Here is a 72089-nt window from a genome sequence, read left to right as displayed (position 1 = left end):
GTGTGGTTCTCTTCTGTATGGAGCCCACAGCCTGCCTGAGTCAGTCCTAGCCTGTGTCAGCTGTATGTCAGAGCAGAGCTAGAACCAGTACTCGTTGTCACCTGGCAATCTGCTGCAGGTTGCTCAGAGGACCAGAAGTGGCTGGTTTTGTGTGGGTGGGGTTTTCTCTTCTCCTCCATGACAGGTGTCATTTTCTCAGAGTATTCCTCAAACCACACTGCAGACCTGCTGGTCTTCTCATAATATACATTCTGCAAAAACGAGCAATAAGGATAATATATAAAACCACTGGTTTGGTTGACGTCAGAACTGCACTAAGACTGTGCAAAGCAGCAAATAAATCTGTGTGGGCTACCAGCAGCCTTTGATTAGATGATCTCAGGCTGCAAAGAGGGAACGTGGGGTTCTTTTTTTTTTTTTTTTTTTTCCCGATATTTTTATTAAAGTTTTTGCATCGACTTTTACAAAAGACAAATTGAACAATATGCCGTTTTCTTTTTAAAGAACATAAAGCAATATAAGACATACACTCCCACCTCATAATTATAGCAGTACCAGTGGGTGTACAAACAGAAAAAGGAAAAAATCCAATCTAATAATACTAGTAACAAACCCTAGGGTACAAGACAACAGTTCCTGAGTGTACAAGGGAGATGTGGAGAGTATCCAAAACCCCCACCTCCACACAGACACAAACAAAAAAAAAAAAAAAAACCCACACATGATAAATGGTCAGCTTAGTTATAGGGATAAATCAATTCTGTTAGAGAAAAGAAATATGTATAAAGTAGTTAAATAAATACCATCATAGAACGCAGGCACAATAGAATCCATATACTTAAACTTAGGCCTCTTACTTGAACATAAGATAAGAAAAAATAAAATATGATAGAGTCTGAGCTGGCTAATTGGGAGCATTGCGAGACCGCAAAGTCTGAACATGATCAAAAAAGGGTTGCCAGGTCTTAAAAAATTTGGCCGTAGACCCGCGCAGGGTGAATTTAATCTTTTCGAGTTTGCTAAAATGCAGAACGTCTCTGATCCAGATTTCCCAGGATGGGGCAGAAGGGGACTTCCAACATAGCAATATTCTGCGTCTTGCCAATAAGGTGAGAAATGCGACCAGATCCGCTTGAGGCGTCGGCAAGGCAACTGAATCAGGAAGAACCCCAAACAAAGCAGTTAAGGGCACAGGTTGGAGGGTTAGCTGGATGATCTTAGATAAAATCAAGAAAATATTAATCCAGTATTGTTTGAGGGATGAACATGACCAAAACATATGCATTAAAGAGGCAGGTGTTTGATGACAACGATCGCAGTCAGGGCTAAGATTGGGGTATATTTGAGCTAGTCTGGCCTTAGTCCAATGTACACGGTGCAGAATCTTACATTGAATCAGCCCATGTTTGGCACAGAATGAGGAGCCATGGACCCGGTAAAGAATTTTATCCAAGAGTCATCCTGAATCACACACCCCAGATCCTGCTCCCATGCCAATTTAATAGCCGAGATTGAAGAGTTGCCAAAGGAACATATTCTCCCATACAAACAGGAGATCAGGCCCTGTAATGAGGGCGGAGGCAATAGAAGGTTATCAAAGTCATGATAAGAAGGTCTAGATGGGAACTGAGAGGATTTCTCCTTAACAAAACTCCGGATTTGTAAATAGCGAAAAAAGTGACTTTTTGGAAGGCCAAATTTCAATGAGAGCTGTTCAAAGGAGGCAAATGTATTCTGAATGTACAGATCAGAAAAAGACCTGATACCCAAAGAGGCCCACAAATAAAAAGCACCATCAGCTAACGAAGGCTGAAAAGAGGGATTTTTCAAGATGGGTGATTGAAGGGGAAAAAAGGTCAACTTAAAATAACGACGAAATTGATACCATATTTTCAAGGTAACTTTGACAATAGAGTTATTATAAGAGCCTGTACTTGAAGGCTGCTTTTGGGCATAAATCAGGGCTGGTAAAGAGGCTGAGACACAGGAAGAAGTCTCCAAACTGAGCCAGGCCGGGGCATTATTCGTGTCTTCCCCCTGTAGCCAATACCTGAGAATACGAATATTACATGCCCAATAATAGAACATAAAGTTTGGTAAAGCCATCCCCCCCATCTTTTTCGGTCTTTGAAGATATGTCTTGCGTATTCTGGGTGTTTTTTTGTTCCAGATAAACCCAGACAGAATCTGGGGTTCTAAAAGATCACAGACTCAGACAGGAGCGTCCCGAGTCAGAGCTTTAAAAGTCAGTAATACGATTTCAAAATGAATTCTATAATGTTCAGATTACAGCTTGGTGATAAAGTGGTAAAAGTAGGGTAACAAGGAGGGAAACAAGAACGTAATAATTCTAAGTTTCTAAGTACCACTCAATTATCTGTGTAATCAGGGGATTACCACAAACCCCAGCCCCAGACAGGGTGCAGGAAATGGGCGTGTAAGACCACTTCCCCGCTTGTCTGTGTTAAAAGTAACCCATTGGGTGCATGTGTTGGTGTATATGGGTGTATGGGGTGTAAATAGTGAGAATGACTGGGTGAAAACTAAAATGCTATTAAAATTGAAAGGACAGATATGACACAAGCACAGTATATATATGGCTAAATACAGGGAGTGCAGAATTATTAGGCAAGTTGTATTTTTGAGGAATAGTTTTATTATTGAACAACAACCATGTTCTCAATGAACCCAAAAAACTCATTAATATCAAAGCTGAATGTTTTTGGAAGTAGTTTTTAGTTTGTTTTTAGTTTTAGCTATTTTAGGGGGATATCTGTGTGTGCAGGTGACTATTACTGTGCATAATTATTAGGCAACTTAACAAAAAACAAATATATACCCATTTCAATTATTTATTTTTACCAGTGAAACCAATATAACATCTCCACATTCACAAATATACATTTCTGACATTCAAAAACAAATCAGCGACCAATATAGCCACCTTTCTTTGCAAGGACACTCAAAAGCCTGCCATCCATGGATCCTGTCAGTGTTTTGATCTGTTCACCATCAACATTGCGTGCAGCAGCAACCACAGCCTCCCAGACACTGTTCAGAGAGGTGTACTGTTTTCCCTCCTTGTAAATCTCACATTTGATGATGGACCACAGGTTCTCAATGGGGTTCAGATCAGGTGAACAAGGAGGCCATGTCATTAGTTTTTCTTCTTTTATACCCTTTCTTGCCAGCCACGCTGTGGAGTACTTGGACGCGTGTGATGGAGCATTGTCCTGCATGAAAATCATGTTTTTCTTGAAGGATGCAGACTTCTTCCTGTACCACTGCTTGAAGAAGGTGTCTTCCAGAAACTGGCAGTAGGACTGGGAGTTGAGCTTGACTCCATCCTCAACCCGAAAAGGCCCCACAAGCTCATCTTTGATGATACCAGCCCAAACCAGTACTCCACCTCCACCTTGCTGGCGTCTGAGTGGGACTGGAGCTCTCTGCCCTTTACCAATCCAGCCACGGGCCCATCCATCTGGCCCATCAAGACTCACTCTCATTTCATCAGTCCATAAAACCTTAGAAAAACCAGTCTTGAGATATTTCTTGGCCCAGTCTTGACGTTTCAGCTTGTGTGTCTTGTTCAGTGGTGGTCGTCTTTCAGCCTTTCTTACCTTGGCCATGTCTCTGAGTATTGCACACCTTGTGCTTTTGGGCACTCCAGTGATGTTGCAGCTCTGAAATATGGCCAAACTGGTGGCAAGTGGCATCTTGGCAGCTGCACGCTTGACTTTTCTCAGTTCATGGGCAGTTATTTTGCGCCTTGGTTTTTCCACACGCTTCTTGCGACCCTGTTGACTATTTTGAATGAAACGCTTGATTGTTCGATGATCACGCTTCAGAAGCTTTGCAATTTTGAGACTGCTGCATCCCTCTGCAAGATATCTCACTATTTTTGACTTTTCTGAGCCTGTCAAGTCCTTCTTTTGACCCATTTTGCCAAAGGAAAGGACGTTGCCTAATAATTATGCACACCTGATATAGGGTGTTGATGTCATTAGACCACACCCCTTCTCATTACAGAGATGCACATCACCTAATATGCTTAATTGGTAGTAGGCTTTAGAGCCTATACAGCTTGGAGTAAGACAACATGCATGAAGAGGATGATGTGGACAAAATACTCATTTGCCTAATAATTCTGCACTCCCTGTATCTGTCGACTGCAAACCCAAGTGCTGAAGGTCCTCGTGTTTATATCAATGAAAAGGGGACAGAACCAGGTACTGCTGCTCTTTCCACATATGTCACCTTTTAGCCATTTACTCCTGACTGTGTAGGTCCGCTAATGTGCGCTCCCACACACTTCTCCGAGGCTATTCCACTTTCAAAATCAAAGCATTTTTTCTCAGTTTTTATTTCGCCAAAGTCCATTCAAACTGACCAAGGATTCAGATTCATATCTAAAATGTTCAGTCCTAAAAGTCACGATCATCCATCAAGCATCAACAATCCAGTGAGTCACAGAATCCATCCTGAGGCACTTGAGCATTTTTGTCAAATGCTTCAAAAGTCCATGATGAGGAAATTTTGCCTTGAGATAAGAAGAGAGTGGGATGAGGGGTTGCCAATTGTCTTCCCAATGCTGTGAGAAAGGTCCACAGGTTTCAGTGCAGCAGAGCTGGTGTTTAGACCTCTGTGGCGGGGTGTGGTTTGTGGCATAGCTACAGGGCAGGGGTGGAGCAGTGGGTTCAGGATGTGGTGTGTAGCTGAAAATCTGCTGCAAGGAGAAATTGTGCAGATAAAAGTTCATTCATCTTGCAACACTATCTGCAAGGTTCCTTGTTCTATCACAGTGGTGCCAAAACAGTGCCGTGCCATGGTATGGTGGACCCTCAACCGGCCCAGCCAGTTGAGGCGCTGGGCCAGATGGTGGCCAAGCTGTAGGCCATGCAGTGGCAGCAGGCAGTGGTCCATCACTGCCACGGCAGCTCTCCAATGGCTCATAGCAGCAAGGAGCAGCTTTGAAGATGTCCGCTGAGCAGTAGTGGACTGCTTAGACTCCGGGACGGAGGATGATCACCAGCATTGATTGAGAACTGGACGTTTGCCTATGACAAGCGGCTCTTTGACACAACAACATGGTGGCTACAACATGGCCCCACTGAAGGCTCACATCACTGGAGCAGGTGGTGAACAAACAATTCATTGGGGAACCCCCTCAGACACCACAGAGTGGGTCCACTGCCACCAATAGGCCAGCTTGGACATGATGCGGGCCATGGATTACCTGTCGGCGCGCCCAGGGAGGCATCAGAGCACCTATGACCAACGGCTGGGAGGCAGCTAGTTCCAGCTCTGTGGAGTCTGCTCCAGGACGCTTCACCACTGTGTGCCATCATCATGGAGCATCAGCCACTGGCTTTAGAGTGGGTGGAGTTGAGGTGTGTATAGGGACATGGGGATAGACAAGTACACATACACAAATATCCCATAGAGCCACTACAAATGAAATAGAATGGCAAAACGCATCAAGTACAAGCTGCAGTGAGCTCACACCTGAAGCATCCTTTGATTGTGGGGACAGATTTTTATGGTCCTGCAGCCATATATATATATATATATATATATATATATATATATATATATATAGAGAGAGAGAGAGAGAGAGAGAGAGAGAGAGAGAGAGAGAGAGAGAGATTTGTCCAAACGCAAGGTGACAATGTGCAGCAATACAAATCCCTCTTCAAGACATTTCCAAAGACATGGCGAAAGATTTTCAGAAGCATGTGATGAACAGAAACACTGTTGTGCCCACTTCATCAGCTGAGGAGCTTTTCTTGCAGTTCCAAATGTTTATCAGGAGCTACTGTCCAACAGGCCAAGTGGAGAGGCAGTTCTAGCTTTGATAAGTGATGTGAGGCTGCAATTCAAGGCAGCGATGAAGTGAAAAATACACACTTTACAACGAGGCACTCTTTTGGCGTTAATACATGTTTATTAGTCATAATAATAATAATATATATAATAATAATATTAGTCATAATAACATCTCAGAAAGATGCTAGATGGCGCCGAGTATGGCAGCCTCGTCGCGAGCTGCCATACTGCAACAGCTGTTTTTTGTGTCTAATTTTCCTTTTCCTTTATTTTTTCACGAGTAGCACATGTCTCCTTGTGTACGACTGACAAACCTTACTGGACATAAGAGATGGACTTTCTCATCATTTTCCGGAGTTCAAGTTTTGCAACACGGACCCTCCGTTTGCAGACCCCCCCCCATTCATCTCACCTGAGACGCCTTTGTTCTCTGGCCCTGGAGGCCACAAACGCCAATGCAGAGGGAGAAGACCTGGTACCGGACTCCGCAATACAACTGCCGGGGTTCTCTGTGCACCGCGCGGACAGGTCACAGGATCTTACTGGGGAAAGCAGAGGTGGTGGTGTGTGTTTCATGATCAACAACAGCTGGTGTGATTATGCGAACGTGCACCCGGTCAAATCCTTCTGCTCACCGGACCTGGAGTACCTGATGATTAAGTGCCGGCCATTCTGGCTACCGAGGGAATTTACAGCAGTGATTATTACGGCTGTTTACATTCCCCCACAAGCCGACACTGACCGTGCACTCAGGGAACTGTACAGCGCGATCAGCAGCGAGGAAACCGCACACCCAGAGGCAGCGTTTATCACAGCCGGAGACTTTAATAAGGGAAACCTGAAGAAAGTCTCACCAAAACTCCACCAACACATCCATTTTAACACTCGTGGAGACCGGCTACTCGACCACTGCTACACCTCTTTCCGGGATGCGTACAAAGCCCTCCCCCGCGCCCCATTCGACCAATCAGATCACCGCTCCATCCTGCTCCTGCCCGCCTACAGGCAGAAGCTGAAACAGGAAGCTCCAACCCGGAGGGCGGTGCACTGTTGGACGGACCAATCGGAGTCTGCGCTGCGGGACTGTTTTGATCACGCGGACTGGGAAATGTTTCACGTGGCTGCTAGGGACATTGATGAATCCACAGACTCAGTCTGTGGATTCATCAGGAAATGCGTGGAAGATGTCGTCCCATCCAGAACAGTTAAATCCTTCCCAAATCAAAAACCCTGGATTAACAGAGATGTTCGCGCGGCACGGAGCACCGCCTTTGCCTCCGTGAACACATCGGACTACAAACACGCACATTACCAACTCCGGAAGACGATCAAAGCAGCCAAACGTGAGCACAGGGACAGGGTGGAGCAACAGTTTGACAACCCTCGGAGTATGTGGCAGGGACTAAACACGATCACAGACTTTAGAGGGAAAACCAGCACACCGCAGACCACGGCCTCTCTCTGTACGGGATTCCCGGCCGCGTCCTCAAGTCATGCGCGGCTCAGCTGGCTGGAGTGTTCACGCACATCTTCAACCTTTCCCTCTCTCTGTCTGTAGTCCCAGCCTGCTTCAAAATGGCCACCGTCGTCCCTGTACCCAAATCCTCCACCATCTCCTCATTGAACGACTGGCGACCTGTAGCCCTGACCCCCATCGTGAGCAAATGCTTCGAGAAGCTGGTCAGGGACTTCATCCGCTCTGCACTACCCGACTCACTGGACCCTCTACAGTTTGCATACCGCCACAACAGGTCCACTGATGATGCCATAGCCCTGACACTACACACTGCCCTGTCACACCTGGAGAAGAGAGACACGTATGTGAGAATGCTGTTTGTAGATTACAGCTCAGCATTCAATACCATCGTTCCCTCGAAGCTGGACAGGAAACTGCAGGATCTAGGACTGAGCAGCTCCCTCTGCAGCTGGATCCTTAGCTTCCTGTCTGACAGACGCCAGGTGGTCAGACTGGGCAGCATCACCTCATCCCCCGTCACACTGAACACTGGTGCTCCACAGGGGTGTGTACTGAGCCCTCTCCTATACTCACTCTACACCTACGACTGCACAGCCACTAACAGCTCCAACATCATTGTGAAGTTTGCGGACGACACTACAGTGGTGGGTCTTATCACCAACGGTGATGAGACGGCTTACAGGGAGGAGGTCAGCGCCCTGACCCACTGGTGTCAAGACAACCATCTCACCCTCAACGTCGCAAAGACAAAGGAGTTGATAGTGGACTTCCGGAGGTGCAGAGAAGTACACACCCCCATCACCATCAGCGGCGCTGCTGTGGAGAGAGTGAGCAGCTTCCGGTTCCTTGGCGTACATCTGGCTGAGGATCTTACGTGGTCAGTACACACAAACAAAACAGTGAAGAAGGCGCAGCAGCGCCTCTTCTTTCTCAGGAGACTGAAAAGATTCGGCATGAGCCCCCGCATCCTCAGGACCTTCTATCACTCTGCCATTGAGAGCATCCTCACTGGATGCATCACCACCTGGTATGGCAACAGCACCGCTTACAACCACAAAGCTCTCCAGAGAGTAGTGCGGTGGGTCGAAAGGATAATTGGGGGTGAGCTTCCCTCCCTCCAGGACATCTACAGGAAGCGGTGCCTGAGGAAAGCGGGGAGGATCATCAAGGACTCCAGTCACCCCAGCCATAAACTGTTCAGACTGCTTCCATCAGGAAAGAGGTTCTGCAGCATCCGGTCCCGTACCAGCAGACTGAGAGACAACTTCTTCCATCAGGCCATCAGACTGCTGAACACGTCATAGACACCTCAGCTTCACTACTGGAACTTTAACATTATGCACTCCATACTGTACAGTAACGCCACTGTTTTGCACATATTCAACTCTGTATATTTTATATATTTTATTTTATTGTTTACTCTATTTAATTTGTAAAATATGTGTACACACACACACACACATACACACACACACATACACACAAGTAGATATACGTATTTAGTAAATTTCAAATTCAAATTCAAATTCAAATTTTATTTGTCACGTACACAGTCATACACAGTACGATATGTAGTGAAATGCTTGGACAACTGCTCGTGACCTAAAGAAAACAAAAAAGGAAAAGGCTATGAATAAGATAGGAAATAAATATGAAAAATTAAAAAGGGTAAATTTAACTAGGAAGGAATAAAATATAAATTAAGGTTAAAAATGAAATAACTGTACAACACAAATTAGAATGAAGGGTAAATTTAACTGGGAAGAATAAGATAAAATATATAAATTAAAGTTGAAAATAAAATAACTGTACAACAAAATACACAATATAGAACTATATAAGAATGTATGAAGAAATCTAAATATAAATAAATATATACACAATAACAGCAGCTGTACAAGTATTAACCGGAAATGAAGAATATAGTGACCAGTGTTGTGCAAAACCAAAGTCCAGAAAGTCCAGTGTGTGTGTAAGAACTGTATGTGTGGGTCAGTACTGTGTGGTGGTGTGATTGAGAGACCGTATCGCCTGCGGGAAGAAGCTCCTCCTCAGTCTCTCTGTGTTGGTCTTCAGGGAGCGGAATCGCTTTCCTGACCTCAGCAGAGAGAACAGTCTGTTGTTGGGATGGCTGAGGTCCTTCACCATCTTCCTGGCCTTGGTCCAGCACCGCCTGCTGTAGATTGAGTGCAGGTCAGGGAGCTCGGAGCGGATGGTGCGCTCAGCTGACCGCACAACCCTCTGTAGAGCTCGTCTGTCCTGCATGGTGCTGTTCCCGAACCAGGTTAAGATGTTTCCCGCCAGGATGCTCTCTATGGTGCACGAGTAAAAGTTCCTGAGCACCTTGGAGGGCAGTTGGAAGTCTCTCAAGCGTCTGAGGTGGTAGAGACGCTGTCGGGCCTTTTTCACCACGGTGTTGATGTGACAGGACCATGACAGGTCCTGCGTGATGTGAACTCCGAGGTATTTGAAGCTGTCCACTCTCTCCACTGGGCACTCGTTGATGACGGGGGTCTGGTAGTTCCTCTCCTGCTTAGTGCTGAAGTCCACTATCAGCTCCTTTGTCTTACTGACGTTTAGAAGGAGGTTGTTCCTCTGGCACCAGTTCTCCAGATTCCTAATCTCCTTCAGGTAGGCCGTCTCGTTGTTATCCGAGATCAGGCCCACCACGACGGTGTCGTCAGCAAACTTGATGATGGTGGTGGAGCTGGTAGTGGCCACACAGTCATATGTGTACAAAGAGTACAGCAGGGGGCTCAGAACACACCCCTGGGGGGCTCCAGTGCTGAGAGTGGTGGAGGCTGAGACATGTCCGCCCATCCTTACTGCCTGTGGTCTGCCAGTTAGGAAGTTGGAGATCCACTGACACATAGATGAGCTGAGTCCCAGATGCTCCAGCTTGGTGGTGAGTGTGGAGGGAATTATGGTGTTAAATGCAGAGCTGTAGTCTATGAAGAGCATTTTAACATAATTCCCCCTTCTAGTGTCCAAGTGAGTGAGTGATGTGTGGAGGAGATGAGAGATGGCATCGTCTGTGGAACGATTTGGACGGTAAGCGAACTGTAGTGGGTCCAGTGTGTCTGGTAGTGAAGAAATGAAGTCTCTGACCAGGCGTTCAAAGCACTTCATCACTACTGAGGTGAGGGCTACAGGGCGATAGTCATTGAGAGAAGCAGGGTGGGGTTTCTTCGGGACAGGAACAATGATGGACTCTTTGAAGCATGTGGGGATCACCGACTGAGATAAAGAGATGTTGAATATCTCAGTGAACACAGGAGCTAGCTGGTATGCGCAGTCTCTGAGGATACGACCTGGGATGCCGTCTGGTCCTGCTGCTTTCCTGGTGTTCACTCTCTTGAAGGCTCTCCTTACTTCATGCTCGGAGATGACGAGCACGTTTCCGGTGCTGGCAGTATCTTCCTGTCTGCAGCCGTTAGCGCCGCTAACACTAGCATCGTTGGAGACCTTAGCTGCAGCCTCGAAGCAAGCATAGAAAGTGTTCAGCTCATCTGCCAGAGTCATGGCCGCGTTCGTCATACCGGTTGTTGGTGCTTTATAGTCCGTTATTGTCCTTAGTCCCCGCCACAGGCTCCTAGAGTCACTCTGTTGGAGTTGTGACTCTAGTTTCCTCCCGTAGCGCTGCTTCGCCTCTTTCACCGCCCTCCGCACGTTATATGACGCGGCTTTGTACGGGTCCATGTCCCCCGTCATGAGTCCCGTGTTGTAGGCAGCGGTGCGGGATCTCAGAGCGTCGCGGATGGTTTTATCCACCCACGGCTTCTGGTTGGGAAACGTTGTGATAGTCTTTGTCTCCACGGTATCATCCGCTAGTTTCCCGATGAATCCCACAATCGCTTCCGTAAACACGTTGACGTCATCGTCGGAGCTGTTTCTGAACATGCCCCAGTCTGCGTCATCGAGTGCGTCCTGTAACGCGGCCACCGATTGATCCATCCAGCGCGCGACCTTCCTCTGAACCGGAACTTCCTGTTTCAGCCTTTGTTTGTATTTTGGCATGAGGAAGATGGCGGCGTGATCAGATTTGCCAAACGGGGGGCGGGATTGTGCCTTGTAGCCGTCCCTGACCGTAAACACATCCAGTAATGCATACACGCTTATATTGTACATATATTTATTACTCTCAGATTTAGCCAATCTTATATTTTTGCTTGTTTTATGTTATTGTATTTTTTGCACACCTCTGTTGCTGTGAAGCTCGCACTCAAGAATTTCACTCACATGTACTGTACCAGTGTACCTGCACATGTGATGTGACAATAAAAGTGATTTAATTTGATTTAATAAAAGGTATAATGTTTCACACGTTACACACTTTACAACATAGCTCCCTTTGATAGTTCTGGATATTTATATGGCAGTGATAAAGTATATGCTAAAAAAATATGTTGAAAAATGCTTATTGCGCCTAGAAGGTAGTAGCTTACTCTGAAATGTTTAATATAGCAACTCTAGATGAAGTACATAGGTGAACAGATTCGGTTCACTATTTGGCAAGAAACTAGTCAGATTTTTCTATCTTTTGCCCTTAAATAATGAATAGTAAACACTTATGAAAAACTGTTTGCAGATTCATTAATAACATATATATAAACTATTTATTAGCTTTCTATAACAGGAGTCCTACTGTAAAGTGAGACCATATGTCCTATTAAGAATGTCTCATAAATGTCATCAGCATCGTGGGCTGTCTTGTCTGCTTTAACAACCTGATATCAGAAGTACAAATAATAATGCCTATCAGGAAATACTTCTATCAAATTCTCTTTAAAGTACAGGTCAATTTTCTGCTTTGAAAACTCCAACAACATCAAGTGTTTTATCAAACAGCTATTAACAAGTAGTCCATATGATGGCAGTAGTAGTCCATCTAAGCTGCAGACTCCCCATTTTATATGTTCTGAACGTGATCAGATTATGACTTATATAACTCACGATGAGCATCTTTGTTCATACACAGAAGCTGCCGAGGTGTGTTTTAAAACTTTCACTGTCTTTGCTTGAGTTGAAACACATATTTAATATTGGGCCTCTGTCATTTTATATGTGGTGTAACTTATTAGTGATAACACACTGTTGAGCTAAAATAGTACTGTGACCACCTATTAGTTATATGCTCTCATGGGGGTGGAGCCAAAACCCACCTGAGAGGGTGATATTTCCAGGATAGTTTGCCTGACAGAAACACAGCCACGCGTCTTCGCTGGATTGTTGAGTAACACTCGTCAGCTCAGCTCTGGTAAGCTCTGTTTCTTGTGTGATTTCTTAGTTTAGCGTGGCGTGGAGTGGGTGTGGGTGCTGAAGACAAATGTGAGAGGAGTGAGAGGAGTGAATGAGCGGAGTGTGTTTGGACCCTCTTCCCTTTCTCCCTGGACCCCTGGAAATCCCAGCCCCAGTGTACTGGGGCTGGGATTTATTCAAAGATAAACTTGTGACTTTAACTCTAGTTCAGCTGGTCTGCACCTGAGTCCAACCGCTAAATTGAGAGCTTCTTTTTTTTACGCTCAATTCTCTCTTCACCACGACGAACCGGTACAGCGTCCAAATCACTGCAGCCGCAGCACCAATCCGTTTGTCGATCTCCCGCCACCTTCTTTCCACACTCGTGAACAAGACCCTGAGATACTTAAACTCCTCCACTTGGGGCAGGAACTCGTCCTTGACCCGGATTGGGCACTCCACCCTTTTCCAGCTGAGGACCATGGCCTCATATTTGGAGGTGCTGATTCTCATTCCCACCACTTCATACTCGGCTGTGAACCGTTCCAGTGCGAGCTAGAGGCGATCACCCGATGACGCAAACAGAAACACTTCATCTCCAAAAAATAGATATGAGATTTCTGATGAGGTCGAATACCTTCTCCAAGTCCACAAAGACATGGACTAGTTGTGCAGTAACTGGTTGTTACTCCCATGCACCCTCAAGTATTCTCGAGAGGGTAAAGAGCTGGTCCAGTGTTCCACGACCAGATAGAAAACCGCATTGTTCCTCCTGTATTTGAGGTTCGACTGATAGACAGACTCTCATTTCCAGAATCCTGACATATATCTTCCAGGGGATGCTGAGGAGTGTGTATAGTGGAAATACACCCTCTGGCCCCCTTTCTTAAAGATGGGAATCACCACCCCAGTCTGCCAATCCAGAGGTACTGCCCCTTATCTCCACGCAACATTGTAGAGGTGTGTCAACCATAATAATAATAATAATGGATGGAATTTATATAGCGCTTTTCAAGGCACCCAAAGCTCTGTACAATGCCACTATTCATTCACTCTCACATTCACACACTGGTGGAGGCAGCTACAGTTGTAGCAACAGCTGCCCTGGGGCAGACTGACAGAAGCCAGGCTGCCATATCGCGCCATCGGCCCCTCTGGCATGACAGCCCTACAACATCCAGAGCCTTCAGGAACTCGTCCACCCCAGGGGCCCTGCCACTAATTTGTTGTTTAACTGCCTGATTGACTATGGAGGTGCTGAAAATGGTCGATTCGGACTCAATGTCCCCAGTCCCCCTCAAAATCCTGTTGATGCTCTGCTGGAGGTGGAAGTTGAAGATCTCGTGGACCAGGGCCTCTGCCAGGTGCTCCCAGCACACCATCGCTATACCTTTAGGCACGCCAGGGCTGTTCAGCATCCTCCCCCACCACCTGATCCAATTCACCACCAGATGGTGATCAGTTGAAAGCTCAGAACCTCTCGTCACCCGAGTGTCCAAATGGATGCGGCTCTGATGATAAAATTACAAAATCGATCATTTAGAGCTTAGAGTGTGAAATGAAGAGTGTGCACACTCAAACAAACTAAAAAGTATTCATTGGGGCCCTTTAAAGAATTTAGTTATGTTAGCAACAGCTGACGTCAAAGGTCCTTGTAAATGTAATGTATGAGTGTGGATGTGTGTATCTTCTTTGTGGTAGTGATTTGTCCTGAAAGTGGTTGGCTCGCCATCTGTCAAGACCGGAATCTTGTCCTGGTCCTCGGCCTTCCCTGTCCTCTCCAAACACCGGACTGTTGGTCTGTGTTTCAAAGGTGAACACGTTGGTATCGGAAGTGCAGCAGCTCTCTGGGTGAAAAGTGTGTGGGTAGCCGACGTTACTTCTCTCCATCCAGTCACTGAGCTGTCTAAAAATCAGCCAATCCACTTCAGATTGAGTTTTTCTGGCCTGAGCCCAGGCAGCACCCCTTTTTTTGAGGAGACTGGAGAGCTGAGGAGAAAACAAAGGATTGTTTCTGTATTTTTACTCTTTATTTTTACTTTTGATTTAAAAAAGAGAAGCTTACTCAAAGAAATGCTTAAAATCTTGTTTAAAAACTATTTGTGGTCTTGATTTTAGGAGCGTCGGAGTACAGCTACCACGTAGTGGTCACTGATCTCATTTGCACCAGTGTGAGAATGTTTATGTGGCATGTTAGTTAAAAATAAATCAATAAGTGACAACTTTTCCAGGTATTTAAGATTTGTGCTATAAATTAGTTGTGTGAGATTATATCAGTCACACATAGATTTAAAACTGAGGCAGAAGACGACCAGTCCCAGTTGAAATCTCCGGTCAGGATAATTTCATTAAAATCTAAAGTAGATCGTTTTTCCACTAAGTGAAATTAAAGCCTCACTACTAGCTGAGGGGCGTCTATAACAGCCCACAATGGTGATAAAATAGCCCTTGTAAAGTTAGAACTTGCAATGTGTTTACAAACAGTTACTGATGATTGGACAGTAACATGGAATTTGTTTTTTACATAAATTGCAACACTGGGCGGTCGCAGTGGAGAAGATTGTAACCCGTTAATGCGATGTGTTTGTCAGTAATTGTTCTTGTGAGCCAGGTTTCAGATAGTTTAACTGTTTCATTGTCATCAATAATAATACTGTCTGTTATCTATATATCTTGCTTTTTCCGCCCCATCTCCTCTCACATCCATTGGATCACATCCATGCATTTATTTTCGAGCTAGCTCTATGTGAGAGGCCTCAGAACACTCTAACCACCTCTGAGTCACAAACAAACAAACACACACACACACACACACACACTCGAACAATGATCCACTTATAAACAGGCTCCCTCCAATAAGGTGTGGGGGCAGCCCAGAGCTCCTTGATGCATGAGTTTTTTCTTGTAATTTTGGGGGTGAGCAATGTGTCGTGAACTAATTTTCCCCCTTTTACGTTGGTTGCTTTTAGGGATAATATGATCTATTGAAGGGAGGAATGAATGATCACTTTCTGCTTACAAGGTTAAGACACAACTCACTTTCAAATGACTTGATGCAAGCGCTGTTTGCCGTAAATGGAGGAAGGAGCAGAAGGGCAAATGCAATTAGTTTCACTACAATTGCTGCAGACGTTTCTCTAGATCAACATGAGGCTGCCGAACAGAGCGATCGACCCGAGTGGGTTGGATCTGGGCAGCTGCCAGAATGATCGGACTGAGAACGTGGAAAGTTTGTGACAGAAAATATTCCTATTTTTAATTCATATTTAAAGTAATCATTAAACAGCAACTAGTAACTAGCCAATGCAATAGCTTTGGGTAAACTGAGCACAGAATGTCCTTAAATGCCAAAGCGAATTCATAAAAAGGCGACTGTACGCAGGCGAGGATCAGAGAATTTCAGAACTTTTAAAGAAAAATCTGAAATTGGATTTTACCTGCAGATTGGTGAGTTCTTGTACAGTTTACAAGACGTGAGGGCATCACAGGGAGAGAACCGAGCCATGTGTTTACCCATGGCCCTTTATGTAAAATATGTGGAATGAAGACATAATTACAAGATCTGACACACTAGGTTGGTGCAGAGAGTGGTAGCATTGCACACACACACATGTATGCACGTGTTACATCAAAGACCAGATTTAAGTAGAGCTGCACGTGCTCATGGCTCCTGCTATGTTATATTACAGTTAAAGTTAGAAAGAGTTGCTTCAGGCCTACACAAAACCACATTTATTTCAATGTCACTGGTGCATCTGCACAAGCTGGAAGTCTCAACTTCAAAGATTTGTCTCAAGTTTTTGCTTCAACACACGACATTTAATGCCTCAACATTTTGTAAAGTTACTTACAAATAAAGACGTACTTAAATAAAGAAAATGATTTTTCCAGCCTGAACTAACTGCAGTTTTAAGTAATCTGAACCAACAGCTATTAACCTTAGCAGGGTGAGAAATTGTCTTAGAAATTCCTTTATCATGGTTGATTGTTCCTGAGTGCTTAGCTCTGGCACTTGGTGTTTGATGAGAAAGTATTTCAGCTGGTAAACACTAAACAGCATGAACAACTAAATGTATGCGTCAGCCTCTCTTTTCCTGGGGTCCCATTTTCAGGTCCATGGTGTGCCTGTTTAAAAACTCAACTGATGCCATTTTTAAAGGTTTCTAAATATAGCACGTTCACTGAAGAGGCCTCTTAGTAAATGGATGTTCTTTATTAATGCACTAAATTTGGTAGCAACATCATATAAGCATTTTTAATTGACAATTACGCTGGAAACTGTCAGTGTTAAACAATCTACACAAAGGCAATTTCAGAAATGTCAGGAAACATTCACAACAACGTCACATTTGATGCAGAGTTATGAGGACTAGCATGCATTAACAAAACTACATATAAAGGATCACCATGAGTGGTCTTTGTATTCCTGTTAATACTATATCACAGACTGTAAAATGACAATGATTCACTAATAATAATAATGCAATTTAAAAACACATTTAAAAACACATTCATTCATTTGGGAAGCTGAGATTTAAAACACAAGGCTCGTTATACTGAGATGTGCTGCTCCCTGATATTACACCAACAAACACTTAATTCGAGGGTTAACAATTAAATTGTTGTTGATGTTAATTTTAATGCATCCATCCTTCCATCTTAGGTATTCTTCATAAGTGCTTCTCCTCTCCGTCACTCCTGTTTCCTGGAGCGCCCCCTGAACGTGTCCATGAGGTTGAAGGCTCCCAGGTACTGGCCCAGAACAATGGCCTGCTTCATGTTCAGTACACTTTGAAGAGAGAAAAAACATAGAAATGAACATACAAAATACATACAAAAAGGTGTTTGACATCTGTGTTAGTTTCTTTTTATGTGCCAATGTCTTAATATGCTATAACAATGCAACTGCACCAGAAACTGCACGGACCAAAGCGAGTGTAAGTTTCCACGAACAGTTTCAACATCAACTCTGCAAAACTTTTGTGATCAAGTTTTACTGAGTAAAAAAGTCCAAATGCAACTGGAGTGGCTATAGCCTAGGAGAGGTCATCAGGGAGGTTGCTGGTTTGAACCCTGACTAATCCAGCATGCCAAAGTATCCTTGGGCAAGACATTGAGCCCCAAGGTGCTCTGTGTGGAATCACTGGATAGTCATATTTTCAGGTGGTTTAAGAAATTTGGCCAGATTTCCAGAAATTTAAGCGGCTCCATCCAAAGTGGAATGGATGCCATCTTTCCTAACAAGAGGTTGTGTTTCCCCCAGAAAGCTTCCGAAGTATGTACAAAACCTACATCATTGTTCATCCCTAACAGACTGGTAACAAACTTAATCAACTTCAGCCTCCTACACTCCATCTCCCTCTGGATTAGGACTTCCTCGGTGACTGCCCACAGAAAGTTGCTGAGGAAGTAGTAGGGCCGCACCTCTCCGCAGCACTCAGTCATTTTCAAACAAAATAAATGAACACTGGAGAGAGTGCCTCCTTTCAATAACCCTGCAGTATCTCATTTGTGCTATCAATACAAACCATACATGTTGACACACATGTATATAGACAGGGTGTATTATAAAGAGTCAGCCTATTATAAATAAATAAATTAATTTCAGTGCTTTAATTCCACAGCCATTCACAAACCTACTCTAGAAAGGGGGATTCAGTACCACATGGTTGCCAGTATGTAGCACAAGAAGTGCATTGTTAGCAGTAAACTCATCCACCTACAACATTTCCAAACATCTCACCACCATCCCAGCCCCCGGTGGAAAACACACCCCATTAAAAACTCTACAGACCTAAAACCTGGATCACTGGATCCAGATGAAACCAGAGTGTCCTTTAATGAGGCCTACATTTCCACTTGCATATCTTTAACCAAGGCAGTGGAGACTGTCACAACAAGACAACAGCATCCAGCTCCTTACAGAAGAGAACTTTACTCCTGAATACAATAGAACAGAACAGAATAGAATAGAATAGTCCTTTATTGTCACTGTACATGTACAATGAAATTGTGGGTGCTCCACAGTAACTGTGCTGGAATAAAAATATGAATAGTTGACAGCAGGAATAAATGGCAAACAGGAGAAATATGTACAGTCAAGAGGAATATATATCTAAAAATCAGAGAAAGGGCCACTGTAAAGAACAAGTTGCATTAGATTTACATGCTGTTAGACCACATACTTACAACCAGATATTTTAAACACAACAAGGGTATCTATAGATAAGTACAGCTCTTGGCTCTTTCAAACAGACAGAACCTAGCCACCTAAAGATATGTGGATGCCACTGCGGTTAAAATCAAAATCTATCAAAACCCAAGAAGTAGAATCTTTCACTGTTCACATCAGCTCAGTGGATAGAAACATAAAGCTCACCAGGGAAGACACAAAGGACCATAGTTTGCCATTTATGGACTGTGCTGGGCGCATTGAGGACTCGGGAAGCCTCAACATTTACGTTCACTGGAAGCTCACGCACACAGACCAGCATCTACTCTTTGACTCCCATCACCCTTTGAAACACAAACTTGGAGTAATCAGGACCCTGCAACACCGGGCAAAAGCCCATCCCAATAAGGCAGAAACAGAAAGAAAAGGAGCACATACATGTAAATGAACTCTTTCATCCCAAGGACAGAACTCCCAAACACAAACGAAGCAACATAGTGTATGTACTGGAGAAACCAAACAGCTACTCAATAAACACACGACACCTCGACGGGACACGACTCACTGTAAAGATGAGCAAGGCAGCAGAGCAAAGCTAGCCAGCTGGTTCTTAGAAAGTTTATGATCACGTGAGAAGTTCTAAAACAATGAAACTGTACCTCCAGCAACTCTACAAGAGTGCTGCAGCAATCCTTTAAAAATAAACAAACATTCCAAGGACTGATGACCTCATTAGCATCATTAGCATTAAGCATAACAATGAATCTAACAAACAGCTCCTAATGGAACAAAATATTTGTTCTAATTTAAATAGGTCATGTCTAATAATTTCATAGAGCCAGAATAATGTTGCTTGCATTTCTCACTGGTAGCGAAATCTGGATGACTAACAACTCCAACAATGACTGTCTTCAAAGAGGGAGCAGAGACAAGGCAGGATAATACAACACATTATTAAAAGCCCGGATACAATGGCTTTTATCTAAAATGAACAGAGGTGACAGGCGAGGCACTATCTGTGAGCTGTATTTGTGTGAGCTGTTTTCCAGAGACAAAAATCTTTCTAATAGAGAATAATAGCCCTGTCCTCAGATAAATGGACTAGAGGAAGAAGAAGAAAAGAATGGCAGACATCTTTTCTTCTTAAACACTCACTCATGAAATACAATTAAAGAACAAAACGATTCAGCAGCAGTGCAGGGGGCTTCAGCTATCTAAGACCTGGCTCTTCCAAATGGTGCATTATTATTTCTATTATCAGTGTTATTGCTAAGGTATTACAGATTTCACTCATTTGGGTAAAGTGATGTGAAGTTTACACAGTGCTCATACAACTAGACTTTTAACTTATGTTGGCAAGCTGAGGGCAGTCAAATACAATGTGACCTTACAGTCCCAGCAAGAAATCATTGCAACTTCTGTTAACCTCTTAAACACCCAAAGATGGGTGCAAGAGGGAGGAGATCGTGGAGATCAGGAAACCACATTAACAGGTTAATGCACTATTATGTAAAACTCACGCGCTGACATTTTTGCTCACTTCTGCTGCCTTTATAACCAAAAGGGGTTAACCTCCCTCACTATTCTCGGAGCTTCAGACTCAGGTGTCAAGCAACTCATATTGATGTGGTGATCAGAAGCTGCGGAAAGTGAATAACATGCAGTGACTTTGAGCAACTACATGTGAAACAACTGTGCTCGAAGGGAAGTGGCAGAACTTCCAGGGGAGCATGTGAAGCCAATGAGAGCAAAGTATGGCGTTGATTGACATACGAGCTGGTGGAAATTTGCTCACCTTCATACAAACTGTACAGAAAATCTGCAATGTTTTAAAGTTCCACCAATGCATTGAAAAGGCAAGTCACATTTTAGACAGACTACGATCTCTCCTCTTTGTTGACTTCTACAGAATTACTGACACAGTAAATGCCACATTCAAAATGTCTATATGATGTTCTGCTATCCCATTTCTGTAACTGAGCAACAGAAAACTGATAGAAATATTAAGTTTATTATTAACCTTTATTTTACCAGGAAAAGTCCCATTGAGATTAAAAACCTCTTTTCCAAGGGAGTCCTGGCCAAGAGACGACAACATGTTAAAATTACAAAGTTACATACATGATTATAAGTAACAATTAAAGTTTAATTAAGTTTGAGTGCAAGGTTCAATTAGCTGAGAATTATATTTTTGACACATCGAAAAAGGATGAAAACTCCCAGTACAGACTGTTAATTGGCAACTGCAGATATGATACATCTTCATGTTTTTGGCATAAATTGTAATACACCTCTATATATTAATGTTAGAATTGATTTTATTTAAATAAATACTGTAGAATAAAGACCCTACAATATTAGAAAGAAAATCTGAACAATCTGACAATCCCCCATGAGCAAGCATGTATCGACAGTGGAGAGCAAAAACTCCCTTTTAACAGGAAGAAACCTCCAGCACAACCAGGCTCAGGGAGGGAGCAGCTGAGTTTCAGAAGAAACCTCAAAATCAGTTTCTTCACTCTTAGTCCACTCTATTTTTGCAAATTTACACACCAAACTCACATTTAATCATTAGTAATTATTACAATTCATCTAATTTCAATTTCCCCATAATTCTTAGCTAGTACCCTTTTAAAAGGGAGTTTTTTTCCTCCCCATTGATGCCAGGTGCTTGCTCGTAGGACACTGTCTGATTGTTGGTCTTTTCTCTCGATTATTGAGGCAACTGTTTGTTGATTTGGTCCTATTATTTGGTGCTATATAAAAAACTGTAATGAACCAGATGAACAAACACTAAAATAGGACTGTGGCCTGCATTCGCTTTCATCACTATAACAAGGAGAACCAGGAATATCATTAACATATGTAAATCCATTACACAAATAATGGCTGCAGCTCCTAACTTCATCACCACTCAGTCAGGTTTCATATCCATTCAAGATTACATTTTCAGAATATCACACACTGCTACCAAACACATCCTGTAAATTTGTTATTCTGCCACGCTGCCAGTCTAACCCTTCAAGCTGCCTTAGATTTGTTTCCTCAGATATCTACTATATTTTCCAAAAGCATCAACCCACCTGTATTTTTCATGTCTTGGCTCTTTTCCTTGAATAAGAAGATATTTTGCTAAATGTATATAAAGACAACAAAGCAAACATCCTGGGTGCTTTTAGTTGGGAACCTTTATTTGACTTACACTGGTGAAATACAACTTATATAACAAAGTCTCTATTTAAAGAGATGGTAAATGGATAGGTTCCTATATAGGGAAAGCCATGTGTGGTTGTAACACATTGTGCTTAAGCATCTGTAACTCAATGAATTTTTGTACTTTTAAACAAAATATCCTGTTTGTTTACTATGAATGACACCTGCAAGAATACCACAGATCTCATGTGTTAACATTAAAATTACACCAGAGAACATGCTTCAAAAAAGTGGTTTATTGAAAAGAAAGAACAGCGTCCGCCTCTCTCTGTGACTGGCCATAACTCAAACACACTCTTGTGGTATCAGTGTGTAAATTAGTTCACTAAACAAACTTTCATGACACTACAAATACTCAAACAGTTAGTACAATGCACCTGTGTGACAAACATATAGGTTTGATTTAAAGTGCAGGCTGGGTGGACATTTTACCCAAACTACCTCCGGCTTTGAGTTAACAAATCCAGACAGACAACGCAAAAGTTTTTGTCATCTGCTGTCTCAGAATCTTCAGCGTTACTTTAAGACTTTTTTGGGCACATTTCTATTTTTCTTCTGCTCGCCTTGATTTTTTCCTGAGATACTCTTTCTTGTAATATTGGTTATTTTCTGGTCCACTTGCATTAGTGCTTGTTTTAAATGGTAAATGGACGGATTCTTATATAGCACTTTTTTCTTCTTCTTTTCTCTTCTTTTTAGAAGGTTTGTATGGTGGATCAAAATCTGCCAGTACTTTTCTGCTTCGTAATTTGATCAATTTTGGTAATATTCCCAATACTACTGGTTAAAATCCAGCCCAAAACCATGGTAGAGTCTGCACCATGCACCATGTTTTACAGATGGCTGTTGTGTCTTTCTCTTGACCTGCTTCGTACCTATTGATGAAGGTTTGAACCATAAATTTCCCATTTGAAGTCCCTCCACCATCAGACCTGTTCCCACTGATTTTCAGTCCAGTTCTTGTTTAATTTGGCATAGCTCAGCATTTTCTCCATGTTTCCCTTCTTTAAGAATGGCTCCTTGACAGCAATGCTTCCACTGAGACTGTCTTTACTGTCTTTTCATCTGTTTCTTAAGGACATGACTTTCAGATACTGTTTTATCCTCCTTAAATTGTTTTGTTAGGTCTGCCCCCTTTTCCCCATAGATTCGATTAAAGAAATGTGAGCAAATTATGTGTTTTTGCGACAGGCTACTAGTAACAAAGTCCTCAAAGATACAATTTAAAACTGAGAAATGCACAGCTTTTCCATCTTTTCTTCTGCACAGTTTCTTTCTTGAATATCAACTGTGCTAGACAAACAGTGAAAGAATGACTGTATCTGCATTACAGTGTGCAACAGCACGCTGAGACAGAAAAATCTGTAATACGACACCTCAGATGCTGGCAAACCTCTGCATGAGACTCAGACAGGTTTGCAAGTCAAAATGAGAAGACAAATTTACTGGGTGTGAACGCATACCGCTCCGTCATTACTTTTAGAGAATAGTGGCCATTTCCCACACAATGCCAGCTGATGATGCAGGCATCGCTGAATAGCTAAAGACATTAAATTGTCAGGGATTACATAGCGCTTTTCTACTCTCCCGGAGTACTCAAAGTGCTGTATACAACATGCCTCATTCACCCATTCATACAAGCACTTCTAAACTCAAGTGCAAACTAACAAACTCCGATGAACACATCAGAGGGCAACTTGGTGTTAGTATCTTGGATACTAACACTAACTAATACCAAGGATATTTGGCATGCAGATTGGGGAAGCCCAGGATCAAACCACCAACCTTCCAATCAGTAGCTGATCTGCTCTACCACCTGAGCCACATCCCATACTGGTGTACTGATGATCATTTCAGACTGCCTCTTCTTCCTGATCCTGCCAGTCTTTTTTCTTGGCCCTGGTTTTGAAAATGGCCGTATACCTGAAGAATTGACTGTCTGAGCTGTAGACAACCCTGAGGTACTAGGTTCATCTAGAGGACAGGACATAAATAGTAAGGAAGTCATAAGTCCCTAGGAGAGTTGGAGGACAGCATGGCTGGGAACTTGCAGATCTTAGTGATGGACCTGGTTCTGGGCGGTCTTTGATTCGTGACGGTGCATCGCTACATTTCTCAAAAATGTCAGAATTGAAGGGCGAAATATCTGTGGACTGTAAACCAGATGGAATGGTTTTGGGTGTTGCAGCTGGAGGCAGAGCAGCCTCGACAATCCCTGGAATATAATACATGATCATAGTCTTGGCAGAATTCATCTTCATCCAGGCAACACTTGCATTATTTCCCGTTTTCTTAAATGGGTCATAGACACTGCGATCCAGTGGATGAGGTTCATGGGTGCAGATGGGATGGAAGGTAAGCGCCATGATTCCCCTTTCCTCGCAGAACTGGATAGCTTTCACTGATATATGCACTACCACACGCCTTTAATGGTTTTTCTTTATTTTCATGACTAGTTGCCTCTGCTCTCCTCTGCAACAGGCTGTGGTTCTGCTTCATAAAAATTGTAAACCATGTGCTTCTCACCACATGATTGTGGGTGTTATAAGTTACTGTGAGCTAATAAAAAAAACTTTCAGACCTAAAAAAAGAAGTGGAATAACGACTGAGTACAAACATTTTTTTTAAATTGGTCAGGCACCTTTGCTAGTATTCTGTCTAACTTATAACCAGGTCTGCTGTCGAAGTCGAATAGTCAACCAACACTTTTTCCTGCGCTTCGGAGAAAGCTTTATTGCTGCTATACTAACCTACCAAGGATCACGGGGTCTCTGTCTCACAGCTTTTTGCAGCATCTACTCAGTGTTACATGGCAGATGTTCCTTTGCCACTGATCTGACTGCCTTCAGCAGCCACACCAGTATCAGTATCCCTTTTCCAGGCAGCTGGAAAAGTATAAAAATGAATAAACTCTTCTTTAGGGAAGGGGATGGTTGTAACACTTAAAAAATATGTTACAACCCACCCTACCATTATCTGTTAACGGCTTTAGCATTGTGGTTTGAAATGATCAGGGGGAAAATGCATCACAGTTTGCCTAAGAAACTACAATTTCATCTACTGTAAGTCACACTGTTTTGCAGTTTAAGCACTAAACAAAGTTTAGCACTAAACCTGCTCAAAAGATCAACTTTCTTACCTCAAAATCAGTTTTCCCCCCAATAAAACCTGCATGCAGCGGTTTCCAGCCATGACAACCACCATGCAAAAACAGGGATTGTGTCATGTGGGCAAACACTGAAATGATCGTGAGACTCCTAGCGCCTTCCTCATTGGTGACATTTGTGGTGTTATGAGTCTCCCCTAGTGCTTTTCTACTCTGCTCGAACACTCAGAGCATTTTATACTCGAGCCTCATTCATAAAGGGTAACACCATCCAGAGTAACTACCATTAGAATCTACTGTCAGAGGCCATAAGACCATTTGTAACCTTCACTTTGCACTTTCTGTACCGTGATGATCGTTACATTCTGACTGAAACTACTCAAAAGACAAAAAGGAATGAAAGGAAGGTTGGAGATTGGCCTATAATTAGCTAAGGCAGCTGGGTCTAGAGATGCTTTCTGAGTAACAGTTTAAATACTGCCACCTTAATGACTGCTGGTACATAGCCCATTAATAGAAACAGATTGATCATATTTAAGTTTAACCATTACATAGTTTTAAATGCATCACCAAAAGGCAAAGATGGTGCAGCAGCAGGGATACACCTGTCATGGGGAAGTGATGTGGCCACTCTACGTCTCAAGTCTTTTAAATTAGCTCTGCTGAGCTGGATCCTTCCAAGACCTTTGTTTTCTCTGTAGGAATACATGATGAAGGAAAAACTTCCTAATTATGTGACTTTGGCCCTACCTTGCTTTTTTACTTAAAGTTCTTAACCACAAGTGTGTTTACTAGGTGCGTGAAGTGTCCCTTGTATCCTAGGGGCAGACCCAGCAGGTTGCTGAAAATTATTTTTATTTTACATTTTGTTTCTCAGCACCACTGTTGTGGAAGCTAATGGGGTTCCTTATAAATAAACAAATAAACCACTACAGACGAGTTTAAAACAAACAAGATGATTGAAGTGGATACAGTAGCTGTAATTCAAGAGGTTTAAGAAAAGTATTCATTTTTGTTTATAATCAGAGTCAATTTTACACACGTGACACATTTTCAGTCTCAAAGGCAGAAAAAAATATCTAACAAATAAAAAAAATATGTAATTTTTACACAATGAAAATTGTGCAGTCACTAAATGCCTCACGTCTGGAACCCATGAACATCACCAAATGCTGCATTTCCTCCGTTCAGAGAATCTGCCAGCCCTTTACTGTAGCGTCCCTCAGCCATATTTTTTAATCCAGTTTTGTCTTTTTCCCCCAGCAGAGCACAAAGTGACAGACTAGTTGATACAATATCCAAATTCTTTGCCTTTAGAAACTTGTTTGCTTTTGCAGTGTATATTGTGTCTTTATACATTTGTATTATAACAGGCAGCGTGGTTTGTGAATGCGATAACTTAAGAACAAGATGATGTAGGATTTTAAAATTCATACCACAGGTGTACCTACTTGGCATGTTAGATGAGTCAGAATCTCAGTGACCTTGGATTTAAGGTCAAGGTCAGGGGTCACGTTTTCTGAAAATCCTGTGAATGCAATAACTCAAGTAGGAAGACACTTAAGATTTTCAAATTGATACCAAACATGCATCTACTTGGAGGCTGAGGGGCGGCACTGGCAGCTGACACAAACACGTTTACAGTCATTCACTCGTCAACATCAAAGGCCGGAGACGGTGATCACATCACAGATTTATTAGCAGCTCAGAACAAACTCTATAATCTCCATCTTTGTAACTCTGGCACTAAATAAATGAAATTTAACTGAATTGAATGCAGCTGTCTGTTCAACAGACCAGACTGGTCAGTGACTCGTGTCTGAGAGGATTCCAGTATTTGAGTGAAGTTGAGCCTAAAATGACCAAAAATCAAAAACTGAACTAGATGCATTTGAGGTGAGTTTTAAATGCAGGCTGCAGACAGTCTGTGCTCTGAACATTGGACTGATTCTTATACAGCGCTTTTCTACTCTCCCGGAGTGCTCAAAGCACTGTGTACATGAACATGAATGAACATGCCACATTCAGCCATTCACACCCACTCATACAAGCACTTCCTTCTATACTTAAGCATTCACACTAGGGCTGCCACAAACGATTATTTTCATAGTCGACTAGTCACAGATTATTTTTGCGATTAGTCGACTAATCAGATCATCATCCACTGGACGTAAAACTACAGCTTATTGCACCAGCAGCATCTGCTCTTATATAACTATCATTAGCTTACAGCTTTAAGTGTGTAAGGTATGTGCTAACTAAAAATAAAGACAAGATGATAGTTTATTAAATTTTAATGAAATTTGCAGATTGTTTCAGTGAAGTTTAATAAACTCCTTGCTATCTAAAATATAACAGGACACCGGAGTAAATTCTCGAGCATCTCACACTTCTGATAATCAGCTGTCTGCTTGACGTTTATTCAGCTGTGTAAAAACTATAACTTTAATCTCAGCCAAACCGATTTACTCAGGAACAAATAAAATACTAAAAAAAGCCAAACAATAACATTTTAATTTATCTAAGTGACTCATATATCATGTTTAACCTGAGTAGCGAAAGACGGCGGTGGGTTTGAAAACAATTTGCCGGGAGTCCGATGTTCTCACGGCTCTAGTGAGCGTTAAACCCCGGCTAGCTATCGAGCTAGTGGGTAACAGACGTCTCTGAAAACGTCGGAGCGCTTTTGAAAATATGCGGTGTCTTGATAAACTGAGCAGATATTTGAGGTTTACACAGCTACATTCTTGCCTGAAATATGTTAAACGTTTATTTTGTGACCCAGAAAGAATAATAAGAGTAACATTAAAACTAACTAGCTGCCGCCATTGTTGGAAACTGAGCTGGGCTGCGCTATGAATTCTGGGACACAGCTGCTTCTTCTTCGGGATTTAACGGCAGCTGGCATCCTTGTACATGCAGTGCTGCCATCTTCTGTTTCAGTCCGTTATTACACTCTTAAATCCTGCTACTTATTCCTGCGTCTTTTGGGATCTTACAAAGCTTCAAACGATGCGTCGACTATTAAATCAGTCGGCGACGATTTTAATAGTCGACGTAATCGTGACTAGTCGACTAATCGTGGCAGCCCTAATTCACACACATTCACACTCTGATGAACGCATCGGAGAGCAACTCGGGGTTAGTATCTTGTCCAAGGACACTTGACATGCAGACAGGAGCCGGGGATCGAACCACCAACAGTAGCTCAGTAGCTGATCTGCTCTACCACCTGAGCTACAGCCATTTCATTTGTTCACATTAATAAAATTCAGAAAATTAACAGATTTATCAATATGACAACACTATCATTAAATTGGGGATTAGATGAATTACAATCAAGTATTTCACTTTGTGTTTGAGGCAACACAAAGACATTAGATGCTCTTAAAAAACAAAAACAATCTAATTCATGGAACGAGGTCCCAGGAATCCTAAGGATCTGAAACATCTGAGATCTTAGGGATCTTGGTCAGTCGGTGGCTGATCCGATACCTGCTGATCTCTAATCTGGATTATAACATGCTCTGAAACCAGTTAGGCATGAGTTGCCATGGTAATCTTCCCCAATAAGAAATGATCCACCTTTGTAGTTCTTAAACCACTGGGTTAGTTAGCTGCGTAAGAGCAATCCAGCTTTGTAGCACAAGTCAGGTCCAGGAAGATTTGACCCCACATCTTGTTTCAGTATAATGACATTGGCGAATACAATATTAGGGAAACACAAATTTAATGAAAGTTAAATAAGTGTTATGAGAGCAAGACATAGTATCTGAATGTTGTCTTTAATACTTGACATTTTAGATATTATATAGCACTCATGGCTTCACTACATGTAAATACACCATCACATGTAAAAATGTCATGTGCTGGGTTTCATGGTCAATAAAGCATCAAATCCCTCCTAGTAAACTTCAACATTTAGCACAGACGGAGGTTGCAGAATGTTTCGTTACACGTTACAACAGTCCGAGCTACAATGTGCCCTGTACGTGGTTAGAGATTACAGCTGAGCACAACATCCAAACACATTTCAGTGTGCACTGAGGCGTTTGTGGCAGTCTATTTCAACGGCCAATTCCATGTAACGGCCAAAGAGGTAGCGCAGCTTCCACTGTAACACACTGACGATGATGGAGGGAAATAAAAGAGAACAGGATGAGGACAACAGAAATATAACCCCATCAGCACCAAGGTCATTTTAATGAAATGCATAACATATGTAACCATTACGGCAATCGAATAATCTGCCAGTGATGGCTGTGATGTCATTTTAATTATAAGGAAATAATATTTCTCTTCAACAATCAGTTTAAAGCCAAGTTTAACCTCATGTTATTGCTGGGATGTATCCATCTAAAAACAAACATCCACACAAAAAGATGACAAAGACGAGGACAGACCTGAAACAACTACTGTACCAAACACACCGACAACGATAAGACCATTACATAAACAACATGCAACATTACTGTATTCTGGCACAAAAGTCATCCAAGTGGAATCTTTATGAGTGTTAGTTAGTGTGCATGAGTTCAGTGTGTGCCAAAGACATTATTTAGGTCTGAGTCATTCTGGAAACGTTAGTAAGAGGGCAAAAAGAAATAATTAAAAACAAAATAAATCTCAGAATCAGTTTTGGGTTTGTTTTGTTTTTAAATATACAATAAGTTTTTGCACGTATCAAATTGGTTTTAAATTTGGTGCCTTTTCACACCGGACATACAGACATACGACGTCCGTGTGAACATTTTGTGCGTTAAAAATACTTTTGGACTACCTATTGCTAATGCAGCCGTTCACACCAATCGTGTATTTTTATTGGACGAATTTGCTGAATTTATTTTTGTCAAACCAAGCTTGACTCTTCAGATGTTTTGGATCCGAATAAACTGATCTGACCAACCAAATCGCTGTATTTGGCAACAAGCTTGCTCATAGCTGCATATACAATGATACAGAAAGAGGAAAATGTTACCATTTTTACCACAGACACACTGATGAACACTGGTCTGGCTCACTGGGCTCTCTGAAACGATTTCTCCTCCTCAGATCTGTTTCCAACTCTGCTAACAGCAGTTCAAACTGACACACTGACATCCTTCAATATGTATGGAACTCGTGACACAGCTTCAGCTGCTGGACAAAGCCATAAAACTCTCTCTGCTGAGAAATGGATAAAACCTAGAATCTGGATTTCTCCTTTTCTCATTTAGGAACATCACCACTTTATGTGGACTCCGTTTTAATCGTTTGCTGTTTTAACTGTTTGGAGTTTGTTGAAATAATTTTGTGAGCTTTAAGCTGAGATTCTGGCAAAATATATATATATTAGGGGTGCAACGATACACAAAATTCACGGTTCGGTTCGATACTTTGGTGTCACGGTTTCATATTTTTTTGATACAAAAAAATGTTCATGCTTTTTTAATTTGTCATTTATTAAAATTATAAATATATATTTTAACTCAAAAGTACAGTTTTTAAATTTAATGTTGCTGAAACAACAAAGTAATAAAAAATAAATCTGATTGAGGAATCCCTCATCTTTGGAAAAGAGAGTTTATTACAGAGAAATGGCTCTTTCAAAATAAAAGCTCTACTAGACGCTTCTTCTGGGCTATATTCTCAGCAGCATATTAAACATATCAGGTCCCCATAAGGAGAATCCTGTGCTAACGGCTGTCTAAATGACTCGGGTAAAGTTTGTAGCATGCATGCTTGTTGTCTGCTTCCACTTGTCTTTGCACTAGGATGCTGTCGGAGTAAATGTGCAGTCATATTCGTTGTGTTCCCACTAGTGCTGTCAGCGTTAATCTGAAATGACGCTAACGCCACAACACGGCAAATCTCCGTTAACGAGCTACCGCGGATCGCCCCGTGCGTGGGGCTGGACGGCCAACAAGCTAACAAGCTAACACACTAGTTCCCACCCATGTAATTGAGCATTGCGTGGCACATCCAACATACTGTTTTACTTTAGTCCATGACGCGCTTACCTTCAGGGTCATACGTCACATGAAAACCAAAATAATTCCAAACGCCAGATCTGAATGAGGGTGGGGGAGGTTCAATTTGCCATGTTGCAACGAGCTTAGCTTCTGTCTTGCTAGCTTGCGCTGCGCTCAGTGGATCTGCGCTCGACAGTGCAGCCTAGGCGGATAAGTCGAACGCAGATCCACTGAGCGCTCAACACAGACAGCATCATCAGAAGAAAAGTTGATAAAATAAATAAAAAATTTTGTATTGTTCGATACATATGCGTACCGAACCGAAAGCACTGTATCGAATGGTTCAATATCGATACGAGTATCGTTGCACCCCTAATATTTATATGTAAAAATGGATACAGGATTTATTGATATGGTTTACATTATTCTAACTAAATATGATTTAGGGTCTAAAGTCCCGTTTTTTTGGCCAGGCCTTCTTTTCGAGGTTGGACTTCAGGTAAATATTGACAGGTTGTCCCATTCCTGTAGGTGAAACGTCACCAGCTACAGGTAGAGACATCCATCACCTTGTATTCTTGTGATAGCCTTTCCCCGCCCCATCGTGTGAACATGTGTACATGATCCTCCTCAACACCCCACCTCCAGCAAAAATCGACCTTCAAAGATGGTAACATGCATCACAACAAAAACTAGAAGTTAACCAAGTCGAGCAAAGGCCAGAGAGCAACAGGCAGTGTCATTAGGCCACTCCCACTCCCATCAAGGCCACCTGAATCACCAGAGTACAACCAGAAATACACAGAATGGTGACTGGTGCCCCCATGACCCCAGAAATAGCCCACAATATTATTAAAAAGTTAGTCATTCATAATTTCTGTGCATTGCTGCATGAGTGTTTTCACCAGAAAGTGGAGTGCAGCCAAACTATATTTGTTATGCACAGAGCATCCAGAAAGCATTCACAGCACTTCGCTTGTTTCACATTTTTATCTTAAAGCCTTTTTTCAAAATGGATTCAATTCACTTTTCACCTTAAAAACAAAAACCCCGCCGGTTCAAGTCTGGCTCCTGGCAGGGCCACTCGGGACATGATAAGAAGCCACTGCTATCCTGGCTGTGTGCTTAGGGGGAAGATGAACCTTCGTCCCAGTCTGAGGTCGGTACAGAGTGCTCTGGAAAAGGTCATCAAGGACGTCTCTGTACATTGCTGAATTCATCTCCCTCCACCCTGACCAGTCTCCCTGTTCCTGCTGCTGAAGAACATCCCCACAGCATGATGCTGCCACCACCCGGCTTCACTGTAGGGACCGTATTGGTCAGGTGATAAGCAGTTCCTCGTTTCCTCCAGACATGACGCTTGGCGCTCAGGCAAAAGAGTTTAATATTTGTTTCATCAGACTGGAGAATTTAATTTCTCGTGATCTCAGAGTCCCCTCAGGTTCCTTTTGGCAAACTTCAGGCAGGCTGCCACATGCCTTTTACTAAGAAGTGACTTCTGTCTGGCCTCTGCGTATAAATGATCAGTGCTGCAAAACAGCCAGTCCTTCTGGACCGTTCTCTCTCCAAACAGCAATGCTCCAGTTTTTTTGAGTGCAACCATCTGGTTATAATTGCTAACTAAGGCCCTTCTACCTGATCCCTCAGATCATCTGGGGAGCTAGCTCCAAAGAGTGAGCTGGTGGTTCTAAGCTTCTTCCATTTACACATGGAGGCCACTGTGCTCACTGTGATCTTCAGTGCTGTGGAAATTCTCTACCCTTCCCCAGATAGGTGCATTGATCTATGGAAGGACCAATCAAGGCCTTCTGTATCTTGAGGTAGGTCAGGCGGTCTATTAAACCCCAGCACTTGTTCTATTTCACTTTACCAATTTCTGCACCCTCAATTTTCCAATGGGGATATACAAATGATCCATTTTGTGATAAGGCATGACAAAATATGGGACAAGTGAAGTGGATAAATCTTCAGATATCTCTACATTAGTGAGTGTGGAACTGTGTGCAAGTGAAAGAAACAAAGAAAGGTAGTGACTAACTTCTTCAGACCAGCTATGAGGTACATGCTCCGAGGCAAAAGCAAGTAGACCTGGTCTGTGAGCACAGCATGGATGATCTTCTTTGCCACATAATCAGGATTCAGGATTGGTAGCAGTTTTGGCCACCTGATGAACACAAAAAAGAGACAAAAAAAAAAAAGCACTGAACTTAGCATTTGTCAAGTTCTCCATTTCAAGTTCTCCTGCGACAATCTGGGTGGGTAATCAGATATTTGGTTGAAGGTTACAGAGGGTAGATTTTTAAATGATTTGGAAAATTATTACACTTTATATAATTCATGTAATTAATGCACTACATCTGCTTACATGATGTGTATTATAACATTCATCACACCAAATATACAACATGTAATTCTAATTTTAAACAGACTATTGGAATCTGCACAAACAGGCCCCCTAAAAAGATTTTACCCTTCAATAATGCTACAAATGGCAACTCTATGAATAGTTACACCGTACTAGCACCAGGTTTGCCCCCGTTTTGCTGTCAGAAATGCCTTAATGTTTGTGCCATAGATTAAACAAGGTGATGAAAACAGTACTTAGATTTTGGTGCACGTTGACATCATGGCCTCAGCTGCTGCCGATCTGTCGGCTGCACGTGCATAATGTGAACCTACCACATCCCAAAGCTGCTTCATTGGGATGTGGCAGCTGAAGGCCACTACAGTGAACTCATTGCCATGTTGAAGAAACAATATTGAGCTGACTGAGCTTTATGACATGATGCCTTATCTGGCTCGATGCACTGTGGTGATACAGGGATGGACACTGTGGCAACAATACTCAGTACCAACTGAACACTATTTAAACAGGACACACACACACCGTAACATCTCCACAAGCATGAACTGACATTCTGACATTGCCATCCAAACATTACAGTAAGGGAGGAAATTTTACTGTAAGTCACAGTAACCTTGTTAATGTTGCCTATCAGCTCGTCACCCAGACAGCTGACACTCACTGGTTATTAATTTCTGGACCAGTCTCTGCCATCCTACAGATGCCTGGGTGGGATTAACCCCAGCAGATCAGCAGTTTGTGAAACACTAAGAAGCATGGTTTGACACCATGCTACATGCTACATGCTACATTCAAAGTCACTGAAGTCTCAGTTTGATGCCAGTCAGATCCTCAGTTTAAACTTCAGGCAGTCGTACTGACCATGTCTACTTGCCCAATTGCATTGTATGGTAGGCTGATCACATGTTTGTGTTGAGAGGCAATTGAACAGTGTACCTAATAAAGTGGCTGTAAGCGTGTGCCCAAAAAAAAGGAACCTCATGTTCAGTCGTGTCTGTTAACATGTGGCTTAGCACTTTCAGTGCTGCCAGTCCACTTCCATCACATAACCTGTGGTCTTCTGTTCCTGGTTAATAACCAATATGTTTGGTTACTTGGTCAGCAGCTGCTGTTTTTGTGTGAAACTGGAAGTGTAACAGGACTTCTAGTCCTCATATGTGTCAGCAAGGTGGTTTGCGACTATGTGCTAGATGGCGTCTTGGGACACCTTTGCAGAATCTGCAACTTAGGTCATGTCAGCTGGGGTAGGCTCCTGTCTCTGTGGACCTGCTGCTTAGGCCTGTTAACAATAATCAGAGCCTCTGTCTACATTGGCCTTTTCTAGCCACTGGTAGCACTTCTTGATGTCAGCACGTCCTCGCCCAATGGTATCATGCAAGGGCTTGGTCCGACATCTTTATGCATCTTCAGCTGCTTAAGGCATTCTTGGAGCCACTCATCTGGTGAGGTGGTGATGGTTGGTGGGCTGGCGCATCTCTGATGATGGCTCAGACACTCCATGCTTTAAGAGGAGTATGCACCTTGACAACAGTGGCATCTATCTCCGTTTGTAGCATGGAGGAATATTGGTGTGACACTAAGAAAAACTATTGTAATTCTATTTCGAGAAAAAAAAGTAAAAATATTCAGATTACGGTTATTTCGAGACAAACTGCCACAGCTACAAAATGCCTTGTATAGACAGTTAGTTTTACTAACTGATCAGCATACTTGTGATGCAACTGTTGGTAGCCTTGAATCTGTCCATGAACAACCATTTCATGCTGTATAAATCCATTCTTCCAAGTTTGTGTGGCCATAAGCAACTTTCTGCACCATCTTTTCAATGTCCTTGTACTTGACCCAAAAGAGAAATAACTTCATTCCTTGTTACTAAATGAGATTCTGAAGTACTACGTTATAAACTTATAGGGTACAGCAACTGCCGCAGTTTGTCTGGAAACAACCATAATCTCCACATTTTGACTTTTTTCTCAAAATACATTTGACTTAAATCTCAAAATTTCGACTTTTGCAACTTTTATCTCTGTTTTTTTGTAGATGATGTGCTTCTGTTGGTATCAGGTGGTGAACTCCATCCCACATCGGAGTGGTTAACAGCCAAGTATGAAGCAGAGTGAGTGAGAAGTCTGAGGCCATCATCCTCAGCTACATAAGGGTGCAGGGCCCACTCCAGGTCAGGGACCAGTTACTGAGGAGTTTAAATATCCCAGGGTCTTGTTCATGAGTGAGAGGAGTGGGAGATCGACAGACTGATTCGTTCTGTGGCTGCAGTGATGCAGCACCTGACTAGTTCGATCAGTCAGTTGTGGTAAAAAAAGCACCAAATATAAAAGTGAAGCTCTCGATTTACGGGTCAATCTACGTCTCTACGTCTCCCCCCCCCCCGTCCACTAAACTCACAGGCCGAACAAGGAGCTGATCAGAAATGCAGCCAAGAGGCCCATGGTGACTCTGGACGAGCTGCAGAGATCTACAGCTCAGGTGGGGGAATCTGTCCATAGGACAACTATTAGTCGTGCACTGCACAAAGTTGGCCTTTATGGAAGAGTGGCAAGAAGAAAGCCATTGTTAACAGAAAACCATAAGAAGTCCCGTTTGCAGTTTGCCACAAGCCATGTGGGGGACACAGCAAACATGTGGAAGAAGCTGCTCTGGTCAGATGAGACCAACATGCAAAACGCTCTGTGTGGCGGAAAACTAACACTGCACATGACTCTGAACACACCATCCCCACTGTCAGATATGGTGGTGGCAGCATCATGCTCTGGGGGGGCTTCTCTTCAGCAGGGACAGGGAAGCTGGTCAGAGTTGATGGGAAGATGGATGGAGCCAAATACAGAGCAATCTTGGAAGGAAACCTCTTGGAGTCTGCAAAAGACTTGAGACTGGGGCAGAGGCTCACCTTCCAGTAGGACAACGACCCTGAACATAAAGCCAGGGCAACAATGGGATGGTTTAAAACCAAACATATCCATGTGTTAGAATGGCCCAGTCAAAGTCCAGATCTAAATCCAATCCAGAATCTGTGGCAAGATCTGAAAACTGCTGTTCACAAACACTGTCCATCTAATCTGACTGAGCTGGAGCTGTTTCAAAGAAGAATGAGCAAAGATTTCAGTCTGTAGATGTGCAAAGCTGGTAGAGACAGACCCTAAAAGACTGGCAGCTGTAACTGCAGCAAAAGCTGGTTCTACAAAGTATTGACTCGGGGCTGAATAATTACGCACACACCACTTTGCAGTTATTTATTTGTAAAACATGTTTGGGATCATGTCTGATTTTCGTTCTACTTCTCACGTGTGCACCACTTTGTGTTGGTCTTTCACCTGGAATTCCAATAAAATTGATTCATGTTTGTGGCTGTAATGTGACAAAATGTGGGAAAGTTCAAGGGGCCGAATACTTTTACAAGCCACTGTACAGGTTCTTAATGACACCTGTGACATTTGAAACCATAAAAATGGAAACCATGTAGCATGACCTACTTAGTTTGACATCCATCGAACATTCCGGTGTTGATGAAGTACGGGCATACAATCGTAGTTTTGACACCATCTTTCCCAGTTGCTAGCAGCTCAAGACCCACAGACTCTGCAAACCCTACTGCAGCAAATTTACTGGCACAGTAGTCTGCAGAATGAAGGTATAAGACAAAGCATTACAAAGAGATGTTCCTTAAATAAGGTTACTTCACCAATACCAGAAAGTGTATTTGTTTAGTTAAAATGATCACGTATGGGAGTATGCACTTTTACACTGATGGCTTAATAAATAATTCAGTCCTTAATAAAAACAATAAATAGATTAAAGAATACGTCATGTTCTCAAGCTCCACGTGTCAAACAGGGGATTCATCCAACACATTCAACTTTAGAATTACTGAGATGCATCACATGTTTAGGGAAGAAAACACACCTGCCAATCCATTGACTCCTATTAGTCCAGCAGAGCTGGCAATGCTGACAAGGTGCCCATGATTGTTGGCAATCATAGCAGGAAGGAAGGCCTTGTAGGTCTGAGGGGAGAAAGAAAAGGGGGGGGGGAAAAGACCAAATCACCTGCTGTAACAGAAAAGGTCGTATTCATTCTTAAATTCTACTAAAGAATCAACTGGAGACGTTAATGCCAAATTAAATATCACAGTGTTGTCTAATCTGCTAGTAAAATCATGTGGAGACTTGTCCATGTCCTTTACTGACTGACCCAAAAGTGAGCCATGATGTTGACATCCATGGTCTTCTCAATCAGTGAATCAGGAGCATCCATGAACTTCTTTCCTGTCACAATGCCGGCGTTGTTCACTAAAATGCTGACATCACCCACCTCTCGCTTCACCTACATGAAGGAATGAAGAAAAACCATCACGTATGAATAAATATCATTTTGTAAAAAAGATACTCCAAAGTAAAATGTACAACAGCTGTAGGATATGCATGAGGAAAAGAGATTCTATGATTTCCCAAACAATCTGTGTTGTCTTGAAATTGATCTGTGATTTAGACGAAGAGCTGTTGTTGTTCTCTCAGCTGCCTCAGTGATGCACAGACATAACTCAAACATACAGCGGTGTGAAAAAGTGTTGTCTCGTCAGTCCACAGAGTATTTTCTTAAAAGTCTTGGAGATCATCCAGATGTTTCCTGGCAAAACTGAGACGAGCATTTATGTTCCTTTCGCTCAGCAGTGGGTTTTGTCTTGGAACTGCTCTGCAGGCCATTTTTGCCAAGTTTCTTTCTTATTGTGGAGTCATGAACAGTAGCCTTAACTGAGGCTAGTGAGGCCTGCAGTTGTTGTTCTGGGGTCTTTGGTGATCTCGGATGACTCCTCTCAGGAAAAGCCGGCCGACCAAAATTACCCTAAGAGAACAGCGAAGGTCCACTACAGTTTCATGCTTTTGCCATCTGTGGATGATGGCTCTCACTGTGGTCCACTGGAGTCCCACAGCTTTAGAAATGGCTTCATTACCTTTTCCAGATCTCAATTAGCTTCTCATTTCTTCCTCAATGTCCTTGAATCGTGCCATGTCGTCTTGTTTTTGAGGATCTTTTTGGTTCTATTCAAAGTGATTTCTTGTCACACTTGCACACTTGAGAACAGGTGTGGCAGTAATCAGGCCTGGATGTGGCTAAATTGGCATTGAACTCAGCGTTACAATGCTGTGAGACACCACAATGAATTTGTTATAACGGGGGGTTTGTATACCAGTATATCAGTTTAAATCAGATTTAAATCAGATCAGGGTATATCAGTTTTTCCACATGGGGCCATGTAGGTATGGATTTTTCTTCCCTCTTAAAAGCCTTCCTGTTTGTGTGTCATGTAACTAATATTTGATCATCTAATATTTGAATTTCTTTGATGAGCTCAAACATGCAAGTGTGACAAACATACAAAAAACCTGAAATCAGGACGGGGCCAACAGTTTTTCACAGCGCTGCAGGCTCAGTCTACATAACATTTAGATTCACTTTTTAGTTAAATTTTAAATAGCACCAATTCACAATTCAGTTGGAGATCAAACACACACTACATTATGTTACACTGACTAGAAAATATTTCATTATGGTACACAAAATAAAAGCCTCCCAATAAAGTGATAAAACAAAGATCCTGTCAGCTTCCATCTTAGAGAAAACCTCAGACAACAAACTGAATCAAGAGAGAGTATGCAAAGAGAGAAACATGTTTGGATGGTTACAGTTACACTTAAAACGGCCCGTGGTGGCTCCTCAGCCGGAGCGGGCGTGGCCAAGGTAAAGCGATCCCACGCCTGTGACGTGGACAATGACACCACGAGTAGTAACGCCGCTAAGCAACACTACCGGGGAGTAGTGTGAGTGTCCGTTCATTTACAGCTTCCTACACTGTATATTCATTCTGTTTACATTTTTCAGTGTTAAATCTTCCTGTGAAATGCTGATCTAGACCCAAACAAACAAGACAGAAGGCAGGAAGTGATGCTTGTACTCGATGGTTATTGCTGACTCATGTTTCTACACATGAAAGGACAAATCAATTATTTAACCGTACTGCTAATGTATACAGATGTGTACAAAAAGCAAAAGTCTTAATATAAAACATGAATTAATTAATTGCTGAGTCAGAGAAAGGTGCATTTTAGTCTTTGGATTATTTTTATTATTGTTTTGGGGTTTTTTGCCCTAAAGAATTATACCTAAAATATGCGGAGCTTCACTTTAACGATGAGGGAAAAGCTGCTGTAGGAGCCACTGTGATTAACACGACTGCTGTCATTGCCACTTTGCACCAGCATTTCAAATAAATGAAAAGTCAACAATGCAAAGGACGGCATTACTCAAGCTGTCTGCAGCTAATTTTAATTTTAGTGTATCACTATGTGTGTGTGGCTGAGTGTGAGAGAGCGAGTTACTCATAAGTGCAAAAGCTCCATGTGCTGTTAAGTAGGAGAGAATTAACACATCATTAGCATTCAACGGGGTCTTAATGAGCAAACGTTTACGCAGCTCTGCTAACTCCTGCAGAAATTATGAACAACTTGTATGTCATAAATTTTTCATATGGTTTCTTATAATTGTGCAACCATAGCATCATTGTCACAAGCCAAAAAACTGAATTAAAGTGAATGGATCAGACAGTGTGATAACAAAGTAAGTAACATGTTGATCCAGTGGTTAGCACTGTTGCTGCACAGCAATTACGTCCTACAGTTAAAAGCACTGGCTTCCTGGGACTTTTCTGTGTAGCAGTCCAGGTACTCCAGCTTCACCCATCACAAATATATGGTTAGATTAGCTGCTGATTCTAAATTGTGACTATGACTCTTAATGGTCATTTCTCTGTTAGCCCTGCAACAAGTAGAAACCTGTTTAAGGTGCGCCCCATCTTTCACCCACTACAATAGGCTCCAGCCCCCCAATGAACCTGAATTAGACAATGAGGGAAACCACAGATTTCTCTGAAGACTTAAAATCATTTGAATACAAAAGTTAAAAGGTCTAAAACTACTTAGACTAATATAATGTATTTTTATTTTCAAGCCACTGAAAGTTTGGACGTTGTAATAAGCTCAGGTGGTTAACTTGTTGCACGTACACATCGATGTTAACTCAAGTCAAAAACGAAGTAGATGCCAGTTGCGCTACAGGCACGTCGGTCTAATGTTCACCCAGAAACTTTACCTGGTCAGCCACTCTGTAAACTTCATTCTTGTCACTGCAGTCACAGATATAGTAGTGGACTCGACTGGCTCCATTACTTTTAGCCAGTCTAGCAGTTTCCTTCATCCCTTCCTGGTTGATATCCCACAGCACCAGCACGGTGCTATAAGCTGCAAATTCCTGAGCCATGAGACGGCCGATTCCACTACCGGCTCCTGTAATGAGCACCACCTCACCAGCAATGTTCTTCTTTTTCTTTGGCACAAAGAAGTAGATGAAAGACTCCACATTGTACCAGATGGACAAAAGGAGTACTTTGATGGTTTCCAAGAAGAAATTCATAATGAATCTGGAAAGAAAGAAGAGAGACATCAATCAAAAACAAAACAAACGTTTCCTGGTATTATGAATAAGACTGGAAATCTTGATGAAATGATTTTCCTCCAATTTTTTATACAAGTAGCTTCAGTCAGATTACAGAAACCTTTGTGTTATTCCTATGACTCTTTTTAGTTTTGTCTTTAATGAATTTAAAAGAACTTCAAAGCAAGTTGTTTTGGGGCATTATAGAATTTTGTGAAAAATGAATTCAGGAATAATCATAATCAAAAGGTGCACCTCAAGGCTCTGTATTAGGACCGACACCATTTCAATAATAATTTAAGAAAGGCTGTACCGTGACAAAATGTGGAACAAGGGATATGCTGTTAATGCTTTCTGAATGCACCGTGTATCAGCATTGATACTGGCAACTTGCAGGCAGGACCATTTATAAGTGTAAATAAATAATGAGTACAATCAGCAAGCGCCCCTCATTTATCATACACTACCTCATTTGGAGTGCAAATCTGGTGAATGACAGAAATATTTGGATAATATTCTCTCCCCCGATCAGTCTGGTTTCAGAAAGCAACATAGCACTGTCACAGCTTCGATTAAAGTTTTAAATGACTTTGTGGAAGCTTTTACTGTGTGGCACTTTTTATAGATTTGTCAAAAGCATTTGACACAGTACATCATAAGCTGTTATGTCACAGACTTTTAGATATTGGCTTTCCAGACCAAGCTACTGACTGGTTTTCAAATTATCTTTCTGATCATAAGCAGAGTGTTCACGATGCAGTCCACGATTGTTCTTGTTATCCAAGTGTCACAAAAGGTGCACCTCAAGGCTCTGTATTAGGACCGACACTATTTGCAGTTTACATTAATAATTTGGAGCAGAATGCATCTGCTGCATCTCTACGCTGATGACACTGTTGTTTACTATCACACAAACTCAAATGCCCTGGATTTTGATCATCTACAGATTGCATTTATTATTCAGTCACATTTGTTCCATCTCAAACTCGTACTGAATGCTGGCAAAATGAAGCACATGTTGTCTGCAAACTAAAAGAAATACCTGCCTAATTGAATTTGTGTGGTTATAAACACCTAGCTATTTTAATACATGAATGTGTCTCAAGTCACATATTAAAAATTAATTTTAAAAAAAGCTCAGATTAAAAGTAGTGTTCTTCTATAGAAATGAATCAAAAACAACTTTGCTACCACGTTCTTACCTCACGTTGATTATGATGAGATTACTTATATGAACACTCCCGTGAGCTCTTTTACAGACACTGCTTGATCATGCAGTGCTATATTTCACCATTGTACTTTTTACTCTTTGGTTAACTGGCCTCCCCTGTCCACACAGACTAATGCATTTGGCTTGTTCGGAGTCCCAGACACTTTCCTGCACCTCCCCAGATAACATCATCCACAACGACATCTGTGCCAAGAATGTGGAGCAGGTGGCCACGATCCTGGAGTCTCTGAGGCAGGCCAGACTCACGGCCAAACCAAGTGACGGAGGAAGGTGGAGTATCTGGGGTACCACAAACCAGCAGCCATGTTCTTCACAGTGATGAGAATAAGGCCATTAAAATAACTTTTTTCAGCGACTGGTAATCTAACCAATTACTTTTTCTATCATTACAACGCCGTAACCGTTACTAACAAGAAAATGCGGTGGGTGCGTTACTGTTTTTCAACACACAGATGCTTAAAGCCGTCTTCATCTTACTGTGAGCTAGGGAGGGTGAAACAATTGCACAAGTGCTGCTGATTGGCTGAGGAAGAGTAAAGTAGTCATGGTAAATCAACCAGAGGCAGGCATGGGCGGGTGCTGACATACAAACAGATATGTAGAGCGATGAGACAAAGTCATGGAGAGTCCAGATAATTCAAAGGTAGCAAACAGCTGAAGTGGAAGGGCAGAAATGATTTTTCTCTTAGAAGAGATAAAAGGCTAGTTCCCATTTACTTTAACAATAAACTCATTTTTATAACAAACAGCTGAAGATATATTTTAGTATGTTCAAGTATGTTTAGTAATTTATATTTTAGTAGAGTTCATTAAGAGGGGATCCAAGCTCTTTTACATATTTAAACTAGAGATGGACCGATCCGATATTACATATCAGTATCGGTCCGATACTGACGTAAATTACTGGATCGGATATCGGAGAGAAATAAAAAATGCAATCCGATCCAATAAATATAAAAAAAAAAAAAAAAAAGCACCTCACAAAACTTGCAACATGGCGTAACTCGGCTCATAACCGTAGCACGTCGCAGCAGTGTGGTCACGTGATAGAGCGGCTGTGTGTATTTGCAGCCTCGCTACCAAACCAATATTTCATCTCCGAGGAAGTTTTCCCAGAGAGAAGTAAAGCAAGTGTGTAAGTTCATCTCTGAATGTTTGTAAAGCATTCCAGCGTTAAGCTTAACAACCTATGGAGCGACTGCCTCTCTCTCTCTCTCTCCTGCTGCCACTTCAATCGTGACACTGATCAATGATCAGCTGATCGGCTTTTCTGTGGCGAGTCCGTCTCTCTTCTTTGTTTTTGGCCCACTTTGCACCAGAAAGAGGAAACCAGCGGCTGAACAACAGCAGCACGTTTAAGCTTGATCAGCTGTTGTTAGAATTTATTTACTTTCTACACCAGGATCTTTTTCTACAGCTGACGGCTGTAACTGTGCAGGGGCGGATCTAGCAAAGTTTAGCCAGGGGGGCCGATAGGGCATGAACAGGGAAAAGGGGGCACAAAGACATACTTTTCTTTCTTATTCTCATTTAAAATGTCGAGCTTTTAATAAATAATTATCTGAATCTTACACCCAAAGTTTTAATCTGATGTAAAATGTATAGAAGTCCATTACTGTATATAGTAACTATTAAGTCTAATATACCCTAGTAAGCTATAGTACTTTTTCCTTTGGAAAGATACCATCTGTGCAGTTCTGTTGAAGAAAGATGTTGAATCTATTTAATTATTCTTGAAAAATAATTTATTTCTGTGCATTTTTTTTCACACTGCATCAAATTAAAGTTGATTATGTCGATTAAGCGTCATGAGGTGGGGGGTGGTTCCCCCCTTTTTTTTGCTGGGAGTTTGCAACCCTATTAGTCAGGTTGCTTAATATTTCTGCTAAGTACTCTTTAAAATACCAGAATAGGGAGGATGGAGCAGGTTTAAGTTTATTAGATTGATCAGTTTTGCTGAACTATGTAATGTTTTGGGTGCAGTGTATTTTTTACATACAGGTTTAACAGAATAGCTTTAGTGTTGTTGTTTATTTAAACTTGAGTATGAACTTATCAAAATGCAGCAAGATATTAAAAAAAACAGTCTTATTGATTAAAAAACACTATATCGGATTCATATTGACAGATTCAAGATGGCGGCGCGCACGGGTGCAGCGGCTCTTAGCTCTCCAGTTTGGTGCTCGTTTTTACTTCTTTGAACTATTACCGTCAGGCCGATGGTACAGGTCACATAAAACCAGGACAAACAGATTCAGGGATAGTTTCTTTCCCAGAGCTACCACCGTAGTAAATAAGCACAAAAACAATTGAACCTATTCCATACAGTCACTGTCATTATATTATGCTGCTACTCATACTGTCATTATATTAATGCTGCTATCCTGTATATATTGTACATACTATTGTTTGAGTACTTACGATTGTTTTTTTGTACTTTTTATATTTTACATTTATATTTATTATTGAAACTTGCACCAAGGGAGTGGCACTCCAATTTCGTTGTACTCTGTACAATGACAATAAAGGCTATTCTATTCTATTCTATATTGGTATCGGCAGATATCCAAATTTATGATATCGGTATCGGACATAAAAAAAAGTGGTATCGTGCCATCTCTAATTTAAACATTTTCTAAAGTAATGCAATAGTTACCTTTCCTGGTAATTAGTTACGTTTACAATATTGTAACTCCATTACTACTTAAAAAAAGTAACTGCGCATGCGCGTTTTACCCATATTCTATCGCAATATTTCATTTTCCTATCGCTGCCCAACATTACACCGGTATTATCGTGACCGTGATTATCGGTATAGCCCAGCCCTAATTGTAATGCGTTTCCTATCTTAGTTTCCTACAGTCAAATGTAAGGCTATCTGTTTAAAATCTAGAGGCTGGCTGCAAATGGGCCATGCAACATGATAAAGAGCCAAACACACCTGCAACAAGAAGGGCTGAAGAATCAATGAGCTGCAATGGCCCAGTCAAAGTCCAGACCTCGACTGAAATGTTGTAGTGGACCAGAGCAAGAGCTGTACATGAACAACTGGCTGCAAAGCTCAACGTAAAGCAACGCTGTTTAAAAACTGACAATGATGCCAGACTGACAGCCATTCATTACTTCAATGTGTTGCTGCTAAGGACAGCTAACAGCTGTCGAATCAACGACCGTGTTAAATAATGACATTGTATAATACAACATGTGCTGCTCATCAGAGGTTGCATTACTTTACTTTCAGAAGCTGGCAGGGACCCGATTTTATTTCTATAATGAGTAAGTGAGAAAAACCTGAGAACTCAATGTGTGTACTTTTCTATGTGTGTGTACTTTTTTAAATATATGCCACAAGACTGAAATCACCCTTCGCAAAAACCTCCTTACACGTGAGACAGAATTTGCAGACAGCACCAAACCGCAAGGCAACAACCACTTCCTCTTTGAACGGTCAAAACCTCAAAACTCTGAAAACTGTTGTCCCGATTGGACAAAGGTTAGAAAGTAGGTTTCGTGTCAAAGGTAATCAGGACACCTTTTGCTTTTTAAAACGACTGCAGGCTTTTCTGGGACAATTAAAACTCGAGTTGTTGATTGTCAAACATCCAGGTAAGTAATTTTCTGGTGATGAAGTTTTGTACGATTCACTAAAAGTAACCAGTTCTAGGAATTTAGACAAAAACGTACTCAAAAATCAAAACTTGTATCTTGTTGTGAAGCATCACTGGCAGTTTAACACCAGCTTGAACACGCTGCCGTGTTACAGCCGTTTGCAAAAGGCAAGCATATCATGAAACACTTTGATGCTTTCAGCTGAAATTAACTTTCATTAACTCACCAAAAACCCAGAGTCCCGTTCAGGCGGTTTGACAGTGAACCCGTTCCCTCGCCTTGTTGGCACACACCGCATCAGTTTGAGTCAACCTTTGCTCTCCACATAGGCTAACGTTATCAAACTGATAACGGAAACTAATAAAGAGTATCTGTAGAGTTCGCAGAGAAAGGAAACGTACCGTGCTCTTTATTTGGTGGGACAACACCGCGTCTCCAACACAAGCCGTTCAATATTGTGTCACAGCAGTTTGTGTAGCCTGCGGGCGAAGAAGCACGATGTCACATCAAACAGAACCAACACGGATATGCGGGGTGTGTCTGTGCCTGTTTTCTGCCCAGATGCATCATGGGACTTGGAGTACGTGTGCTTACTGTTACGCATACAGCGTGTAATTAGCCACATGCTACATGTTTAAAGCGCTTCCATGCCTTTAAGCATGTAGACACTGTCAGACCTAACCTTTTCAAACTAGGCATAAAAATGAGAAAGTAGTGTGACTTAAATGACTTTAATCAAACCATGCTGTGGTACTACAGGGCTGAAGGTTTCAGAAGCTGCGTATCTGCTGGGATTTAAGCATAAAACCAGGTTACATAGAGTGATCTGTTACAGAGAAAATATCAATTGTTCTATTTAAAAATGGTTCAAGAGGTGACTGTTGAGCTCAAAGGAAGGCAACAGCCTAATTCTAATATTCAGTCGTTACACCTGAAGTATATAGAAGTGTGTGTGTGTGTGTGTGTGTTTACTTACTTTACCTGCTGTTAAACACTAAACAGCAGGTAAAGTAAGTATTGAACACATCACCAGTTATCATCAATGATCCAAGAAATGCTGTCACATAGTGCAAATCCATATCAGCTGGTTCAGTCCCAACTGATAAAGCCTGTAAAATGATGTCTCATTACCAAGGTGTCACACAAATATCTCATGGGTAAAACCAAAGAGCTTCTGCAACACACTTGTGGCCGTATTGTTGCAAAAAGTACCAATGGCACTGGTTATAGAAGAATTTCTAAACTAATAATTATTTTAATTATTTTATTATAATTATTATTTTACCATAAATCGGGTCACAGCCAGGTGTTCCCTGCAAGATTACAAGCAGAACAGTGAAAAGAAATATCAGAATAGTTGTACAAGAGCCAAGGACCACATGTGGAGAGCTACAGAAAGACCTGGGATCAGCAGGTACAGCTGTTTCAATGCAATCAACCGCCATAGCTTCTTGTATGCATGCCTACCATGCAAGAAAATAACCATGTGGAAGCATGCTCAAAGTTTGCAGAACAACATTTTGACAACCCTGGAAAATAAAGGAGAATATATTCTGGTCGGATGAATTCCTTTTCAATCTCAACAAAGTTGAACTTTTTGGAAGCTGTGATACACTTTTGAAGGTCAAAAGCATATCACTGTTAAACACCAACAGCGGCATTTGGAGGTGGTGAACATCATGATGCGGTGCTGTTTTTCAGCATACAGTATTGGTACGCCTCACATAACTGAAGGCAGGATAAATGGAAACATTTACAGGGACATTCTTGATGAAAATATGCTCCCATCTACCAGGATGATGAAGATGACACGAGTGTGGATTGTTCAGCAAGACAGTGATCCCAAATACACAGCCAGGTGTTGGTGGAATTGAACTCAGGACCTTCTTGCTCTAAGGCAATAGTGTGCCACCATGCTGCCCACCTTCAATATGTATATTTAACAAATATTTAGGACAGCTTTCTTCCATTTGCACAATATCTCTAAATTTAAATTCATCCCTCTGATGATCTCTCCTCCTCACTCAGCATCACTCTGATTAGGTGGATGTTGAAAAACTAGTTCATGCATTTATTACTTCCAGGCTGGACGACTGTAATTCATTATTATCAGGAAGTCCTAAAAACTCCCTGAAAAGCCTTCAGCTAATCCAAAATGCTGCAGCAAGAGTCCTGACAGGGACTAGAAAGAGAGAGCAGATTTCTCCTGTTTTGGCTTCCTGTTAAATCCAGGATTCAAAATCCTGCTCCTCACATACAAGGTCTTAAATAATCAGGCCCCATCATGGGGGCTTTCCATGATGCACTGAGTGTTTTCCACTCACTATTTGTTTTGCACAACTCTCTCCACTTCAGTATTGGTTATTATTAATCTCTTGCTCTCTTCCACAACGTGTCTTTATCCCTTTTTTTCCCTGAGCCTGGCTGTGCTGGAAGCTTCTTTCTGTTAACATAGTGTTTTTACTTCCCCTTGTCATCAAAGTGCTTCAAAGGGGGGTTGTATTGTTTGCTGATTGTTGTCATGTCATGAATATATTGATTGTTGGGGTATTCTCTGTTTGCTTTGTGTTATTCTAGGATCTTTACCTTACAATATAAAGCCCTTGAGGCAACGGTTGTTGTGATTTGGTGCTAACTGAATAAAATTAAAAAGAAACTAAATATTTTTTGGATGTTTGTTTTTCTGCTAAAAACTATTTTTTATCTTTATTATTATGGTAGCTGCTCTGTTGGAAGTGTGTCAGCAGTAATATCCCCAGCGCATAGCCTCAGCCACTAAAAACACGCTGACGGGATGATGTCGTTTTTGCAGTCAGTATCTATGGGAACCGACACAAATCCAAAGTTCAGTTATCCAAATGTTGTATATCCTTCTCCCAGCAGGAGAGAAAAACTCATCATGAAGCTGAGGATATTTTGTTTGTTTGTTTTTGTTTGTTTAGGAAAGTTAGAAAAACAAAGTGTGAAAAAAAGAACAATTGCATAACTGTGGGGATTGAAGAAAAGGGGATTTGGACCCTCGGACAAGGAGTGATCCCAGAAGAGCCCATGTGGGAACTGGATAGGTCAATACATTTTGGGGGATATAAATAGTTTTAAATTAATTTGTCATACAGGGAGTGCAGAATTATTAGGCAAATGAGTATTTTGTCCACATCATCCTCTTCATGCATGTTGTCTTACTCCAAGCTGTGTAGGCTCGAAAGCCTACTACCAATTAAGCATATTAGGTGATGTGCATCTCTGTAATGAGAAGGGGTGTGGTCTAATGACATCAACACCCTATATCAGGTGTGCATAATTATTAGGCAACGTCCTTTCCTTTGGCAAAATGGGTCAAAAGAAGGACTTGACAGGCTCAGAAAAGTCAAAAATAGTGAGATATCTTGCAGAGGGATGCAGCAGTCTCAAAATTGCAAAGCTTCTGAAGCGTGATCATCGAACAATCAAGCGTTTCATTCAAAATAGTCAACAGGGTCGCAAGAAGCGTGTGGAAAAACCAAGGCGCAAAATAACTGCCCATGAACTGAGAAAAGTCAAGCGTGCAGCTGCCAAGATGCCACTTGCCACCAGTTTGGCCATATTTCAGAGCTGCAACATCACTGGAGTGCCCAAAAGCACAAGGTGTGCAATACTCAGAGACATGGCCAAGGTAAGAAAGGCTGAAAGACGACCACCACTGAACAAGACACACAAGCTGAAACGTCAAGACTGGGCCAAGAAATATCTCAAGACTGGTTTTTCTAAGGTTTTATGGACTGATGAAATGAGAGTGAGTCTTGATGGGCCAGATGGATGGGCCCGTGGCTGGATTGGTAAAGGGCAGAGAGCTCCAGTCCGACTCAGACGCCAGCAAGGTGGAGGTGGAGTACTGGTTTGGGCTGGTATCATCAAAGATGAGCTTGTGGGGCCTTTTCGGGTTGAGGATGGAGTCAAGCTCAACTCCCAGTCCTACTGCCAGTTTCTGGAAGACACCTTCTTCAAGCAGTGGTACAGGAAGAAGTCTGCATCCTTCAAGAAAAACATGATTTTCATGCAGGACAATGCTCCATCACACGCGTCCAAGTACTCCACAGCGTGGCTGGCAAGAAAGGGTATAAAAGAAGAAAAACTAATGACATGGCCACCTTGTTCACCTGATCTGAACCCCATTGAGAACCTGTGGTCCATCATCAAATGTGAGATTTACAAGGAGGGAAAACAGTACACCTCTCTGAACAGTGTCTGGGAGGCTGTGGTTGCTGCTGCACGCAATGTTGATGGTGAACAGATCAAAACACTGACAGGATCCATGGATGGCAGGCTTTTGAGTGTCCTTGCAAAGAAAGGTGGCTATATTGGTCGCTGATTTGTTTTTGTTTTGTTTTTGAATGTCAGAAATGTATATTTGTGAATGTGGAGATGTTATATTGGTGTCACTGGTAAAAATAAATAATTGAAATGGGTATATATTTGTTTTTTGTTAAGTTGCCTAATAATTCTGCACAGTAATAGTCACCTGCACACACAGATATCCCCCTAAAATAGCTAAAACTAAAAACAAACTAAAAACTACTTCCAAAAACATTCAGCTTTGATATTAATGAGTTTTTTGGGTTCATTGAAAACATGGTTGTTGTTCAATAATAACATTATTCCTCAAAAATACAACTTGCCTAATAATTCTGCACTCCCTGTATGTCACATGTCAGAGTCCTCTCAATATTACACATAAAATTAAAGCAAATACCAAGTTCACACAGAAGAATTAGTGACCAGCAGCAGCTCTCATTCGAACGCAGCAGATTTGGAAAGACCCAGAAAGTCAAACAATACATGGAGCCCAGTTTACAAAAAGAGGGAAAAAGTCAAGAAGATGCATCACCCGACCTCATTCTAGTTAGAAGAAAATGAGGAACCGTCAGGAATGCACGGGAACGTTGTCCCTGTGGCAGACTGGCTACTGTTTAGATGGAGGTTGTTTCAAAAGGACCATGTTGGAGATCTGAGCAAGCAGAACTCTATAGAAATTGGAATTAAGCCAGGATAAGATTTCCTTCTAGGAGGAAGATTAAAGATCCTTGGTCAACAGGTGGATGAAGAATGAAAACACTCAAATCTATTCAGTCTTTCAGAGCCATCGAGTCAGATTGAGAAGGGGTGTGAGATTTGATTATTTTGGTTTTTTTAAAAACACTTCAGAAAAGAAGTAATCAAGGTTTTAAAAGACCAGACAAGCGAAAAGCGAATATCTCTGGATCAGATGGTTTAGACGCTTACATGTTTATGCATTAAGAAAGAAAAAGCTTGGAAGAGAGGCTCTGAAGAACTCTGTCATTGTTATGAAGGGGGAAATGAACCTTAGCATTAATGGTACTGAAGGAATTTACTGTCCTGCTATCTTCAAACAGGGGATATCCAGCCTCCACAGCTGATGTGAGTGAGGAACATCTGCTCTATGACGATGACGACGTCCCTGACATCTGTTTCCCATAAAAGGGAGTTCACAGTGATTACCTGAGTAGGAAACTGTAAAGAAACACTCAGAGAATATATCATTTAATAAAATGATTTATACTGTGTCTATTGTGACTGACAAACACGAGTATCAAAGAAAATAAAAAGGGAAACAACATATTTCTATATAACGGAGTCAAAAGAGATTGTGTTAAAATAGATATTCATGTGTGACTGAGCTCATGATGAATCCAGTCGAAGTATAAAAGCATAAATTGAATGAAACATGAAGGAAAATATACTTATATGTGATTTAATATTCATGTGTGATGGAATTAATTGTAAAACATAGAAAAGGAGAAATGTATTCAAGTGTTTTTAATGTTTAAACTATGTTTTAAATCATGTTGAAGTAAGGTCACATAGAGAGAAGATGATAGAATGTAACTGGACATCGAGTGATTGGATTATAACAAAAATGACTGAATCTCTTCAGCATCGATGTACAGCTAACTGATCATCTGCAGAGGTTTATTTGAAGAGTTTCAGTCAGGTTTCAGAGCTCATCACAGCACAGAAACAGCTTTAGTGAAGGTTACAAATGATCTTCTTATGGCCTCTGACAGTGGACTCATCTCTGTGCTTGTCCTGCTAGACCTCAGTGCAGCGTTCGATACTGTCGACCATAATATCCTATTAGAGCGATTAGAACATGCTGTAGGTATTACAGGTACTGTGCTGCAGTGGTTTGTATCATATCTATCTAATAGACTCCAGTTTGTGCATGTAAATGGAGAGTCCTCTTCACACACTGAGGTTAATTATGGATTAATTAAGGTCTGGGAAGTGCTTCCGCTCCCTTAAGGCCAAAACAGAGAGATTGAGGAGGAGTTTCTTCCCCCAGGCTATTCGGGCCCTAAACCAGGTGTTATGCTTCCCTTAGATCAGCAGTTCCCAACCTTTTTTGCGCCACGGACCGGTTTATGCCCGACAATATTTTCATGGACTGGCCTTTAAGGTGTCGCGGATAAATACAACAAAAAGGGACCGCTGCCTTAGACAGTATCATCAGAAGACATAGCATACATTTTCACTGCTATGAGGTTATTGTACTCAGCCCTGAAAAGCTTAGAAATATGGTATCTAAGCAGATTCTTACCCTGGATGGCATTACCTCGGCCTCCAGTAACGCTGTGAGGAACCTTGGAGTCATTTTTGACCAGGACATGTCCTTCAATGCACATATTAAAAAAATATGTAAGACTGCGTTCTTCCATTTGTGCAACATCTCTATAATTAGAAATATCTAATTTCTATTCGATTCAATTATGATTGACTCCAGGATGCCAGCAAAGTCTTTGCCAGCGGGCGATGGTGTGCCGGGGGAGTCTGCCAGGCGACAGCTTTTTGATGACGGCGACTCATTGACCGGGGAAGATGCGCTCTCGGCCTTCTTCATAACTATACCATCAAAGCACCGGTCGATGAAATCTTGGAGAGCGTCTAAACTCTCCCTCCAGGGTGTTGGAGATGATTAAACAGATGTGGTTAGTTATATGACAATTGATTAATATATTGATTAGTATATTTGGTAAACTTGAAGCGTGAAAGAACGTTTGTAAAATTCTAAGCTACCATTCACTTTCTTTCCGCCACATCTCCGGTGTCTGACGTCACCTACAACATGAGTCACTTACCTTTCCCGTCACTTAGCTCCCTTGCTGATCTGTTTATAAAAAACTAGTTCATGCATTAATTACTTCTAGGCTGAACTATTATAATTCATTATTATCAGGATGTCCTAAAAACTCCATGAAAAGCCTTCAGTTAATCCCCGGGTTGATGGCACTCAGGCAAAACCACCAAAGGAGTCCAAAGGGGCCGGGTACTCTGAACCATTGTTCACTGCATGGGCGCAGACGATGGCTAGGACCTGTTACCCGACCCACCGGTGCAGGAAACAGGCCCTCTTGTCCACTGGGAGGAACCCCAATGTACAGAAGGTGGGCGGAGTCAATGCTGATAAAGTTAAAGCCGTTTCTTTGGCTTGGTGGCCATTGTTTTAGTGGGTGTTTCTCAGAGCCAACAAGGACATGTGGAAAGTGAACCGTACTTTGAAATGCCCTGTTTGTGTGTCACCAAATACAATTTTAATATTTTTTCGTGATTGAATCTTCAGATATCTGTTCAGTTTGTCAAGATAGAGCCTTTTTGCAAAAGTGCTTCGATGATTTCGGAGATGTCTGTTCAGCCCAGTCTCACGGCAAAGCGTGTAATCGATCCGCTCGCCTTATAAACGCTCGAGCTTGGTGTTTCCGTCACGTAGTAACTGTTAGGTTTAACTGTGCCAGGCTTGTTAGACATGATGAAACACATACAGACTTCTGGATGTTCAACCAATATTTTTATTGTAAATATTAATCATGAGGGTAAATGGGTAGGCCCGCTGCTCCCTCAGAGCCCTGTACACCACGGAGCGAGGTCAGCATATCCAGGATATCTTTCTGTTATCTGGATTCACTGACCCTAACACTGGGACCAGGATAAACGGTCACACGAAGTTATCGGCTCTCTAAGTTCACCCAAGATTTCCCAGCGCGGTCACATGAAAGCGCTGGCAGCATCAAACTAATCTAACAGTCGTCTATGAATCTAATTCACAGGTCATATCCATGTTCTTTTATCATCCTTATTACTGCCAACTATTCCAGAGAGAGTCTGCAATATAAAGAACATAAAAATACAGCAGTCAAACACAACACTGCTGTGAAAGAGACGAACGCTCCAGTTTGTCAGATCAGAGTGGAATGAATGTGGTTGGTTGAACAGATGTTTGTGATGTGTTATCTGCATTTCCATCAGCGTAAGAGACTCAGCAGCAGATATGAATAAATGATAATAACATTTATACTTTTAATAAATCACCAAATTAATACACGCATGTTCCCATGACAATGCAATGCTGTGTTTGCGCAGTGATTTTAGCTCATTTAACACGCAGTCCTCCATCATTCCCCCGTTTTAAACACTTAAAACATGCTGCAAATAAAAGACTGAGTGAAATCGTGGCACTTCCAGCTGATTTGGAACAGAAACGTTCAAACCTGCTGCGACTGTTTGAGTTTGTATTCTCTCAGCTGCAGACTTGCTGCTGTTTAAAAGTTTGAGAGCAAAGATTAGTAAGTAAGTAAAATGTTATTTATATAGCATCTTTCTAGACACAATTACAAAGTGCTGCACATAGGACAACAAAAAAAGATATATAAAACATAAAACAGGCAAAAATGAACCCAAAGCAATTGTAAAAAGGTGCGTTTTGACTTGTTTTTTTTAAAAAGAGACAACTGAGTCCACAGATCTTAAGCTTTTTTGAGGGAGTTCCACAGTCTGGGGGCCACTGTGGCAAAAGCTCTGTCTCTCTTAGTTCTTATCTTAGTGTGTTGTGTAGCAAGTAGGCCCTGATCAGATGATCTCAGGGACCTGCTGGGACATGGGCCTGTAGAAGATCAGAGATGTAAGCTGGTGCTTGTCCATGCAAAGAAGTCAAAACCAGGATCTTAAAATGGACTCTGAATTCAATAGGAAGCCAGTGTAACTGAGATAGCAACGGCGTCACATGTGAAAGATTAGATATAATTAGATTAGATTAGATTAGATATAAAAACAAACGTCACACATGGGCTCAGTCTCTGTACACAATATGAGGTCAGCAATTACAGAGTGTGTGTCCTGTTTCAACATTAAATGTGTCGGATGGTTTGCAGCCATCTGGCAGTTTTTCATCAGCACCATGCTGGAAGCTGCACACTGATGAACGACTGACTTTTACTTTCAAAGAGACATGAAGGGTACTTCCCAGAGTCTGACCTGCGTCGACCCACCTGCTTAGTGTCTGTGGTTACCATGGTTACTGCAGAAGCTGCTGTGAATTAAACAGCTGGCATTGCATTAACCTACCAGCGATGTGAGTGTTTATGTTTTTCAATACAAAAGAAATGAAATATTTAATGAATTAATTCACATTTTAATTAATTAATGAAACATTTAATTAATAATTTAATGGCGTATTGAATGAATTCATTTTGTTACTCCTGGCCCTCCATAAGGTAGCTGAACAAGGACTTCTTAGTTGAAGCTAAGATGACTAGATATAGTTTGAATTAATACAGCTATGTTGGTTGCGCATAAGTCAGTTTTTTCATTTGAAGTAAAGTGTTTCTAACTTAACTGAATTTGGTGGAAACTGTTGACATAGGTTGAAATTGTTAAATGTTGTCATTGTGTTACTTAAATTTGTAAGTCTTGGTTCAAACTGTATGATCAAAGACATTCCTTTGTTTCTGACTCCCTCCCCAGCCAGTCTGTTGGTGGGGGAGGCTGCAGTGTTTTATTATAGGACATCCTAGGTCAGACCTTCCCAAAGTGTGGGGCCTGCCATGGCAGGGGGGGTGCGGGATGAAAAGGGGGGAAAAAAACAAAACGCTTGGACACTGCTAGCACCGAGCACCCACAGAAATGCAAAGCAGGAGATGAAGCATCGCTGAATATGTTTCCAAACCAACTTCATTCTAAGACAAAGACTAGAAAACATGGTGAAGCAAATCTTCCCTCTGTCTCTCTTCCACAGCATGTCTTTAATCTTTCTTCACCCCAACCAATCACAGCAGATGGCCCCGCCCCTCCCTGAGCCTGGTTCTGTCGGAGGTTTCTTCCTGTTAAAAGGGAGTTTTTCCTTCCCACTGTCGCCAAAGTGCTGCTCATAGGGGGTCATATGATTGTTGGGGTTTTCTCTGTATCTATGAAGCGCCTTGAGGCGACTTTTGTTGTGATTTGGCGCTATATAAATAAAATTGAATTGAATTGAAACATCAACTGCTGATTGCCTATCACTTACACTCATTACATCCACAGAAAGCTGGAGTTGAAGTGTCAAGTGCATCAAGAGTTCCTCTTGAGGTTCTGAAAGATGACATTTCTCTGCCTATCAAACAGATGCATACTGACATGACAGAAGTAAACATGACTAAAAGTGCAGACTATAGAGGGATCAACTACAGAAATAGAATGATAGTTATCTGTGGTTTTACTGATGGGCTACCTGGATTTGGAGAGATAATAAGAATATGTGTTGTTCAGGGTACAATGAATTTCATTGTCAGCAAGTTTTCGTCTTGGTTTAGGGAGCACTACCGGGCCTTTGAACTGCAACCATGTACAAGTGACAAAATGTCCCTGATAACATATGATGAACTGGCAGAGAAGTACCCATCAAATGACTACTTCATTGGTCCCCTTCGAATGGTTACATTGAAAAGATATCCTTACATCAAAAGCACATAATGAATATGTGAGTAAACAGCTCTAATTAATAGCTTACTCAATATGCACTTTAATCTCACTGGCATAAGCACCTTCAGTAGCACCTGGCTTTATTGTGATGTTCAGCCACTAACTCCCTGTGACTTGTTGAATCTAACAGTCTGATAGGCCCATTCGCACATCTTCTAGACAAGAAAACCTTTAATCTGTGTTTTTGTTGAGATTAGTCAGAATTTTTCTCAGTTCTCTCTTAAGTACCGTTGTGAAACATTATGTTGACATCTCAATTTTAATGCTTTCAATTTTATACATAGTTACTGGATTTATGTTCATGTATATTTATATATATATATATATATATATATATATATGTATATATATATATATATATATATATATATATATATGTATATATATATATATATGTATATATATATATATATGTATATATATATATATATATATATATATATATATATATATATGTATGTATGTATGTATATATATATATATATATATATATATATATATATATATATATATATATATATATATATATATATATATATATATATAAAAAAACACCCAGCACGCCCCCTGCGGGCGGTTTATCCTTCAAGCTCGGGTCCTCTACCAGAGGCCTGGGAGCTTGAGGGTCCTGCGCAGTATCTTAGCTGTTCCCAGGACTGCGCTCTTCTGGACAGAGATCTCCGATGTTATTCCCGGGATCTGCTGGAGCCACTCGCCTAGCTTGGGAGTCACCGCACCTAGTGTTCCGATTACCACGGGGACCACCGTTACCTTCACCCTCCACATCCTCTCGAGCTCTTCTCTGAGCCCTTGGTATTTCTCCAGCTTCTCGTGTTCCTTCTTTTCCTCTTTTCCTCGACATTTTGCTGCAACGTTTTAAAGAGCCAGAAAGTAAATAAGCAGCAGACAGAAATGAGGCAGGTGGAATCTTCTTGCGTTTCACGCATGTGCAGGACTGGAACGTAAGCGCTTTTAGCCGTTTCAATGTGGACGCACAACTCTGTGAAAACGACTAAAAATGCTAGTGTGTACGCGGAGCGTTTTCAGATGAAAATGCCGTTTTCAAACCTATCTGGGCTAGTGTGGACGTAGCCTCAGTTGGTCGGCACAGACTTTCAGGCAGGAGGTGGACACACCGTCAGATCCTGGTGCAGGTAGGAGGTCAGAGGTGAGGGAGTGAGGGCTGCAGGTAGTGTTTTAATCTAGGTGTGAGGTGAAGGTGAGCAAATGGAAGGTGTGAATCATTGTCTACTGTTAAAAATGTTATCCAAACCCACCTGGAGCTTTTGAAAGACACGGTGAAAAACATCAGCTTCGATCGAGTCATTCGTCTGGGAGAACATCCTCCGAGGTGGATTCTCCAGCAGCTCTTCTGCTCCTCATTTCGGGGAAATCAGCAGGAGGGTTTTTATGCCAGCGCCACCTGTCACTCTTCTCCAGTCTGTCCTGCTACCCCTGGTGGTAACTTGGCCTCTTTGTGTGCCGCACGGACATCGGAGTGCAGTCGGGACACTTTCCCTGTGACTGTCCTCTGATGGAGGTCGGTCAGGTGTTCTGTGTCTTTGGCCTTCCGACACCTTCCCCCAGAAACTCACACTCAAGACACGTGAGCTTGACACAGCGACTGGGGAGACAGGACTGACAAACCACAAGAGAAGATGAGACGCAGAGGGAGGGAGAACTATCATCAGTAAGAAGCAAAGAGCTAGAAACTAAACACAAACTAAATGATCTAATAAAAACTCACAATTACAAGAAGACCAAACATAAGCAACTTTATTTACTTTACAATGTTACAATACTTTTTTGCCCCACTGTAAGTCGCCTCAAGGCGACTTACAGTGGGGCTTCATAGATACAGAGAAAAACCCAACAATCAGATGACCCCCTATGAGCAGCACTTTGGCGACAGTGGGAAGGACAAACTCCCTTTTAACAGGAAGAAACCTCCGGCAGAACCAGGCTCAGGGAGGGGCGGGGCCATCTGCTGCGACTGGATGGGGTGAGAGAAGGAAGACATGATAAAGACATGCTGTGGAAGAGAGACAGAGGTTAATAACAGATATGATTCAAATGTATCCCATTCGTCTATAAGAACTACACTTTCCACCACCCACTCAGATTTTAATGTCCTGACACTTGCTCTGTGGTTTGTGACTGGATTAAGGTTTGACAACTATCGCGTTTACCTTTTTTGAAAACAGTGTAGACATTGGATTTATTTGTTCAGTGTGTTGAAGTCCAGTGTATACTGAAAGGTAAACCCACAGGCAATATAAGCTATTCTTGCTTTTAAATTTTGATTTATATAAAAAAACGATTAAAACACATGTGTACAACTCTTTATATACCCTTAGTCATTTTTTATATAATTTGTAGCGTTTATATTTTATTTTTATTACAGTATCACTATTATAGAAACTACAATAGCAGCCAGTCATAAGTTGTTTGTCTTTATTGATGTGCAGCAAATATTTGCATATTTAAATGAGAGCACTTGATTTCTTTTCTGAGCCTGCAAACACATAAACTCAAACATGTCAGAGTTTGTGAAATTATAATGTGAACACACACATGTTGATTAACATATTCTTTTAATAAATAATATTGTCATGAAAAACATAAACACCGAATAACAGCTTGTGTACATTTGAACAGTGCATGTTCATATTTTTTCTTTATATCATTACATGGACCAGTCAAACCAAAGATCAGCACATTATGCAAAAGAAGATGAAATTTAATTTAGTATAGGTGGGCAGGCAACTTACACGAACACCAAAAAAGTTCTGATAACAAGGTAATTACTTGATAAGGTTGGACGGATGAGGGACTGGGGTGTCATAACTCTCCTAGTCCATGAAGCCACCGTATCTCTTCTGTAGCTCACCACCGTTCTCCGAAGCTCGTTTCATCACCCCTTCATTCTTGCTGTCCACCAGCCACTCAGGCCTACCCACACGCCTCATGAACCCTCCATAGCGTTTCTTGAGGCCTCGGCCTAACACTGCCTCTAGCAGGTCACCCTGCGCAACCTCCCCTTCAGCCCGACGCATGAAACCTCCATACCTCTTTACTACCTCACCTCCCTGATCTACCCCCTTATTGCTACGCCCAATTTCTGTATTAAGGAACTTTAGGATGTCCAGGTGGAGGTTTTCTTCATCATTCTGGTTTCTGGTTTCCTCTAGTGAGCCCTCTGTAGAGGATGAGCGGCGAGACATGAAGCCACCATAGCGTTTCATGAATCCACCATACTTCTTGGACATTTGTTGTTCTGGTGATCTTGCAAACTCATCATCAGTGTTCAGGGTTCCTTCTGCTTCCTGCGCCCCCTGTGCATTGGGGTAAGCATCCATTGGAATACGGCCTTCCTCTTCCAGCAGTAAGTCCTGGCACAGGCGCAGCTTCTGGCTGTCCAACCCACCATCACACTGAGTAGAGCATGTCTGAAAAAAAAAAATCAAAATTGCTATCAAGTCTTTCATAAATGCAATAGCTTCCAAGTACAACTCGCTGTTTTATCCAGTTCAGTATTCATTTGAATCAGTTTTCAGCTTGAGCTGGACACTATAAATGACTGCTTCATTTAGAAGTCCATGCTGAACCATCTTTCTTCAAAAACATCAATAAACTATCAATAATGATGAACAACTGTTCAAATGTTTCTGTCTTCCTTTATAATCAGAAGTTATATTCAGGCTCTATACTACTCATAAAGCTAATACCTCTTACACAGCTCTTTTTCTGTCCTTTTTAATAACATAAGTGACAATGATACATTTTCATTTTGTAAAGTACCACGACAACTTCTAGACATCAGAAAAGTATTTATGGAAAGTGTATTTTTAAAAGGTGAAGTATAATAAGACCCATTATTGACTTTTAGATCTGTTCCAAGATTTTTCTTTTCTTGTTATTTTTTATTTATTTGTCCTGTTTTTAGCCACAAGATTCCCATTAAGTTCTTGTCCTGGTCAAGAGGGCAGCATAAGCAATTAAAATTTCTAAAAAGAAAAGAAACAAAAGTAAATTTTAAGAGAACAACAGCATGCAATATCCACACCAAATTCCACCTGAAGTCCAAGATTTTGTAACAGCAACATCTGCTCAGGGCAGCACATAAAGCTCTGAGGACATGCTGGACACATGTTGAATAATCTGAGTGTTAGTGGCAATCTGACCCCTGAGCAAAGTTGCTGGTAAGAAGACAGGTTACCGAACAATTTCTTGGCAATATATAGCAACAGTTTATTTTCTGAATGAAAGCTAGAGCCTGAGCTTGTTGCACATGTTATATATTATATGTGATAAGACTGTGATCACTAAATGTAACAGTTTCTCTATTTCTAATTCAGTTTGTGCTTGTTTGGAAGAATTGAAATAGAAAAGAATTTCATATTGTTTTACTTTTTTGTCACAGACAAATGATAATAATATAAGAATGAATGATTTTCAGTCTTCCCTTAGTGGTTTATTCTGCTGTTACTGTTGTTTTATTTCCCCTCTTCATTAAACCATGACACTGTTACCTAATGAAATGTTACTGAACCTGAAGAGAGGCTGACACAAACAGACACACAAAGACACAAACTGTGTCACGATAAGACAGAAAAGGCATAAACTCAACAGTGCAGAGAAACAATCAACAAGAACACATTACAACGGGTCCACGGTCTTAGCGATTGCTTTAACTACTGACAATACATTTTCCACAAGACGTCTCATCTGTTCCTCACCTGTCATGAGTGTAGCAGATACATCTAATATAAACCTGCTTAAGTTATGAATTCATTTAACTCCAAGCGAAGGAACATAGTCATAATAAATGCAACTGCTGGGCCCTTGAGCTGCACACTGTGAGGATAATCTGCACGTAACCTCTTGGTATGATTGGATTTCACTTCGTAGAGTCATCACAAATATGTTGACTCGAAAAAAATGTTCGATAGCATGTAGGGAGAATTTGTGCCTCGGTTAGTTTTCAGTGCTGTTTGCTTTTGAAGACTGAAAATTGAACTGGGAATATATTAGAATATATTAGCACCTAATACATATTTATCCATTTTCCTCTAAAGACAATAATGTACATTATATGTATATATATGCACACATACATTTGTTATAATATAAAAACAGTGTAAGTGCCTCTTCAAAATGTAAGGTTCTGTAATTCAGATCTCAATAGATACCAATAACATTCAGAGAATGAAGTAAGTAAGAAGTAATTTAAATATACTAAACGCACTGATAATTAATTAAATGATTTGAAATTCTTTCACATGTAAAATATGATATGGAGTAGTCTTCTTAGAATATGAAACAATGCAAAATATATGTTCCAAACATAGAGTTTTTATTTCTCTGGTCAATATTTTAACTTGTCTGTGTCTCAACATGAAGCACGCAAGGCTGAAATCTGTAACTGCATATGCTGCATACTCAAAGTGATTGAAACATCAGCGTCTGAATTATTTCAGTTTTGAGAAAAACCTAAAACAAATATACAAATATATATACAAATATTAGACAAATATAAAACACGAAGAGTGCGAGGTCTTAAATGGAAAGAAAAGGCAGGGAAACGATAAAATGCATTTGCAGTTTGAAGAACTCGAATGCCAGATCAATATTATAGCCATCAACAGATCTTGCAAGTGGCATTTGAAAGGGAAAAGGGAGGCGTGAAAAGAGGAAAAGACTAAATCAAATCAAGGAGCGAGAATAACATAATATACAGAAAAAATGGCATGGGTTGAAATCCCACAGAGATTACAGTTACGACTGTTGTCTAATTTGGTATAACTGAGTCTACAAATGTGAAAAGGAAAGCTATGGAAACTAGAAGGGAAATAAAAACGGAAAACAGGCGGAAATGTAGTTAGTAAAGAAAAAAACGGCATAGAAAACTGAACAGAAAAGAATAAAGTACAAAAGAATAGCAAAGGCAAGAAGTTGTGTCGTAATGTGTTCGCTGAACACTGTAAATGTCACTTTACATGTTTTTTATGAACTATGACAAAATGAACTGCTTTCAGGGGAGAAGAAAAACTGACTAATGGCTTGTATAAAAAGTACAATCCGACTGACCGTGGACAGACGGCACAGTGCCACTGTCAACTTACTGATTACGATTCATGAATTATTCATTTGTCTCTTTTTAAGAAATATAAACAAAACAATATATAGTGACATTACCATTGATGAGAAACCAGACTGTTGTCCCAGCAGATGGTATACGCAAAGTGCACACTCCTTCCCGCAGTCTGTTCCAACCACAAGTGACACACAAACGCCCAGAACCATCATCCACATGCAACTGCTGTATGCGAGGGAAGCCATGGTCTAAGTACGGAAATGAGGGGAGAGAGGAAAAAATTTATTTTAAAATTAATCATTTTCAGACAAATGTTCAACTGAGTACCAAGTACACGACTGATACTACTGGTTGTAACGAACTAGTAGCAATTTATAATGCCACCTTTTATGAGCAGTGACAATTAAAAAATATTTTTAAAAAATGTGGCAAATACGTAACGCAAACTGTGAGAGTTCCCCAAAGGGAGTGCGCCTTCAGGTGATGTGCCTTATTCTCTATGATTTATTACTAGCTGTAGATATAGTGGGTAGTATAAGCACCGGTGCATCACTTTAAAAAAAGTATTCGCTATCTTACCTCTGCTTTACTTTAACAGAAAATAAAGCCGCTCGGAGATTTCCTCGTCCTGTGCCCTTGGGAGTAGCGGCGGGCTGTGAAACTGGACTGGCTCAAGTCTGTGCACTCAATATATCTGCGCGCAGCTCCGTGAGCGGCAGGCTGTGGGAAGAGTGGCCACGGTTCAGCCAATCAACAAAAGACATACACACTGCTTGGTCGCTCCTCTAATCGGCGCTGTATCTTCCGTCTGCTGACAATGACAGAAGTGCAGTGTGTCGCCTTTTAGCGAGAAAAACAAATACCATTACTATCATCAATTTAAAGAGCTGGGTGCAGTGCTGTGTCCGGATGCGCTGCGGGGTGTTAAAGTAGTTGGTGGCAACGACGTCACTGTATAATAAGACAGAAAACGTAAGAGGCGTTTGGCACGACCTGAACCCCACCCTCCATAACGATCACCACTCAGTCAGATTTGGAGGTGCAGTGCTGGCACAAATAAATGCGTAGAATAGTCTCAGTTTGTTGCTCTATTTGTTTTTTCTACAGGTACATGACATTCAAATGGAATAATTCAGTTATTTAGTTCAATATAAAGTACGGGAGGGTTAATTTAAATAACACTGTACACATCAAACAACACATAACGATTTTTCACCACTTTACTACATAATTCTGGATAATTCATGAAAAGTTTTGTAATATTCATATACTAAAACAGACAGTGAACAAAGTGACCTAGTCTGTTACACAATCCCCATTTCCCACTTAATCTCCTTCACACAGATAGCTGTTATCATTGCTTCATGCAGGACGTTTTTTAATTAAAAAAGGCGTTCTGCTAACATTACCAAGGCACTTCACTGTTCCAGCACTTATTTGTTCAGAACAACAGGCTCAATAAAGATATCCCGGCATCAACTGCGTGTTGTGTCTGTGTGTGTGCACATGTGTGAATGCACACAACATTTGCATATTGCTTCCTTATGGGAAACTGCAGTGCAAATGATAAACATTCATCCAATTTTATTAACACACAATTTCCAAGTACAAGAAGCTGGCGAGGAACTTGTGGAGTGGTCTCGAAGAAATCACCTCTTTCTGAATATCAGCAAGACAAAAGACATGGTGGTTGACTTCAGAAGGAAAAACAAATGTGACTAGGCCCATCAACATCATGGGTGAGGAGGTGGAAACTGGACAGCTGCTGGTTCTTGGGCATTCACCTGAATGACAGACTGGACTGGGGGACCAGCAGTGCTCTATAAAAGAAGGGAATGAGCAGACTCTACTTTCTAAGGGTGCTCATATCCTTTAATGTGTACAGTAATCTGTGTGCAGAACTTCTACCGGTCTGTGGTAGTGAGCGCCATCTACTCTACAGTTTCTTCTCAGTTAGCCAACTGAGATTTGGGTGGGTGGATGGTGAATATACATTTTTTCTGTAAGTTATGCTGAAATGTTTTGTAATTCAATTCAGTGCAGTTCTACTTTAATCAGTTGCATTCACTAAACAACAACACTGTCATGGTCTGGGTGAGTCACAGTAATTTTCCACAGTGGCTGCTCTCCTCCTTGGGGTGGAGCCTTCGCTGCTCCTCCCAGAATCACCACCTGAGACTGATTGAGACAGCTGTATTTAAGACCAGCGTTCACAAAAGTGGATGCACAAACACAGAGAGTTAAGTATTTTTGATTAATTTATTTTCATTTAACCTCCATAGTTCATGTTCATAGTGTTTACATAGCTGTTGTTCATAGTTTCTCACAGTCCTCAGATTAGAATTAAACTCATCTGGTTCTACCCTTCAACTTAGCCTTGTTCCTAGCTTCAGCACATGTAAGTATTGTTACCTTCACACTGTTATAAATCAAGTTTAACTGTGGAACTGAAGCTCTAGACACTGCCAAACAAAGGCTCACAGATCTGGCCACAGAGCTACATCAACGAAGCCAAAAGAATGACCCTGTTCTCCAAAGACCCGTCCAAATTGTAAGCGCACTTCCAAGGGAAGAACAGTAAAATGTCAGACCCACCCAAAGCAGAAACTCTGGGACAAAGAAGCACTGTACATCTGCCATAACAAGAATTAGTCCACATCACAAAGTCAGACATCCAGCAAAGCTGCTGGTAAATGAAGCAATACATCAGGACTCTAAGACCAGGCAGTACAAAGCTTAGTGCCATCTGGACTGACTACATGAAAACCTACAACTTACTGGCCCACAGTGGATGCTACAAGAGGCAGCTCACACAGCTGAAGACAGATGGTAATGAGGAACGGATGTAGAGACTGCCATTGATGACCAAGACAGCAAAACGGTTTTATTTTAAAAAGTGAGTCCTTAGAAGTCACAAGAATAACGTCACTTGTATTGCCATTGAGCTTGAGCTGATTGTTCTTTGTTTCATTGAACAATATAGTTGTGTGTTGTCTGCATAAAAACATGAAAACGATGGAAGATGTTTCCTAGAGGAAAAAGATAAACTATACATAACAGAAGTCACCCAATGATCCCTGAGGGACATTATGTGACTGAGGCTGATGTTGAAGTTATTGGACTCTAGATTTTAAGAATGACGGTGACAGAGGCTGTTTTGAGAGATATAAGAAAGTACCAGTGAAACGAGGTGGCCATGGTAGTCATGATCAGTGCCAGCGTAGGAAGACAGTCTTTGCTCAAGGAAGTTGGAAGGATGAACATGTGGAGGTTTTGGACATAATATGAGTTTGGTGATGTTTTTCACAGAGCACAGTTGAAAGGAGGATAACCTGGAACATAAAGAACTTGCGGTATCTCCCCAGATGGAGTTTTGTACTTACAGGGATTAGAAAAAGAGAGCTTATTTTAGTCACACGGGATCCTCTTTATCAGCTCGTTTTCAAATCCAAAATCAATTTTAAGATAAGATAACTCTTTATTGTCATTGCACAGTCATACATAGTACAATAGTACAATGAAATTGGAAAACTGTCCTACGTCGGCACTACATATAACACGACACGATACGACACATCACAACGTAACAAACAACACAACACAGTATATTAACTTAGTATAAAAAAGAAGAATAAGTGTATTTGTATTGCACACTGTTATTATTGCACATTAATTATTATTGCACCTTGTTATAAATATAAATATTATTATTGTTATTGTTTGAAACATTGTTACCTCCCCCCTAAAAAGTCCAGGGAGGTATCCAGTCAGGTCAGCTATTTACATTGATCAGGGCTATTGCCCTGTTGTAACAGCTGTCCTTGAGTCTATTTGTTCGGGACCTCAGCAGCCTGAACCTCCTGCCAGACGGCAGCAGCTTAAACACCCGGTGTCCTGGGTGTGTGCAGTCCCGTAGGATGCTGCGTGTCCTCTTGAGACAGCGAGTGCTGTACAGGTCCTTCAGGGAGGGAAGAGGATGTCCAATGATTTTTTTGGGCCATGTTGATGACCCTCTGGAGTGCCTTTCTGTGTGCTGTGGTGCAGCTGGAGAACCACACACCGATGCAATATGCCAGCACACTTTCAATGGAGCAGCGGTAGAAGACGGTCAGCAGCTCCTTCTTCAGGTCCATTTTTCTGAGGATTCTCAGAAAGTGGAGACGCTGTTGGGCCTTCTTTAAGACCGCAGAGGTGTTAGAGCTCCATTGGAGGTCTGTGTCTATGTGCACACCCAGAAACTTGAAACTGGAGACCCTTTCCACGCACTCCCCGTTGATGCTGACAGGCTGCAGCTTGGACTTCCTCCTTCTGAAGTCAACTACCTGTTACGGTTCTGGGTCCGTTGGACCCAGTATTTTGAGTTTATTGTGTTTTGGTTTAATTTTGCATCATGGATTGTTTTCTTGTTCTCTTGTGGTTGTGGTGATTATTATTATTATTATTATTATTATTATTATTAGAGTTTCATGTTTCTGTTATCCATATTTTAGGAATTGTGGTTTCATGTATAGTTCAGTTCCATGTGTCATTTTCTGTCTCTGTGTTGAGTCCGTGTCTCTGAGTTGTGATTCATGTTTCCTGTTTTATTGTGAAAGTCTGTCTTATGTTAGTGTGTGCAGCTTTGTTTCCCCCGTCTCGTTAGCCCTGATCTCCCCCAGCTGTGTCCCCCTTCTGTGGCCCATTCCCTCATTACTACCCTGTGTATTTAAGCCCTGTGTTTTCCCATGCTCGGTGTCGCGTCGTACCCTCAGATTATGCCTGTGTGTTCCTGGTCTCCGGTTTCAGTGGTCACTTCACGTTTGGTTTTCAATAAAGCTAAGGTTCTGATTCACAATTCTGTGTTCGAGTCCTGCGCTTGGATCCTCCTCTCCGCCTGCCTGCACACAGAGCCCTGACACTACCAGTTCTTTTGTCTTGGTGGTATTGAGGTCCAGGTTGTTATCTACACACCAATCTGACAGCCTCTGAACTTCAGCTCTGTACACAGTCTCATCTCCCCCTGAGATGAGCCCCACCACGGTGGTATCATCTGCAAACTTGATGACTGTGTTGTCTGGGTGGGAACTAACACAGTCATGTGTGTATAGAGTGTACAGTAGGGGACTCAGTACACAGCCTTGTGGAGAGCCGGTGCTGAGGCTGAGGGCTGAGGAAAGATGAGGCCCCACTCTAACTCTCTGTACACGGTCTGAGAGGAAGTCTCTGATCCAGCGGCAGGTGGTGGAAGGAAGTCCAATTTCCAGCAGTTTAACTATTAGTCTGTCCGGGAGTATCGTATTGAAAGTCCTTCTCTTCACATACAAGGTCTTAAATAATCAGGCCCCATCTTATCTTAATGACCTTGTAGTACCATATCACCCTATTAGAGCACTTCGCTCTCGCTCTGCAGGCCTACTTGTTGTTCCTAGAGTGTTTAAAAGTAGAATGGGAGGCAGAGCCTTCAGTTTTCAGGCCCCTCTTCTGTGGAACCAGCTTCCAGTTTAGATTCAGGAGACAGACACTATCTCTACTTTCAAGATTAGGCTTCAAACTTTCCTTTTTGCTAAAGCATATAGTTAGGGCTGGACCAGGTGACCCTGAATCCTCCCTTAGTTATGCTGCAATAGACGTAGGCTGCTGGGGGATTCCCATGATGCACTGAGTGTTTCTTCTTCACTCACCTTTTTTCACTCAGTTTGTGTTTAATAATGAGTTTTTAATCTTTGACTCTCTTCCAAAGCATGTCTTTGCCCTGTCTTCTTGCCCTCATCCCCAACTGGTCACAGCAGACGGCTGTGCCTTCCTTGCCAGGTTGTGCTTCTTGTTCAAAGGGAGTTTTTCCTTCTCACTTTTGCCGAGTATTTACTTGGTGGACAGAAAATAGGGCAGCACAGTGGCATACTGGTTAGCAGTGTTGACTCACAGCAAGGCCCTGAGTTCGACTCCTCCATCTGAAGGAGTAAAGCCTTCCTGTGTGGAGTTTGCATGTTCTCCCCATGTTTGCATGGGTTCTCTCTGGGGACTCCGGCTTCCTCCCACCATCCAAAGACATGCAACCTGCAATTAGTGGGGTTAGGTTAATTTCTGATTCTAGTGTCCATAGATGTGAATGTGAGTGTGAAGTGTTGTCTATCTTTCCGTGGTAGTCCTGTAACAGACTGGCAACCTGTCCAGGGTGTACCCTGCCTCTCGCCCAATGGTAGCTGGGATAGGCCCCGCCCCCCTGTAACCCTGATAAGGATAAGTAGAAGAAAATGATTTGACATGATCTATCAGTAATTCTTTTAAGGTATAATACTTTAACATTCATTGTCTTTTACTATTAGGTTAGACTGTTGCTGTTCCCTGTGGTCCAACAGAAATCAGTCTTCATCATCATATCTCAGAGTCTCGTATTATTCCAAACAGGCTTTTATTCATAGAGGCTTTCTGTGTTGATAATAATAGTCCAACCTAATTATCTTCTGACCTGTGTTAAGAAATTGATGATTAACTATCAGTAACATTATATGAGACTTAGTTTTCTGTGTTTACCAATGACAGCATACTTAATATAATTTCTGATATTCAGAATCATGTGTAACAAAGGCTGGAGACACATTTCTTATCTGTTCACATCCCTGCAACAGTCTCACACACACAGGTCGGTCAAAGACACTTTCATTATTCAAACTACTGTGACAGAGGTGTGATGTGGCTCCATTGCAGAGGGGGATGCACTAAGGGGGCAATGCCAGGGTGGCTGCGAGGACAGCTGCTCCCACTTGGTCAGTTATGCTCTCCCTACTTTAGTGATGCCGGGACCTGGAGAGAGATCAAAAGTTATTGATCACACGTTTAAACAAACGCTATAAATTTTAAAAAGAAACTTTGCTGCTCACGTATTTCATCTGGGGACCATACTGATTCACAACTACATCGCATTCATCTTATTAATTAGACTTAAGAATTAAGAATTAAAGATCATATACTATTACCACAAGCACATGCAGATATTTAACCACCTGTATCACTTTTAAGGTAAAAAGCTGGATGACCTTTCACCTGAAAGGCAAACTGGGGGGACTCTCATTCTATTACACTTCTCTCAACAATCAAGCTGCTGGAGGACTTCCCATGATGCACTTCCATTCCTCTTTTACTCCTGTCATGTCCAATGAACCACTGAGTGTAATTTATCCCAGTCTCCAACAGTTCATGTTTTGTAATTCTCTCTCCTTCTTTTTTCTCTTTGCTTTCAGAGCCTAGAAGCTGCATGTGTCGATATCATGCTTGTAGTTCAAAAGATGTGTCAGGGATAAGCCATTGGGATTTAGCAGGAACATCTCATAGTGCTATGGAGACATTTTGCCCCAGAAGTGCCAAACTCAACAAACGTTGGCGCTGAGCTTCACGGTTTTCATGCAACAAAGACTGACTGCCTGCTGCTTCCTTATAAAATAATCCAAAGAGGTCACCAGGAGCAGGTGTGTGATTCACACCATGTGTGTGGAGACCAGAAGGCAGGAAACAGCCCACCTCCAGTGCACCAAAACCAGTCCATGCCCAAACACACACACACAAACTGTGAAATGGGAGAGAGAAGACAGAGGACACAAAAACACACAGGAAATGTCAGGCTTCATGGAGACGACCGACGGATCATCGCTGCTTGGGTGCATAGCTGTTTTTAGTTTCCAAGTCCAAATGTTTTTGTGGCTGCCGTCAGAGACACACAACCACAAAATATTCTCTCTGCATTAAATTATAACTCTGATAGTGCCTAAAGTTTTAAAGGGCAGTAAGCAGAAAGCATTCGTGCACTAGTCTGATAGTTTTCATTGTGCACATGCATGTCTTGCATTCGAATTATGTTTCTCCAACAGAAAATAAACACACTGTTGACTGTAAGTCATTACCACACACACAACACCTGGATTATTATATATAATTATCTTTGACTCAAAAACATTAGCATCAATTAGGGAATCATGTTAGCTATCAGTACCTCAGGGAAAATTATCCTTTTCTCAGAGAGTAATTTTCCCTGAGCCTTTATTACCCAGCATGATTATGTTGTTTCTGATAATGATGGCTAATCAAGTATCAACACTACTAGCAGGTACCAGCTTCTGTGCTGGTACCTGCAGAATTTGATGCTGATAGCTGCTCCTTCAGCCCCGTCACTCTCTGAGACTAACAGAAGCAAATTGTGAAACTGCTGTTTTACAATTCTGGAGAAAGAAAAGAAGAGAAGCAGAAAGCAAGCTAGTTGTAATCATTAGAGGGATGAGCTTCATAGAGTGGATGGCTGAATGATAAAAAAAAATAGGTTAGTGGCAGTGCCATAGGGTAGAGGAAATAAGGAATTAGTTTGAGCTTTTCCTTGGTGCGGGGATGTGTGAAATGAAGTAAAGAAAACAAGAGGAGAAGGTCAGAGAAGGTTGTAGAGGAAGGTGCTGGTTAGATAACAGGAAACGGTGACAAAGAAGAAAACAACAGAGAGCAAAAGACATGTAATAAAATAACTGAGTCAGTTGGAAGCCTTGGTTTGCAGCTGAGTTCCAGTATGCTTCATTCTAGAGGCAGAATTGGTCGTGACTTTCACTGGTAATATATGCACAAACATGCAGAAAGACACACACACACACACACACACACACACACACACACACACACACACACACACACACACACACACACACAGTGTTGCTGGCTTGGCCAGGTTTCTATCACAGCACACTATTTCACTAAGATGTGTTCATTGCAAAGCCTTCAGTGGGGTCATATTGTAAACTTTTATTCATGTGTTGTAGAATGTGGAGGAATGAGAGAATCTCCCACTAAACATTGGGTATTCTTGCTTTAACCTTGCTTTGATCTGTGCAAAGATATTTTTACAGAGCTATACAGACTCTATATAGTCTAATCTGGCCTTCCTGTTCTTGCGTGTACAGGAAGTGCAGTTTGTACCTTGTTGTAAACTCTATTTCCACTGATCTCTTGCATCTCTTGATTGCAGACTTTGATGATGACCCTCTTAGTTTTAGTAGGAGGATATTCATCAATGCTGTGAGGACAACCGGGGCACTGGTGAGACACAAGGACACTAAAGGTACTTGAAATGGCCCAGGTGAATGTTAAAAGCATTTTCCACTCATCTCCCTAATTTAACAGAACCAAATGATAAGCGTTGGATGGTCCATCTTGGTTAAGATAGTGGTGCAAAAGCTCAAAAGCAGATGAGAGACGAGGCAAAGAATATTTGTTTTTAACAGTAATCTCATTTAAAACATGGAAGTCAATGCAGGGCCATAAGGTTTTGTCCTTCTTATTAGCAAATTACCCCGAATCTAAAGGGGCAGAAAATGAACACATTATGCTTGAGGCCAAAGAGTCAGTGATGTACTTTTCCATCACTTCCTGTTCTGATTTTGATAGCCTCTACAACCTGCTGCTGGGAAGTGTTGCTCCAAGGAGAAAGATTCCCAACAGGTCAATAGCACACTTGTACAGCCAGTGAGAAGGAAGCAATATAGCCACATCCTTGCAGAACAC

The 72089-nt window shown here is 41.6% G+C and overlaps 2 protein-coding genes across 4 annotated transcripts; both read right to left on the bottom strand.

The window, feature by feature from the left end:
- Nucleotides 1-16735: 16735 nt before the first annotated feature.
- On the bottom strand, nt 16736-46258 carry LOC101474670 (short chain dehydrogenase/reductase family 16C member 5). 3 transcript variants are annotated; one of them, XM_014411248.3, is made up of 7 exons: nt 46093-46258; nt 40510-40837; nt 37555-37686; nt 37267-37366; nt 36837-36981; nt 33022-33147; nt 16736-17330 (listed from the first exon to the last, which is right to left on the bottom strand). In XM_014411248.3, exons 2-7 carry the CDS (start codon nt 40828-40830, stop codon nt 17234-17236), a joined length of 921 nt encoding a protein of 306 aa, XP_014266734.3. In that variant the 5' UTR covers nt 40831-40837; nt 46093-46258; the 3' UTR covers nt 16736-17233. The 3 variants fall into 3 exon arrangements, with proteins under 3 accessions (XP_014266734.3, XP_024661766.2, XP_014266735.3); XM_024805998.2 differs by lacking the exon at nt 46093-46258 and adding an exon at nt 45918-46070; XM_014411249.3 differs by lacking the exon at nt 16736-17330 and adding an exon at nt 28799-29156 and having other exon boundaries at nt 46093-46257.
- A 12795-nt stretch (nt 46259-59053) lies between these two features.
- Nucleotides 59054-63475, bottom strand: LOC101474395 (proenkephalin-A). Its single transcript, XM_004572955.3, has 3 exons — nt 63153-63475; nt 62675-62821; nt 59054-59925 (listed from the first exon to the last, which is right to left on the bottom strand). Exons 2-3 carry the CDS (start codon nt 62816-62818, stop codon nt 59329-59331), a joined length of 741 nt encoding a protein of 246 aa, XP_004573012.1. The 5' UTR covers nt 62819-62821; nt 63153-63475; the 3' UTR covers nt 59054-59328.
- Nucleotides 63476-72089: the final 8614 nt, after the last annotated feature.

The sequence above is a fragment of the Maylandia zebra genome, linkage group LG18 (genome assembly GCF_041146795.1).
Source record: "Maylandia zebra isolate NMK-2024a linkage group LG18, Mzebra_GT3a, whole genome shotgun sequence".
Taxonomy (NCBI): domain Eukaryota; kingdom Metazoa; phylum Chordata; class Actinopteri; order Cichliformes; family Cichlidae; genus Maylandia; species Maylandia zebra.
Note: the sequence above shows the minus strand (reverse complement) of the source record. Positions and strands in the feature narration are given on the sequence as shown.

Bases quoted from the DNA above. Each gene is read 5' to 3' on its own strand.
- LOC101474670 (XM_014411248.3), bottom strand. From the start codon at position 40,830: ATGAATTTCTTCTTGGAAACCATCAAAGTACTCCTTTTGTCCATCTGG. The intron at 37,687-40,509 runs GTAAAGTTTCTG...TCCTTCATGTAG, and splicing joins TTTACAGAGTGGCTGACCAG to GTGAAGCGAGAGGTGGGTGA. The intron at 36,982-37,266 runs GTGTGTTTTCTT...TTCATTCTGCAG, and splicing joins AGGAGTCAATGGATTGGCAG to ACTACTGTGCCAGTAAATTT.
- LOC101474395 (XM_004572955.3), bottom strand. From the start codon at position 62,818: ATGGCTTCCCTCGCATACAGCAGTTGCATGTGGATGATGGTTCTGGGC. The intron at 59,926-62,674 runs GTAATGTCACTA...TTTTTTTTTCAG, and splicing joins AGTCTGGTTTCTCATCAATG to ACATGCTCTACTCAGTGTGA.